The sequence below is a fragment of the Diadema antillarum genome, unplaced genomic scaffold (assembly GCF_040938485.1).
Source record: "Diadema antillarum isolate AM-2024a unplaced genomic scaffold, OU_Dant_1.0 scf00000099, whole genome shotgun sequence".
Classification (NCBI taxonomy): domain Eukaryota; kingdom Metazoa; phylum Echinodermata; class Echinoidea; order Diadematoida; family Diadematidae; genus Diadema; species Diadema antillarum.
In genome coordinates, this window is record NW_027270988.1 from 645,044 (window position 1) to 705,991 (window position 60,948).

General features: G+C 38.5%; 1 protein-coding gene across 1 annotated transcript; it reads right to left on the reverse strand.

Moving 5' to 3' along the window:
• Positions 1-29,870: 29,870 nt before the first annotated feature.
• LOC139718762 (nitric oxide synthase 1-like) lies at positions 29,871-55,616 on the reverse strand. Its single transcript, XM_071630227.1, has 24 exons — positions 55,454-55,616; positions 55,248-55,375; positions 51,305-51,435; positions 50,221-50,383; positions 49,515-49,606; positions 48,504-48,645; positions 47,898-48,037; positions 44,163-44,337; positions 42,613-42,714; positions 41,709-41,903; positions 41,220-41,317; positions 40,452-40,596; positions 39,778-39,879; positions 39,700-39,712; positions 38,269-38,307; positions 36,891-37,078; positions 35,559-35,782; positions 34,342-34,536; positions 33,849-34,032; positions 33,491-33,701; positions 32,057-32,144; positions 31,519-31,810; positions 30,746-30,937; positions 29,871-30,080 (listed from the first exon to the last, which is right to left on the reverse strand). The coding sequence occupies exons 1-24, from the start codon at positions 55,614-55,616 to the stop codon at positions 29,871-29,873; spliced, it is 3,612 nt and encodes a 1,203-aa protein (XP_071486328.1).
• Between the last annotated feature and the right edge of the window lie 5,332 nt (positions 55,617-60,948).

Genomic DNA, 60,948 nt, shown 5'->3' on the forward strand with positions numbered 1-60,948 from the left:
ATTTGGGGATTTAAGAACTTTAACTTGACTTTGACCATTTCTTAAGTTTATGCACTGAGTAATTTTCAAGGTATGGAGAAAAAGCGCAATTTCTGTATTGAACAGTAAATTGTTATCATTTTCATCTGGCCTTTGATTTATAAGAGAATCACTGTCAGGCAGAACATACATAAATTCAGCATGTACTAAGTTTCAAGATAGCTTGAGCCACTTCCGAGATATGGAGAAAGAATTAAGTTCAGCACTTTCACTTGATCTTTGACCTTTTGACCTTTGACCTTCTTGGCAAAAAAAAAATCCCAGAGAATCTCTATTGGGTTATACATGCATACATCAAGTTAAAAAAAAAAGAAAAGTCCTGCTGGCATTGCATAAATATAAGGAAAATAGTAAAATTTTGAAGTATTGCCCTTGACCTTTGACCCCTGACCTTTGACCCCATGAACCCTAAATTCCCTAGATAACCACTGCCAGTCAGTAAATGCATATATATACTATGTTCCATGAAGATACCTTGAACAATTTCCAAGATACAGAGAAAAAAGTGAAATATTAACATTTTACTTGACCTTTTGACCTTTGACCTTTTGACCTCATGACCCCAAACTTTCATCAGAGAATCTTAATTGGGTAGTACATGTATACACTAAGTTTCAAGAAAATATCTTCAGGCATTGCATAGATATGGGGGAAATAGTACAATTTTAAGCATTGACCTTGACCTTTTGACCTTTGACCTTGAGCATGTGCACCCAAAAGTTGATAGGCACAACTTCACCCCCTAATACACATACATGCCAAGTTTCATTAGGATACCTCAAAAGGTTTTGGTAGTTACCCTGTCCACAAAATTCATTACGGACGGACGGAAGGACGGACGGACGGACAACCCGAAAACATAATGCCTCCGGCACCACTTCGTGGCGGAGGCATAAAAATTGTAATTACGAGGAAAAAATATCACACCATCTTCGGGTGAGCAATCTTGTAACGTCACGTAATAGGAGTACCATCTCGGGACAAACTTTTAGAAAAAAAAAATAACTGGTCAGAACTACATCGCATTTCCAAATTCTTTACGTGATCTCTTCATGACATCACATCTCATTCGCAGATACATTCCTGAATGGTGAAACGTATAAAGTCTGCAACCAACAGTGAGGTTAAATGAGACATTGCTTGCCGGATTTTTTTTTTTTCATTTTTTAGACTTTTGCATTTGAATATCTGTTCATTAGTTGTACTGGGTACAAAGTTTCAGAATCTATAATGATTTAGATTAAGAATAACAATGTTTTGGGGGTCTAAATATGCAAAACCACAATGGCAAAGATTTTTTCAGAGTATTGGTTTATTTGCTCAAGGACCATAAGAAATTCCACAAATCATAGCGATATCGATTTGGGTACTACACGATGTGAAATTATATGAATTGGCTGAAATGTCCCTTTTTAAGTCGATAGTCATGAACGTAGAGATGGAGCATTTTTATAATTACATAAGTAAAAGAGGAATATTTAATTGAACGATTTAACGGAATGCGACAGCAAGATGTGTCGCTGTTAACTGAAATGTTAAATGCCACCTCTTCTCTATCGTTAACTACCTTTCATAATAATAATACATAAGTATGCTTTTTTTCCCATGTCCTCTCGACATGCTCGGTATGGTTCTTTCTCTCTCTCCCTATCTCTCTATTATACAATGTATCTCTCTCTCTCTCTCTCTCACACACACACACACACACACACAAACGCGCACGCATGAACTCTCAGATCCTATAGTAATGCACAAAGGAACAACCAATCGGTGCCAAACCAAGATTAAAGGCATCAAAACACTAGAAAACAACAAATAAAACAGCAAAATTCCTCAAACTTCTAAAATGAATTCGGATGGTGTCGTCTATAACGTCTATGAGGATATCAAAATCTAGGTATATCATAGGTTAAGCGAATTGGACGATTGATCTCAAAGAGATTGTTCCACTTATATTTTGTACATTAACTGAAGTTACAAAATGTTTCATGCACTTCTGAGGGAATATTATTATACCATATTCGCTTCCAGTACCGTATAATGTCATGTTTCTCTATGACGGACACTGGTCAAATTTCTCAGGTGCCGAACATCACAACCTGATCGATGCATTATGAATTACACCGTAAATATTTGGCATTTTAAAAGCATTTGACATATAGGCCCTATGTCAGTTGAATGAGTTGTAAAGTGCGAATTGCTGCCCTGCCATTTCTTAGCCTTGTTTCAAGACGTAAAGTCCATAATGTGCAGATCCTTTACAAAGAAACTCTCTGATCTCTCTCTTGGAGAAAAAAAAAAGTCTTGAAGACATTCCAAAGTTCTCTTGAGTACTGTAAGCTTCATCTCGTCTGCGCCTGTGGTGATTGAGCACGCATCATCTTCGGCCGGATCTCTTCTTGTTGCCATAGAAACCGTTCATCATCTAGAAGTTCGCTAAGCTCACGATTCTTATCTCGGAAGAAATCCCGTAAAAGTTTCTCCGTTTCAGCCAGCATTGGTCCAACAACACGTGTTTTCCAATTCATTAACTTCTTTGTTTGATTACACGTCTCCTGCAGCTTGGCTTCAGGAAGCTCGCCTCAAGTTTGAACAAGGTGATGGTATATTGAAAATGAAATTAGTGTCAGTACATCAACATAGAGAAATCCTCGGCAAGAAATCTGAGATGATTAATGTGCAAAATATCACAGGTTCCAACATTTAATAGCTTCACAAATTACGTACTGCACCGTTATGGGGTGGGAAAAGACTGCATTCCATACAGATCCGTTTCAACTCAATTATCTCAGAGTATTTATACATACAAAATGTATTCATTAAAGGAGCGTTATCATTGATCATATTATAGTGATTAAAGCGTTGATCATGCGTTTGCAACTAAAGATTGGCTCAAATTCAGACTAAATACACACTCTCTTGAAGAATAGAGCAACAATACTTACATTGTTATCATTATCATTATCATTTTTTTGTAATTCAAATTCATCATATCATCAAATAACAAAGAGAAAAAGACACTTACGAAGACCGAGAAAGTGATGTATATCCCGAAGATAGAATGGGCAGTTAGCATGCCAATCTTCGGTTCGTACGATGTACAGCTGGTCACGTGGGAAACGTTGTAGCCAATCACGAATATAAATGGCATAATATCCAAACAGAGTTCGCTGTAGAGGTACACAACAAAAGTGATAAAATAGAACCATGATAACTAATAAAAACACTTATGAGATGTTGGGATGAATGACTGATATCATACGACTCGCTGAAAAGGTTCATCTGATTGGAAAATCAACTGGACGAACGCTCATCCAGTTGATATCATACGAGTTTGAGTCTTACCCATTTCGGATCTATTAAAAACACTAATAAAATGTCAAGGAAAGCCCAGTTATATATATAAAAAAATAAAACACAGAGAATAATATGTCGTAAAAGCTTGGCAAGGACTTTATTTTTCACTCCCCAGAGCACAATGACCCAAACAATGATGGAACTATAACCACAGATACATTTCTTCTCATTCTTGCTGCTTAATCCTTTATCAGGAAAATGCAGTACATAGCTTTCAGACAAACACAAATCTTTATAATATCTGTGTATATGCAGTGTAAATAGAATGACCAAATCATCTGTTAAATCTTCAATTTGGGCAATTAATTTTTTTTTGCAATGACAACTATTGATGGAGATTAGTTCTCGACGTCATGTGCTTTGCTGAAATTGAAAGATTGGAACTTGTTCTTACAACACCGCCCTTTCCGTGGATGTACGCGCAGGCGCGTTTGCTGCGATGAAGTGTGCAGTTGTTGAATCTTCCGATGTCGTCTGAAACGTAGCGATGAAAAGTCTCCGGCGAAGACCTCAATCCATATATCGGTGGCAAAACGTTGAAGAACAAGTAGTCTGAGTATGTCCTGCGAGAAGGAAAGAAGTCACCGATCAATAAATCAATCATAAACTCACGAAAATTCAACGCATAACAATACAGAGCTAAACACCCGATTGCCACAACATTGAATGGAATAACTTTCCAAGGTTCATCTACTTTTATGTAGAATGACGAAGGCCAGTGATTTGATGAACACAGAAAAAAAAATATGAAAGGAGATAATAAATGACAGTTTGGGCAATCTTAACCTTTTGGTTACATTTTCAAAATCTCGAAAGTGACCAATGCTTTCAGACTTGATAATGATTGATTTTGATAAACAACGCTGAAGGTGTACAATTTGCGAATTTTGTAAATATTAAACAAAATTCTGTTTGATAAAGCTGGATGTCTTCTTAGAAGTATATATATATATATATATATATATATATATATATATATATATAACAACGATATCTGCGATGGTCAAGACCGGTGATGCAAGTGCACAACGTATTTGATTTTAATAATGTCACAAATGTCCATGATAATAATGCTTTCCCTATTTCAATGAATTGGAGCATTCTTCTATACCATTCTGTAAAAGTTAACTTGGATATAGTGTGGAGGTTGAATATTCCTTTTTCACTTTGTGCTACTTTGCAATGTCATAGAACAGCAATGGCCCTAAAATCACCTCGGAACGGGATCTCGTAACACAATGATGTGTTTTGAATCAGGCTGAATCTCACGCATGATATCGGCAACCAGGTACGCAGGTCCGTCGTAGGGGTCGCTCGTCATATTTTGCCAGCGGTTGTCGGCGAGAGCCGAAGTCGACCCATCGCCTTCATGGCAGCATAAGCGTACAAAAAGCAGCCAATAGAATGTCAGAATTTAGTAAAAATAGCCAACAATAAGAGTGCTGAGCAGGAAAATATCATTATGATAACCTTTTCAGCCAATTTCATTTTATTACTAGCATTTCTTTTTGCTTTTACAAGTTGAAAACCCTCCAGGTTTAGATTTTGGCAAAACTGATTGTATAACTTGCATCAATTGTGTTACTCTATTGGATGCAAAACTGCTGGGTGAGCGACAAAAAAAGTTTGCACTTAGAAAATGACAGTTTATTCTAAAGGCCAGCCATGAACAAATACACGTTTGAAGAGTGTTGTATCCCACATCACTTGGTCTCTTTTTTGTGTGGTATGTGTTCACACTTTGATGAACAGGAGGTATTGTTTGCGAGAGTGCAAAATTCAACTTGCGTGAACGTGTAAATATAGGAGGACGAATTGAATGTAAGACCCTATCTAATGAAATGCATTGCATACAAATACACAAGCTCTAGGAACACAAATACACACAGTCCCAGTCTCACAAATTTCCCCCCCGAAATTTGTAGGACAAATTTTCATGATTTTAGTCCATTTTCTGAGTGTACACCTTTTTTTTTTTTGACTCACCCTGTATATCGTCAGCTTATATATAGCTTGCGCCACTTTTTTTTCATCGATAATCGCAGCACATCTAGTTGCCACCTCTGACATAATTTTCGGCGAAAGCTATTATATTGCATCATTGTGTGAACTGTGATGACAAACGCAATGCGTCATTCTTGTCCAGTCATGTGCAGTATTAATTATGATATTTTACTTTATTTATTTATTTAATTATTATTTGTTATTATTATTATTATTATTATTATTATTATTATTTTCTTTTTTTAAGAGTGAGCTTATCTCAAAGTTTTCATGCTAAGAAACTTATACAGGTAACAACCATTTGCATGTTTTGGCTTTGCCAGCAGATGCTTACCAGAGATCAGTTCGTGAAGAGTAGAAGCATTTCCTCGAATATACGCAGATGTGAGTCTCTCCGATCGGCCTCGTAGATACGTATGGATGGACACATTGTGCACTATACACACAAAGAAAAAGGTCAAGATAAAATGAGAGAAGAACAAAACTGCTGTTACAATAACATTACATCTGTGGCTTAGTGACTTAATAATGATGACCTTTACTTGTGACATATAGTATTATGTGTCCCAGGCTAAGCTGTTTAGTGTTAGCACTACTTTCCAAGCTGAGGCCCTGCCATTATAACTCAATATTTGCAAGGTAGGTCTACACATTAATCCATTGTCAAGAAATACACTTGGCAAAACGCAGTGTCGAAAGATGATTTCACCAAAATTCGAACCTCGGGACCATATGCTTTGATATCTGATAGAGACACATCAGCTACACCATACACCAAAGTGTTTCCACACCACTGCATTCTTTTCCACCACGGCTAGGCTAAGTGTATATCTCACTGAATGGAAGTTCACTGAATACAAGAAGAAGCCTTAGGGAAAATGTTTCATTCAGCATTCGGCAGCTATGTTTCACAGCAGCTCTTTTACCTATACCCTTTCAGATTCTGCAGTCCAACAAAATAGAACCAAACGGTTGTTGTTGTTTTTTCCGCACAAGGGATGCCATATTTTGTCTCCACGAAAGGCGCAATGGACTAGTGGTAAGGGTACTATCTACTGAATGTGGTTCGTCATGCCTTCTCTCAATTCATAATTGATTTGATTTTGCTTTGATTCATTCTTTGTTGTTATTTATGCATTATAAATCTAGGAGTCAGAAGGGCCTGAGCTTTCGATCCTCGCAGAATCCTCGTCAGAGGCAAAATGAATTTAATATGCCACAATGAATGTATTTAAATTTAAATACATTCATTGTCGCGTATTTCTATTCTAATATTACTTTGTCAAACCTCGAAGTGTCATGGATTTTTTTGGTTATTTAATGACATTGTATGTATACTTTATTATATCTCATGATACTTTGACACTTTTATTATGTATTCTCTACAAAATTATAAGATGATAGTTGTTTAATGTATACTTTGTTTTTTGTTACTTCTTTGTGGACGAATGGAAATAAATGTCAGTTGAACTGAATTAGAGAAGATGAAGAATGTTTCCTGAACTGGAAAATAAAAGACCACTAAAGAGGAATCCAGGTTACCTCTGCTTGAGACCTTAATAATTCAAACTTTCGTAAACTTACAAACTCGATATCGAGCCCAAAAGTGTGGTTCTTTCTGAGTACGTAGAATGTCAGGGTGACTCGTGAGTTTATCCCACACGTCTGTTGTGCCACATTTCTGGATTCCGATGAGGTAGAAATATGGTAGACATCGAAAACTCGTGGGTACTTCCGGGTCAAGGAGGAAGCAAGGGTTTTTGTAAGACTGGAGGAACTGCTTAGGGATGACGTCAAATGCCTATGGAATCAACCATGAACGGGAAGAATGATAAAAATGATTATTAAAGTTTTTGTTATAAATGGTGCTTGACAGCATAATATCCAGCCTACACCAACAACATTTTCATATTTTATTCATTAAAAATCAATTAAAGCATGAAGACGATGCTTATTGTGACAAAATTGCTAGGAGACAAATTTTCAAGGGTTTCTCTCACTTTTTGGCGGTACAAAGAATATTTGAAAAAAACTAGCCTCTTCCATAAAGACACGCCGAGAGATATTATACATGTAATTCTATTCTGTGTGTTCTAGAAATTATGCTTTTATTTGTGAAAACGTTATCGTACTTGACAATATACAAGAAAAGGCTAGGAGAATAGAGTAAACGTAAAAATGAGGACGATATTGATGATGACGATGACTATGGAAATCGTTACTATTATTGATTATGATTAAACCTGAAAAAAAAAACACAACTATCCCTGTACTTGTGTCAGTAAGAAATCTATATCGGTACCGTTAATATCAGGAATTAGATGTGGCTATGTACAATCTCAATCGGAGTTTTATGGAGTTTCAATTGCAATAATAGCCTGTAGACGAAAAAATGTCAAAAGAATGTGAGAAATAAAGAGGTGAAGAGCTTCCAAAATGGGCCTCCGTGACCAAGTGAAATCGACCATCTTGTCGGAGATGAAAATGACAATAAAGAAGCAACTGGACCCTGTCGAATAAAAGTTGAGATCAAACATAAGTCAGAACATCAAACACAAGTCTGTGAATACTCGATTCTGACTGGCTGATACCTAACGCGGGTTTCTGCAACAATTAATCTATGGATAGACAAATTCAAGAACTTGGCATAAGGGCAAATGCAGGTTGATATGTATAGAGTCATTTACCTTGATCATCACTTGCGGGGCGAAAAATATATAGATATGTGCTAGCAGGGAGGTGAGAGCGTGCACCTCCCTGGTGCTAGATACTTTATAATAGTTTTCTTCAGATCACCATGATTACTGGGATACGTCCACACACACACACACACACACACACACACACACACACACACACACAAAAGAAAGAAAGAAACAAACAAACAGATAAAAAAAAAAACACGTGCCAAACACAGATTCTACCATCAATGATATCATTCTGTCGGTCATTTCTTAAGTATTGATATAAGTAACAAGAGACACTGGAATGCACCTTCCCCTAGACTGAGCAAAACTTGCATGGTTCCCTGCATCCAGCTGTTGCAGGTGTAATATCCGGAAACAGGTAGGTCATGCCAAATCTAGGGTAAGGTGCAAATGGAACGGTTTCTATAGATATCAATTTGGCCACATAAGTGATGATCAGGGTATATCATGAATCAACACAAGTCAACACGCATTTGCATTATAGAGTTCCTTTAATCTGGCTTTACCTCTCTGGCCAAGTGGTAGAGTGCGTCGGGAATGTTCCGTCTCTGACGTAATGAACTCTCAGGTTTCACGACCATTGTTACCGATGAATTGATTACATCTGAAAAGAAATTGATCGCATTTATGATCACAGTCATTGAGACGTTTTAAAGTGATGAAGTTGTTTTAGCATTCAAATCTTTTCGTATGTCCATTCATTTAGATTGTTGTAGTCTGAGGCAACAGATGTATCTGCAATGTTTGAATAAACAACTTTCATAATTGCTCGATTTCAATTGATATTATGGACACTCCGTAAGAAAATAAAATCATGAAATCAATAACTATATTCGCGATTCAGGTCACTTTGGGGAATACATCAGAAAAGGGGAAAAAAGTCAGAAATCCTTCTTTCAGATGATTGGAACAACCTCACCTTTACACATTTCATCCAATTCTTAGTTACTTAGTTTGTTTATTTGCTTCATTTTCCATCTGAGAAGATGGCTGGATAGCCCATAATCACCTATAAACTAGCTGGTCTTCCATATATGGGGTCCAGTTCAGTTCAGTTCAGTTCAGTTTTTTATTTCTGCATTTCAAAATCAATACAAATCAACAAATCAACAAAATACTTACATAGCCATTTACACAGCTAATATTCGTAACGTTTGGATCTTACATACATTTTCTTCTTTTTTTCAAGAACGAATATCATATATGAAAGTAAGCAATAGGAAATGATAAAAATGAAATGCAGGGGACCATCATCATAAGCTAAGCTTGACGAGGAAGATGGCCCCAGGTAAAGAGATACATAAAGAAAATCTTGCCACTCACTGAGTGGGGGGTAATTGTGCGAAGGGCACAATAAAGAGATACATAAAGAAAATCTTGCCACTCACTGAGTGGGAAGTAATTGTGCGAAGGACGTGCGGTGCAGTGCGGTGTGCATTGTGTTGGGATGAATCTTGGTTTGTACGTTGAGTGTTATTTTGTGTATCAGTGTGATGAGGGGAATGTTACTTCAGTTATGGCCGTGAACTCATTGTTTAGGGTGTTTGTTGACCAGGTGGTATGAATATTTATGTGTCAGAAGTATACTGGATTATGAGAGTGTTTTTTAGTTCTCGTTTGAAAATGTTCAACAACGTACATTGTTTTAAATTAGGGGGTAAAGAATTCCAAATATCTGGTCCATTATGTTATAATGATTTTTGAGCTAAAATGATTCTGGAGTTTTCGAGATGGTAATCGGACGACTGACGTGTTGGATATGAATGAACGGTGGAATTTGGAGTGAAGAAGCCATCAAAAATTTTTGGAAGACAATTAAATGTATATTTATACATAAAAACAGCAGTTTGAAAGGTGTGAAGACCCTTAATTTTCAATGTTTTTAGTTGACGAAATAGGGGATTGGATGGGGATAAGTAACGGGAATTGGTAATCAAACGTACAGCATGTTTTTGGAGGGTAAGAATTGGATTAATTTTAGTTGATCCACAGTTTCCTCAAACGATATTACAGTATGTGATATGTGGTAAGATCAATGCATTATATAGAATAGTCAGGGAATTTTGAGAAATGAAGTTTTTCAGTCGATATAAAATTCCTACAGTTCTTGAGACAGACGTGTGGATAGTATGAATGTGATCGTTCCAAGTTAAACTCGAGTCAATTGTGATTCCTAAAAATTTAGTAAATCTTACTTCAGTTAAGGATAATCCATCAATATTAATATTACAACTGCTGTTAATGTTCTGTGAAGCAGTAGGTTTGAAACGTATAAAATTTGTTTTAGAGACATTAAGGGATAATTTATTACATATAAACCATTGGGAGACTTTGTCTATTTCCGTGTTCAGAGTATTAAACAGTGTTTCGAGGTTCTCATGGGAGTAAAAAATATTAGTATCATCCGCAAAAAGTATAAATTTAAGAGTTTTTGATGTATTTATTATATCATTGATATATACAAGGAACAGTAGGGGGCCAAGAATTGATCCCTGGGGAACACCACATACAATATTAGAATTCGGAGATTTAGATGACTTAAATAGTACATATTGCTTTCTGTTGGATAAATAATCAATAATCCAAGAAAGTGCTAAACCACGAATACCATATCTTTTTAATTTGTAAATTAATACCTGTATATTGGTTGGATGTAAGGCGGGACCACTTCACCGGGTTGGATGGTTGGATGTAAGGCGGGACCACTTCACCGGGTTAAACACCCTGCTCTTTGCGATGATTAACAGCGGGATCTTTTACGTGCATGAGTTGTGGCTCTCTCACACACGGGACCCCCCCCCCCCCCCCCTTTGTTTTGCCTCTTATTAGAGGGGACGGTATGATTACACACAACATTGCTCAGTGGGACTCGGGGGTTAGCTGCAGGAATCACATCAAATTGTTTTGTTTCGTGTTTAGATGAATTGACTCTTGAATATCATAAAACAATTTGTTCTCCCATAGTACTACCCGTAGAATTATGTCCATCCTTGCACACGCAATGGGCTTCGAGTGTAGCTCAAGCACATTGTCAAGTGGACACGTCCGAGGTTCAGTTTACCATTCATTGCCACCCATCTCTTTTATTCACACTGTACGTTGTCCTCTGTGATCGCAACACTTTCTTGCTGATATTAGAAACCAATTGCCAATAACCAATACATCCACTTTAACATCCTTGCATTACCATCCCTTCACGCTTACGCCATTATTATTTTTTCTATGACCTCTGATTGTAATTCATTTGAACTCGGCATTAAGCGTAAAAAGGTATAAAAGAAGTAACTGCAACACTGCGAGAGATTAATCATTTTAATCATTATCAACATGAAAGAATTTAAGAAAGGTCCACTTTAAAAACACACGCACAGTCCAGCAGTAATTCTACAGTCATTTTTCTTGGTACAACAGTGCTCATAAGATACGTAGAAATTTTTGATCTGAATAGTAAATATCCACATTTCCCATAAAAGACAAGTAGCCAGAATGCGGTACTATACCTGCTCCAGTCGTACCGGTGCTCCTTTTACTTCCGGGTCGCCAGTGGGTCTGTTCGTATAGTTCCTTCCGGGTCAGAAGATAGTCAGTGGGTACGCCGGACGGGAGAAGATAGGCGTAGAGTGCGAGCAGCACAACTGACCCCAAAATCACGATCTGTTTCAGAGTGAAATTGCAAATAAAATGTGTGTTTGACAACTAAAATGGTCTTGAAAAGAGTAACATGAAGATTTTACATTTTGACGGCTCTCTTGACCTTCGGGTAGGAAGACAAGAAATTCGTCCTCTTACCCCTATAAAGGGACATTTATCTATCTATCTATCTATCTATCTATCTATCTATATCTAGCTCTCTCTCTCTCTCTCTCTCTCTCTCTCTCTATATATATATATATATATATATATATATACATATATATATATATATATATATATATATATATATAGTTATGGATCTCGCTTGAGGGAGACATGATATGATCATAATTACTATAATTATAAAGAAGACACACGACCTTAAAGGCAAAATTTACCTATTGCAGAGGAAACAAAAACCCAGCATTAGTGCTTTAAAATAGTTCTAAAAAGTGAATTAGGGATAGAAACAACCACTGTAAAATTTTGAATCTGTATAATCGATGTTAAGTATTGTTAAATACACAAAATGTGAACAATAGTTATAATAAAAATGTTTCCAGCCTAAATCGTCTACAGTTACGTTTTATTGGGAAAAATACAGATATCTCCTTATATTTTAGGCTTTATCGCGAAAATTTTATAGGATAGGATGTTTTGTGGTACAACAGACCTACACATAATGTCTTAAATGCCATATCTTAATTTTTTAAAATCACTGTTCAAAAACGTAAACAGGACCTTTAAGGAGACAATTTTGTGTCTCCTTATCGGTTTTAACCAAAATATATCCCATCTAATTGCGTGCTTTTCTGCTGACGTTGCTTGTACAGTACACATTTCCCAAACGCTGTCTTCCTGAAGCTGGATCCAGAGTTACATACTCATATAATAATACATACATAAACAATATATATATATATATATATATATATATATATATATATATATATTATGTATATCAATATATATATTGTTTATATACATATACATATAAATATAGTGTGAGAGATAGTTCCCTTCCCAAACGTGCCCGGTGCCTCATTGTTGGTTGCATATTTCACGTTGGAGCAACGTCCGCCTCGGTCTAATTTCTTTCAGTATATATACATATATATATATATTTATATATATACGTGTGTGTGTATGTTTAGGTGTGTGTAAACAAAAGAGAAGTTGTCATGTATGGAAAATTGGGTACTTCAAGAGAACGAAAATTATCATCAAATTTGATTATTCTTCTTTAAATGAAGAGAGACCATGGCATTTACAATCTCTGTTTTGTTTTGTTGATCTTTTTTTTTTGCATTTCCGAAACACTAGGGGAATATCAGAGTTTCACAAACTGTCGCAGCCACATAATTCTACAACTACTTCTTCGTCAATAAGATGTGATAAAAATCAAGTTTTTGCAGACAATTTTGATAATAACTACAGCATTTTACCTTACTGGGCGTTACAACATAAATACGCAACCACACACACACACACACACACACACAAACAAAATGTTGATGCGAGGGATTCATTCCTGTGAATATTGGTAGGACTTCTTTTGGAAGTTTCTCAACATTTAAAATTCCATAAATTTCCCTCGATTTGTCAGGCTTTGATGAGATTTATCAATGAGCAATGATTTATTTATTCATCATCACTCTACTACTCTTACAGCTTAAATAAACGTGTGGAATTACGCTGCATTAAAGTCTACTTATCATACTATCAATGTGCTGGTGAAGCGTAAATCACGCTGACTATGTACCAGTAAAGCTTCCTCGCACTCAAGTGTTGTGTTACTAAGTACTTACAGCAGCGAACAGGTGAACAGTGAACAGGTGAGAACTAGTCGTACGTATGAATTACCACTCCGGAGGATGAAAAAGTACAACGGGGGGCAACAGAGTCCATGATTAATCCTTCAGGACCCAAATCTCATCAACGCCGGTGTGATTTCAACCAACGTACAAATACGACCTTGTTTGCTATATACATATTGTGTGACACTTACACGCTTCAGTATATTTATCGCCATATTCCACTTACCCTTCACATTCCCTATCTGCTTAATATCAGTTGATTTTTCAGAAATGAGCCAAATTTAATCGATTTCACCTCCTCATTATCCGTGTCGGACAGGTTCAGGTTTTTTTTTTCATATTTTGATCAGAATTTTACCCCCACCTGTGGCATTCAATTGGAGTCGACAGTCCATTATGATTGACAGTTCGTATTTAGAAATGGCAAACCCAACACACTTTAGCATGTTTTATAGGCTTACGTAATCATGATATTGACGATATCACAAAACGCAGTGTACAATCCTAATGTTTCGAACTATGTAACACAAATACAATACTTCATATTCTTAGATAATGTGAAATAATCAGAATCGTATTCTATACACGCATATCAAACATCTTTGCCCATTTAATGGAGAATGCTTTTATATCATGTCTGCTATGACGATGGCTCTTATCATGGTAGGGCTGATGATGGTAAGCAGACCCCCCCCCCCCCCCCCCCAAAAAAAAAAATAAATAAATAATAATAATAGTAAATACGTGCTACAACTAGGTTCTTACGCAGATAATATTTCTTTTTGTTGTTTCTAGTTACACTTTCAGCAAGCTTGGTCTTATTTGAATCAAATGATATGTTATAAACGCACTGTCAAACATATCGATATTCCACAACTATTACACACACGCACAGTAATAGCCTATACTCGCATACGAAGTATTTACGCCTTGATTTGTAAACTTGTTTTTTTATGCCTCCGCAACGAAGTGGCCGGAGGCATTATGTTTTCGGGTCGTCCGTCCGTCCGTCCGTCCGTCCGTCCGTCCGTCTGTCCGTCCGTCCGTCCGTACGTCCGTACGTCCGTCCGTCCCGTTTTGTTTTTGTCGATATCTCAAGAACCGTGTGGTGGTTTTACATCAAACTTGGTATGAGGGTATATCCTTGGGGGATAATACTTTGTGTGGATTTTAGGGTCACAGGGTCAAAGGTCAAAGGTCACAGGTTTATTTTGTGGAAAAAAATGAAATTTCATGTTTTTCTTCATATCTCGCAAATGGTTCAAGGTATCTTCATGGAACTTAGTATATATGCTTGTACCGATGGGCAGTGATTATCTAGGGAAGTTGGGGGTCATGGGTCAAAGGTCAGGGGTCAGAGGTCAAGGTCAACTCCTCAAAATATCACTACTTTCCTTAAAATGCAATAGGCTGAAGGTTTTTTTTTTTTTTAAACTTGATGTATGGCATGTATTACCCAATATATATTTTTGGGGAAGTTTCTTGCCAAAAGGTCAAAGGTCTAAAGGTAAAAGGTCAAGTGAAAGTGCTAAATTGCACTTTTTCCTCCATATCTCGAAAGTAACTCAAGGTATCATCATGAAACTTACATATTTATGCATGTTCAACCTAACAGTGATTCTCTTTGGAACTGTGAGGTCAAAGGTCAAAGGCCAGGTTTAGATAATGCTATTTTCCCATTTGATACTGAAATTATACTTTTTCTCAATACCTTGAAAATTACTCAATGCATAAACTTATAAAAGGGTCAAAAGTCAAGTAAAAATCATCAGTTCCCCAAATACCTGCACTCTGACATTTTAATCATTCATCCAATTGAACCTAGTTCTAGGAAAGTGAACATTCAGCGCATTTGTGTCAAACCTGTCATTTTAATATTTTGCCAATTGTGTGAAACTGTCATCACACATTGTCAAGACATTGTACTATAAACCTATTAGGAGAACCATGCATTATGGCGGAGGCATATCAGTAGCCGTAGCGATATATCTAGTTTTAATATCTGTTATTTTCACATATACATGTACAGTATCACTTACATTCCTGTGTTCATATTACTGTAAATTATGTTTGTACTCTCATACCCCAAGAGGGGGTCGATAGTGAATGAACTCTTACAAATCTTACAAATCAATATCTTACATGATAAAATAGTTGGCAACCAGCTCAACTGAGGACCTAAGCTTCAAGGCATTTCGATTGATGATAGATTCAATTGCAGGAGTATCATGACGTATTTCTCTGTGCAAGGGTTTGGAGAATGCGTCTGAAAGGTGTTATTTTCTGGCTTCGGTAGCTTTATATCATAAGTATATTCTGTAAGAGGAGGCTGCTGGTTAGGGAATCGAATATGAATTTGATTGTGGGGCGTTAGAAGTGAGTTCTTGTCATGTTGGAAACGGTACTGCTGGACCCGATGGCTGTTGTGCGTCCATGTAAACTACAAATGGAGCTACCCAACCAGAACATTGTCACTGCATTATGCAGAACATTGTTCAGCTAATCGATTGTTTGGTCATCTTTTTTTTTTCTTGTCGCAATAAGATTTACATCTTTTTGGCTTGATTTATTTCCTCCAACAATCAAATACAAATAAAATAAAAAGTTTCAAAAGCACGAAGACAAAGGATAACAAGTGCAGTGATTCAAAACGATAGTATAACATTACACAAATAGGCACACATTGAGCAGTAAACATAATTATACAGAAACATAAAATAAAATATATAGTCTTTTCCACTAAATAACAGAGATAACTGAATGCAGGAGACAGGTGTGGGTGCAGAATGCAGTTGAATGATGAAAAAATAGAGATTGAAAAAAATGACAATCATTAACCAAAAATATTATTTCATCTTAACGTAATTGAGTGGGGAGCATTATGAATGTATCAAATACTGCAGCTTTTTAAGATTGATTAGTTGAGCAAGACTTCATGTTGTCTGGGAGATTACTCCAAATATCCGGACCCATGTAAGATTATTATAAAAAGTCATCTTTAATATCTTGATATTTCGAAGCAAAGATGACACTCTCAATGTGTTCTTGCGTTTTTCAAGACTTGCCAACACTATAGATTGATCTAACCAACACGCCGCAAATTCCGCCTTCATCTGCAACACACACAAAACCTGTACTGTACCGCCCCAAACCAAGTATTGGAAGCTCCATCCATGTGTAACTATGCTATCCCATGAAAAAGAAAAGAAATATTCCGATTCCTTGCATACCTTTATGCTAAAGGATTGGGCCGAATGCATAAAACAAGCAATTGCTTGTAAGCAATCGCTTTAAGCAAAAGCACAAGCTCGTCTAGCAAAGGGTCTAGCTCAAGCAATAGCTTAAATCCATATGCATAACCTTTTGCTTGTGCTTATACCTTTTAGTCTGGGTGCCAAAGGCGGAACCTTGTTTTACCGTCCACCCAATATTTTTTGATGGTTTACCCTATTTCGGGGGTGCTGAATCCGAATCTGCATGATTCAACTCTTGCATCTTTGAGGGTTTTGAGATATTCAAGATGGCCGTCAAAATGGCCGCCATAACCGGAAATTCCTATGTATTTCCTTCTCAATGGTGAGAAATTGAGAACAATTGATGGTTTTACCCTATTTCGAGGGTGCTGAATCCAAATCTTGATGATGCAACTCTTGCATCCTTGAGGATTTTGAGATATTCAAGATGGTCGCCAAAATGGCCGCCAAAACCGGAAATTCCTATGTGTTTCCTTCTAAATGGTGAGAAATTGAAAACAATTGATGGTTCTAAGCAATTTCGAGGGTGCTGAATCCGGATCTGGCTGATACCACTCTTGCATCCTTGAGGATATTGGGATATTCAAGATGGCCGCTAAAATGGCCGCCAAAACCCGGAAATTCGTATTTCGCACACACTTTCATGTATTACTGGCTGATTCCCATCACTGCTTACAGTAGCCCGGATCTTCCAGATCGCACGTGGAGAGAGGTCTCAAGAAGTCAGACGTCCTACATGTTTTTCATCACATTTTGCGTGCTAACCACTGGACAGTCCCGTTGTTGAAAAAGTTTCTTACTCTACTTATGAGTAATTTCTTGTAGATGTATATACTCCATGAGCCAAGACCCGAAAAATGGGTTGTTGGTACCATTTGAGGTGGCACAACCTTTTTGGTGTCAGTTTGTTTGTCGGGCATAGATATGCTTATCAAGCTATGATAGCATTTCCAAATGAGTAGCTTAGTCATAATAAATGATTTTTTAACCAATTTGGTCTCGTTTTTGTATCTCTATACTTCTGAATCGAAACTAACCGCTATAGAAAGGAGAGCACTGTCTTCCGTATGTCCACAGGTGTTCTGTTGTAAACGCGGTGCGCTTAGTCTTTATTCAAGGCAGCGAAGGTAATATCCAAAGGGTTATGATGTCGACAGCTGTCACCCGGTGCGCTTAGTCTTTATCTAGACCAATGTACCGTTATCATATCTAAAGTTCCTCATAAAAGGGATTATCTATACTGTTTTTATACTACCCTATCAACAAATACATCAGTTTTAAACAAAAATCACTCTGTTCATTTACAATATTATTCATTATAATGTATCGTATAGTGCACCGGTACATTGTTTTTGCATCATCTTATATTGTTGGATGGAAATAAAGCGACATTGACGTGGTATTAGCGTTTTCACCGTAGCGTTTTCGCCGGAAAATGATAAATAATTGAAAAATACGGTAAAATTCACGAGGAATTGCTTTTTTGCTGTTGTTGTTTTTAGATAAAAGGATATACACTGTATCATACGCTTTGGATATTGCCTTCGCCGTCTAGAATGAAGACTAAGCGCTGTGGACATCATAACCTTTGGATATTCCCTTCGCTGCCTTGAATAAAGACTAAGCGCACCGCGTTTACAACAGAACACCTGTGGACATACCATAGAGCTGCATTTTACAGCTCTATGGAACATACAGAAGACAGTGCTCGTCTTTGTATAGCGATTAGTTTCGATTCAGAAGTATAGGGATATAACAACGAGACCAAATTGGTTAAAATTTCATTTATTATGACTAAGCTACCCATTTGGAAATGCTATCATAGCTTGATAAGCATATCTATACCCGACAAACAAAATGACACCAAAAAGGTTTTGCCACCTCAGATGGTACCAATATCTGGCCTGGCCCACGGACTAATACCACTCCTTCACAAGTGTGGTCTTTCTTTCATGAATATGAAAATGATACTTAAAAGGGAACGTCCCAGTTAAGCAAAAGCTCAAGCTCATTTTACAGAGCTTGAAAATCGTAAGCAATTGCTAGCAAGAACTAGCAAAAGGTACGTTTTATGCATACGTTTTTAAGCAAATGCTTGGCCTCTAAGCAGTTGCTTGCGGGCAGCAAGCAATTTATTGCTTGTGCTTGTTAGCAAAAGCTTCTGCTCGCAAGCAATTGCTTGTTTTTATGCATACGGATTCGAGTAAAAGGCTAGCACAAGCAATTGCTAGCGTTTATGCATCCGGCCCAGTGTCCTGACAACCACGAAGACAGAAATAATACCCGAAACTATTCTTACGTAGCGACAAATTATCAATGCAAACTGGGTCTCGTTAGTGGGCCGAATGCATAAAACAAGCAATTGCTTGTAAGCAATTGCTTCAAGCAAAAGCACAAGCTTGTCTAGCAAAAGGTCTAGCTCAAGCAATTGCTTAAATCCATATGCATAACCTTTTGCTAGTGCTTATACTAGGTGTTTCAAAAAACATTTCCCACTTTTGATTATAAATATTTCAAAAACTATTCATTTGATAAAACTGTCATTGATATGAGTAATAGCTGGATAGTGTACAATTTGGTTGAAGGTGATTTGCACGTGAAAGCATAAATCAGTTTCATTAAATCTAATATTGATTTTGAAGTAAGGTTTCAGATTTTGGTCAAATTTTAACCCTCTGTACAAATATTGAACTTGGCACAGGAACCAATGATGTGTATGTGAGTATGTGCTGACAATGGCCCTGAACAATGGACATGCCTGAACCACCTGTTGACTAGGCGTCAGTCTGGGGCTCCCTGGCACATGAATGCTTAATCAATAATTCATGTGGATTGCCCTGGACACTGCTAGTCTGAATTCATGCACGGTAAAATGCTTGCAAACACCACATTTCATTCCAGCTGGCAATTATTTTCAAATTTTTGCTTCACATATCACTAAATTTGGGATATAAATAAGCATAAATGATCTAAAGTTCCTCATTTTAATACTTACTGTCTACTAATGAAATAGTCTGACAAATTTTTTCGCTTTTTCGATAAAAAGAGATCATTATTAGTAAAGAGGTCAGCAGCATTTTTCATTGGGGCGATTTGTTTCACAGTAGATTTATTTAAGGCTCCATATACACAAGTGTGTATATACTCTAATTGATTTTCTTTACTTCCTGTAACCACGTTTACGATAGAACAGAAGGTATTCATTGTAATTTTGTTTTTCAGAAGTAGGGAGAGCAGTGACGCGACTCAACGACAGTATCGACAGGCGTTTGACTTTACACAGATACTGCCAGAGGCTGAATAAAGACTAGCTGTGATAGTGGAATTTCTCATGAATGAATAATGAAGCATTCAAACCCTGGCCATTGTTCAGGACCATTGTCAGGGTGTTAACCACACACTCCCATACACACCCATTGACCCCTGTGCAAAGTGAAATTTTGTACAGAGGGTTGAAAATGAGCAAAGTCTGGAACCTAACTGTGAAATTAATCATGAATTTCATGAAACTTATTTATGCTTTCATATTCAAACCACCGTCAACCAAATTGTACACTATTCAGCTATCACTCATATCAATGACAATGTTATCTGATATATAGTTTTTGAATTATTAAGAATCAAAAGTGGGAAATGTTTTTTGAAACACCTAGTACCTTTTGCTTGTCCCGCAGAAGCAATTGCTTGCGTTTTCGACAAAAGGGACGTCACGCCTGTGCGAACACAAGAACAAAGGCGAGTGTGGCAGCATGTACAGTGTATTTGAAAGGGCATGTGTGTGCAGAAACATTTCCTGACATAGCAGAAGAGCTATGAAATGACACTCATAAATGCACACACAGACGCACACACACACAACTATACACACACTCGTATTACTGGCTGATTCCCATCACTGCTTACAATAGCCCGCATCTGCCAGATCGAACGTGGAGAGACGTCTCCTTGCTCTCCACCGAAGTGAGACATCCTACCTGTTTTTCATCAAATTTTGCGTGCTAACCACTGGACATTCCCGTTGTTGAAATGAAACATTTCTTACTCTACTTAAGAGTAATTTCTTGTGGATTTATATCACTCCTTCACAAGTGTGGTCTTTCTTCCATGAATATAAAGATGATACTTAAAAAGGAACGTCCCAGATAAGCAAAAGCTCAAGCTTATTTTACAGAGCTTGGAAAACCGTAAGCAATTGCTAGCAAGAACTAGCAAAAGGTATGTTTTATGCATACGTTTTTAAGCAAATGCTTGGTCTCTAAGCAATTGCTTGTTTTTATGCATACGGATTCGAGTAAAAGGCTAGCACAAGCATTTACTAGCGTTTATGCATCCGGCCCAGTGTCTGCATTACTTAAGTGAAACAGGTGCACTGGCCAGCTTGTTGTATAGGCTGTGAAAAGAATGTGCACAATTTTGAATACATCTTTCACCTGTCACTACTTCATTAATGCGGGGCGATGTGGGGGGGGGGGGGGGTGTATTGTGTTGTAGTTATTTGAGGTCATGGGTGATTCTATTTTTCTGACAGGTTACAATTTGCAATTTATGCACCTGTTTTTGCAGCTTTTGTGATTTAAATCCTACGGACAAGGTAGGGAAGGTGTCTCCTAGCGGCATTGGCAAAAATGTCATGTTCTCATTTTGGACACTAAATTCAAAAACACTATCAAACTCCCACTCCTCTTCAACGTATCCCCTATGCAAACTTCGTTTGCCGTCACTCGCAGCTCGAAGAAGCCTTCCTAAAATGTGTAGTGACTTGACCCAAACCAAAAAAAAAAAAAAAAATGATTTCAAGATCCTTGTGAAGTAACAGGGAAGGGGTTCATTATTAATGTAGGATAGGCTACCTTCCACCGAATTAGACTCTGGTACATACAGGTCCAGTTCCGCATTCACATCTTATGAATAGGGTTATAATTTGTTCACATTGCATCTTATAGATTGGAACGACACGCCAGCGCTTTTCGGCACTAAATCTATAGACCACACGAATACATCTCTCCAGTTTCAGAGCTAATAACACTGAAGATAGTCGCCACTCTAACAACTATTTCTAGACCCTTTGTCTCGTACTGAGATAATTTTAATTATTTTTTGCATTTATCTCATACCAACTGAGACGAGCTCATAGAACACGCTATATAGAAGGACTAAGCGTGCATTCTTCCATGAGACACATAGAAAGGTTATTGACGAAAATATTATGATAATTCACAAATTCAAGACTACAACAGCAGATAATGTTTATCCAAACAAGCAGTGTATTGTAACTTGCCTTCATCCTCGTCATGGCGGATCGCATTGCGTTGTGACCACCGGTCGCGGTCATTGTAGCCGCTAAAGGGACTGGCCAGAACCAGCGAGTCATTCTCCCAATTTCGACACCATGTTCACACCATTGCACACAATATGAATGCTATAGCTACTCCAGTATAAGAATGTAAATTCTCAGTGACAATCAAAAACTTTTCCCGCCACACCGTGCAGACGACAGTAGTCGGCCTTTGCAAAATCCTCTTGCTGTTGCTTGCCCCGGAACTCGCGAGCGAACCACTCCCTTGATTTGCTGGGTGCTTCGCCTGCGATGAATAGAGCTTGGATACAGCGAACTGGCCCGCACACATGCTGGCCGCCGTACCGCAACGGCAGTGAGGTCCAACGGGGATTGTGGATGATTGCGCCATGGCTGAGTTGCGTTGTGGAAGGGGTGGTAGTTTTATAAGAGGAAGGGGGATCAGAATCAATATGATAAAGATGTGCGTATCAAAGGAAATATATTAAACGTATTGTTTATTAAAATTAAACGTAATATATAAGTCTCATCTCTATTCCTGAAAACAAACTTTTCCAATTTCCATCTCTTTGTTGTCAAAAAGTGCTATGACAAAATGAAAGTAAAAGTCATGCCTAAGTGACAAGCCAGGAAAGTAGAAATATCTAAGTACTGTTCATTTTTGCTTTTCATATAGTGCTCGGCCCTTCCAAATGTATATTTATCTGAACATTCTTTTCTTTATATATAAAAAACCCCGACTGGTTAACTTTTTCTTTTCATAAAACAGAGATGATTTCGAGATGCTTTAATTTATTTTGTTTTTACTGTTTTAGTTTTGAAGGGGGAATGAAATGACCAGCATTTGCGTGTATGTTCAAATATAACATTTTGCTATACATTATAATAGCAATTTTGAGCATTGTGTGCACTATAGACTGCAACAGTGAGCACAATCCATGTATTAACTATATATCTTTCTGTGTATTTTTAAATGTGAAATGGAGAATAAATGGATAAATAAACAATCAGAGGTCTCCTTCCAAGAACCTCTGAACGGAGTATGAGTTGAAAACTTTCCATTTCATTTTAAGGATGGAAGTGAGATAATATGTATACTATAGAATACCCAACACAATCTATATTGAATCTGTCACGTGTTTTACAGAGATCTTTTTTTTTTCTCTCTCTCTTCTGATTACAATTTTAGCACGAACGTGTGTAACAGGGTGTTATAGAAAATGTCGAGGTTTGCTGATCTTAACAGCAAAGACAAGATAGAGTTTCGATAGATTCTGATGAGTTTCTCATACTTGGATGAACCCACGCCGTTTCTTCATTCGACAGATTGATTATTAGCCAATAGGAATTGACGATTAGTCATCTCTGATAAGAGTAATGAGAGGTATCGTCCACAAGACCTGTTTGAAGTCATGGCAGTAGTCGTAACAGCCATTGACAGAGGCTATGATCCATCTCAGCCAACAGAGGGCATATTTCACCAAATCGCTGTGTCCTCTACAGTGGCAATGAAGACGAGTTTTTAGTCCCGCTTCAAAACATTACGTACTAGTAATCCCCGAGGTTTATTTTCTTTTTGTTAATTCTAATCATGTGAATGAGCTTACTGACCGAACTCAACAAACACACTCATACATGAATGTACGCATAAATAGATAAATATGTACACATTTATAATTGATATTTAGCGACAACAGAACGATGAGACCTTAATGGATATCCCCCGTGTTTCCATTAACCCGCTTTTTTTTTTAAAGCTTGCGGCCCATCGTCAGATCTACCGTGAATGTGAACAGCAATGGCATTAGTAAAGCACATAACTGACGGCATGATTCGGGACAGTTCAACGGGATGTATAGAGAAAGGGTGTACATATTTGGATACAATGTCTGCTGTCGCACTCCAATCACTGGGCCTAGAACACCGGTGACAAGACTCAGTACAATGACACACAAATGATGACGTAATGAACCGTGCAACACAGAAGCTTGAAAACAACGAGATACCAACAACATGCAGAATTCCTCACCAGACACAAAGAGAAAGGCACTGTTTGAAAAGGTCTCCTCCTGTAGAAGACTCTTGTCTTCATAGACGACTCCTCAAAGAATCAATCGAATTCTATCGTACTCAAAAGTTTCTAGCCAACTAAAGAGACCTAACGATTTGGGTATAGGCCTAAACTGGAGAAGATAGAACGAAACTACAACAACAGACGGCTCACGGTAAAGAAGACCTACAGCGGGCCATCCCACGCCCTCTTTACCTATTGTGACACCATAACTAGAATCCACCGTAAGTGCTCGATTGTAAAAACAAGTGCCACGACACGAAAACTACAGAAAACTCAATTGCGACGAGAGAGAACAAAATTTACGTGAGTACGAGCAATACCTGTAATCAATGATCACTCAAACACCAACGTTAACAGCACAGTCACAGCTTCTGATCGGAAACAAAAACAGACGATTCAGAAGAACAGTGGCGCGACAGAAAAATACGAACAAGTAAGTGTAACAACAACCATGGTAACATTATCTAAAATGTAACCCCAATTCCTTTAGGTGAAACACCAAAAGGTAGCCATTTTGTAATCTCTCCCCTCATCATAGGTGATCATCAGTAGAGACGCACTTACGCTCTGAAGGTTTGCAATTCTGGCTCACGCCCTCTCGCGTCGATGCTCAGACAATACGAAAAGATTTTGAAACAGGCAGACGAAAAATGTCCTTGAAAAGCCCACTTTGTCAACAGCACATATCAAACAAAATACACGTAGTATAGTAGTAGGAGGACGATAAAACACACACACACCACACACTCTCCCCATTCTCCAAGAACTACTCCAGCACACAAGGCATGGCATCCACATTATTCTCCCCAAAACAACAAACCTTTCTATCATTGCAACTGATTGAAAAAAGATAGTAGGCCTAGATATAAAACAAACAAACAAACAAACAAACAAACAAACAAACAAACAAACACACAAACAAACAAACAAACAAACAAACAAACAAGCAAACAAATCATGGACATACAACTCTGGTGGAATGCGACAAAAAAGGACCTAGAGATCATTAGACAGAGGTCAGATTCTCTATTGACTACCGGGCTTCCACCCGATAATCAGTGGTGATTCCTTTCCCTTATAGCAGAGGGTACTGCGTCAAATTCAAGTCTCAAGCGAGTATGTATGCCGCTGCTTTCTATTTTTCAATTCCATCACGACTACTACTCACTCACTGAATAGTCAGTATTTATTTATGAATGAAATGAAGGGCAATTTGTCAATCAGTTGCAATATTTATCAAAATATCTCGACTCCTAACTGGAGGTGACCACAACCTGTGGTCACCTCCAAATAGGGAAGTCCTCACTTTTTTTTATATTCATGTTCCATATTCCACATTTCATACAAGTTTTATATTCCATTTGATTTTGAAGAAATGTTTTAACACAATGGTCAGTTTGAAACAAAATTGCACAATAAGGACGTATAATTGACGTGCAATATGAGGAACCCACTAAAAAGCATCTTCCTTAAACATCTTCCTTAGCAAAATTAGCAAAATAATGATCTTCTTTATCCAGTATAGTCTCTTCACTTTTTGCACTGTTTCTACCAGTATTGACTAGAGGCCCTCGCCGTTATCATTACCTTAGCATTGCAAGATACCCGCACCCAGGGTCGAGAGGGACATCACGAATAAAACATCATGTTCATGGACGTACAGGCACTTGACGGGATTCGAACTCGGGACCCTGGTTGGAAGTCAGGAGTCTCACCCGCTACTGTGCTACAATATTGTATCTGGATCCTCATACTCAAGAGTGGAAATCTATCGATTCTCCAACTCAGACCATTGTGACTCCCATCCTCAACTCTTTAAAGACACAACCCAGTCCTGAACTATATCTCCAATATCAACACACATCAAACTCCATTCTTTTCAAGATTATATTCTGAAATGGAATAATGCAAAAATCGCATATCTCTAGATTCTTAAATTCCAAAGAATTACCGTTACATCAAAGCAATAGTTAAGCAAAATTGATCAGTAATTCAGTAGTTGTTTTCATACATAACCAAAAACACAATCGAGAATCAAAGCGATGTGTTTTCAAACATGTTTAGGGAAGAATTTTCGCATGTATTTTAAAGGAATCGTATAGTTTTGGTTGAGACCTAAGTTCAGGTTTCTAACATTTTTTGGTGAGATAATGAGAAACCTCTTATGAAATATGAAAGAGCATGTAATTTAATGAGGAATTCAACGTTTATTTGATGGAAATTGGTTTTGAAATGGCTGAGATATCCAAAACAGAGCGATTCTAATAAAGTGTGGGACCCACCTTTTATTACGATCGCTTTGTTTTACTTTGATTTAGGATGTTTCAGTCATTCCAAACCCGATTTTCATCAAATAAACTTTGAATTTCTCTAAATGGTATGCTCTGTACTAGTTCATAAGTGTTTTTCTTGGTATCTTACAAAAAGTTAAAAGCCCAATTTTCATCTCCACCAATACTGTACTATCCCTTTAATCTCGCGAATCTTGGCTCCTCGCGAAATTTGCAAAAATTTTAGGGCTGCGAAAATTTCTGGTTTTAAAGTATATAGAGGAGAAAACACGCTTTGTTGGCCCACGGACAATTGCTGCCGGTACACGGAAACAATCATATTGAATTTCTTCCGCGATGAGAATCCCGAAAAAACCCCAACTTCTGCATGTTTCCATGGAAACAGGAAGGAACCATGGTTAATAAGGGAATCCTTCAGCACTAGATAATCATGTGTGCTTCGCTGAAAGAAGAATAGACTAAGGACGACTGGTGAACTGGGAGGATTCTTTTCAATTTATTTGAACGCACACATATTAAAATATTCATGATAAACACAATTACTCTAAAAAACTGAATAAATATATTTTAACTGAATACCTAACCACACATTGTTTGAGACAAGATAGATACAAGGTAGGCCCTACTAGTAATTTCTCATTTTGTACAAAATTCACTTTGTAAGTATTTTCTGTTTTTTTTTTTTTCGTACGACTTGATCGATGTGCAAATCATATTGACGCAAACTTTGTGAAAGTTACATACATCCTACACAAAAAGAATGTAGCGTGACCAGACCTGGTATTGCCTGTGTTCGTACCAATAAATTACATCCTCGCAATCAATGTCAGCAATGACAGACTTGTGATCCCAATGCGTTATCATTGCTGTGGTCTACTCTTGTTTCATACATGAAATTGACCAATTACGCCATATTTCTGTGGTCAACTCTTTCTTTCATACATGACTTTGACCAATAATATTACTGTTCTATAGGAAAAAGTGAAACATCATAACTTTTTCGTTTTACATCCAAGTTTTGTGCAACTTCAAAAGTTATGTTTGTTTTTACTTCTTTTGGATAGTTAGAACCAATCTAAACATGGAATGGATTAGCATGTTAACTCTTACAGCTTGCTAAGTGAACTATTTTGCAAATGTAATACACACAAACCCCATAGAGCAGCAATTTGTCTGGTGTAAGAGATAGGCGCTTGTGGAAGATGGTAGAAATTATGCAAGACAATGTTGCACTTCGTAAACATGGCAGCGCATTCAGGCAAAACGAAACACGACAACCTTAGGCCTAAATACAATTATGTACAATTATGTACAACATTCTTGTGTAGTTTTATTTGCGTAGATATTGGCATTTACATTTTCTTTCCCATAGATTTATGTCAAATTGAATGTCTATGGAGATTTCCACCATAAGTTTTGCCATACGTCATCGTCTACCGTAATATTCATACACAATGTATTATAATCATTCTGAAAGTACGAGTGCTGCATGGATAAAATGGAATACTGTAAATATACACCTTTTTTATTTACTCTATACAACATTATACTAGAACGTTGTAATCAGTCCTACTAACAAACCGGAAAGACACCACTTCTAAAATGTAAAATGTTCTCTTAAAGTGGCGGCTCAGAGTCTCTACTTTGTACTGCTTACAACACATTTATAATAAGTTTGGTTCTCCCCTCACAAACACTCCATACACAGCACGCAAATGTACAGAAGTTCAAGAAAGTTCCTTTAAAATGTACCCAGTCCTCGTCATTTGGACTCATCGTAAGCAATCCACACACAAAAAAACCCCTTCCATTTGTCTAAAGTTCAATATGAACGTCATAAAAAAAGCTTACAAATCAAAAATCCAAAGCAACAAAACCCAAGAAAATCGACTCATATCAGAATGCGAAATATCAAAGAAAAAGAGAATCAATAAAACGAACAAACTAAAAAGTTAAGTGACCGGCACAATAAAATACAGTTCAGTCGCATGTGCACATGTAATGGTACAAACCTTGCGAATATTTGGAAGATACAATATTCATGTGCATTCCCTCGTCACGATTGATTCCTTCTATAGGCATATCTATGAACTGTTTCAATAAGGATTACATGTTATTATCGCCACAAACAAGGGCTGCCAGTAGTGTGCATGTATTATTCATCCTCACCTAAGGTGTCGGCTAAGTTTCCCGGCCTTTCGCACAGCTGCTACTCCCAAGGTGGCAGAAAATTATTATGTGATTATTTACAACAGTATCATTACGAGTAAGTTTTATTTCTCCCATTGTATAAAACAGAAATTAGTATTATGATATCAAACATACCTACAAATCATGGACATATACATCTGTACATGTATACAAGAGTTTTCATTACATAATTATGTAAATAATATACATATATTTCATGACGACAAATCCTTAAGTATAGAAGACTGGGTGGAAGACCGTTTGTCGATGAGCAAATCGCTTGACGTGGACAACAGCCTCTAAGCAAATAAACAATAATTGACCAAAGCAAGAAAATTGAAATATACAGACAAAAATAGCCTGGAGTCGTGAAATATCAAACATGGTGAACATTGGAATACTGTATGGCTACAATACAATCTAATAAGTTCGAAGTAATGTTAATCACATAAAAGACGCAGCTCCCCAGTAAGCCGGCTTTTTTTTATTCTCTACCTGAGTAGATGACTGAATAGCCCATATTCAGCTGCAACAGCTGCTCTTCCTTGGGGTCCAGTTGGATGTGAGGTGGGACCACTTCACCGGATAGCGCACCTAGCTCTTTACGATAAATGAATGAAACTGAATCTTTTACGTGCATGAGTTGTGGCTCTCTCACACACGGGACCTCCATTTTATGTCCTATCCGAGGGACAGAGTGTTTTGCCTCTTGCTAGAGGGGATGGTATGATCACACACAACATTGGTCAGTTAGACTCGGGATTCGAACCCGGGTCCTTTGTATCTGGAGTCAGACTCGCTACCGACTGAGCCAAATCACCGCCTCTACCTACACCTGGCGCTTCTCCTAGACTAATCAGTGGTGGTGAGAAAACGGGGTGAATTTTGCGTAAGGGAGCAAAAACAACAATGTCATGCCAGGGCAGCTTTAAAGGCAAATCTGAACAGTATTATTTATCTTTTTTTTCCTAATTCCTTCTCATCCTGTGTTCTTTAGCATGTAATATCTTGTTATCATGTTTGCTATCATTTTATATCCTATAATTATCATCTCATATCTTGCCTGGAGTCGTCATCACGTCATAGAGTCACCGCTATAGACATTATAGTCTGATCTTACACTTCTTTCTCTTTTTTTATCAGGTCATGGTTACTTTGTAGCCGATTGTTCGCCAGGTGCCAATCAAGTCGCTCCATCAGATTTCTCTCACGGCTTTGCCTGAAATTTTTGAGGTCGTTCAATGTCTTCGACGTTGCCTTCATCCCGTAGACGTTTTCGGGTGGAGGGCTTCGCGATCTCGGGGTCTTCAGTCGACAAAAGGACCTGCTGTCGCTTGGCGGCGCTCTTCATCCTAGTCTGAAACTCTGCTGCTCGACTCGTAACGCCATATATGTCTTCATGGTATCGATTTGTGTCCTTGGTTGGAGAAGAGCATGGAGATTTACACAAGAACAATGAGAATGCCAACTCGTAATAGTTTTATTCATGCGCAGGCTCGGTGCGCAACTCTTAAACAAATTTACGTTTAAAGACGTACCAATATTTAATAAAATGAAAAATGAAATAAAAATGAAATCAACTGGACATCATGCTTCAGTGCTTCAATGCGGTATGGTGTAGTAAAAAATAACAACATTTAATTACCTTAGGCAATAAATCAGTGTTCAGTCTCATTAACATGTATGGCAGTAATCAATAAGTTCACATTTTCTGTTTTAACTTACTTTTGTATTATTACCATATTAATATAACACACAAATTACGCCTCCTCCCCCAATGCACCAATTTGAGGTTGAATTTTGCCGAAAAACAAAACAAAACAAAACAAAACAGAAAATCCATCAACCAACCAAACTACTCATTACGATCTCGCTCATTTTAAAACAAAACGGTGCTGGCTTGATACCTTGCTGTATTTGAACTGTACAAAAGCCATGCTAAACATTTTCACGTCCTGCGCGTTAAGTTGACTATTTTGTTCTAGGCTTTGCAGATGTTCACACTAAAGAGAAATGCGAAAAAAGAAAAGAAAAATAAAACCCAATGACGATAAATAAGTGAAAATCATGACTCATTTTTACCTTCATTCTATTCACGTACTCGTGAGCCTTGCTCGGTGTCATACCGCCCTCTTCGGCGAGGATGCTCTCAAGTGTGGCGCAGACGTCTGCAGCCATCGACACGTCGCCACAGACGTAGAAATGTCCCTCATCACGGCAGACGGTCTGGTAGACGAGCTCGGCCTGCTTGGTCATGATATCCTGAACGTACACCTGACGAGGTTGAGATTTAAAATACAAATAGCTCTTTGTAATCATTCTTTACGATTATGCATCATATAACTCCAAACATGACAACTACAATGCCGTTATAATCTTATCATTATCACCTTTGTTATTGTCATATGATGAGAAATACAAGTTATATAAGTTTTAGCTTCACCATCAATGACATGAAATTTGTCATACAGGGTCTACCTACTGTAATTAAGAATTATATTCAGCAACATCAAAAAAGATTGCAAAAATTCTTTCAAAAGAAGAAGAAGAAGCTGTTCTTCAAGACCGAGAGTGGATTTGGATTTTCATCCACGGCCCGAGCATCCAACACATGCAGCATGGCCAGACTGCAAAGAAAATCACGACATTGGACTGACGACGGGTGACGACCATGAGAAACATACATCGTACATCGAATGACGACCACATCGGAATGACGACCGCATTAGCATCGGAGTGACGACCAATATTTCGGCATCTTCTCAAATGCTAACAATTAGTGTTATTATGATGATTATTGATGTCATAAAAATCCTCTCGGGTATAATTATTATCTTCATAAATATCAGCAGTACCTTCTTCTCATTCGGTTCCCGTGAATACGCCGTCAGATTGCGCGTTAAGGCGCCCTCTTTCGTAGCTTGCTCCTTTTGGTCCTTGTAGATGTTATCGACCTTTGACCCACGGCAGCCGAAGATGAGCGTGACGTCACCGAAGGTTTCAAGCCCGCCCTCGGCGTCCTGCTTGGCCCTGCGTCGCTCGAACTGGCGCTGCTGCCAGAAGGATCTGAAAGGAGCTATGCCTGTTCCTGGACCAACCATGATCAGTGGCTTTGTCCGGTCTGCCGGCATGTGGAAGGTTGGTGCTCTGAGGGCAATGAACAAAATAATGATGTCTTGATTTCAAAATGTAAATTGATAAGTAACACGAATGGAAACGTGTCTGCACTATAGCGAAGGAGGTTTTCTAGAGTATAGTAGGTATGCAGTCAATTCCATTCAGGAACCAGCGGAGATTTATTACATGTATTACAGAGACAGTCACTGTACGACTGGCTTTTGATGAAGGATCTCGGGTTACTACAGGCAGAGTTAAATTAAAAATAAGACTCACCGTTTTACAAAGCAAGGGACGGATTCGTTGATTGCCAGACGGTCCAACCAAGACGAGCACACACCGCGGTGAAGAGGCCCGGATGTACCTTTTGAACGGTAGCAGAGGTAGTCAACATGAACACAAAAAAATCTTCATCTTCATCTTCAGTTCAGTGGAGTTTTGTTTTATTTTTGTATTTTATTTTCAGTCAAGTACGACAAAATTTAACAAATTGTGAGCATTATTATTATAAGCTATATGCACCAATATAAGGAAGCTACTACAAAATGTTTGACTTCCAACTATGCCATTGGTACATGAAAGCTTGATGGAGCTGTAAAGGCAGCACCTCCAGAAATCCCCCATTTTCTGTACTTCAATATTCACATTCTTTCATTACATTAATTTGTAATGATAAGAATGAGCAAGAATGCGGATTTCACATGAAATTACTGCTATCTTGTAGTAGCCAAACTATGATAACCTCTGGGGTAGGGATTGTACGAACCTAGTCGCTAAATCACTGACTAAACACCAAAGACCCAATTTTCTACGCAAACCAATGGTAGGGGTTGCAAAGTGATTACGTTATCTCCTTATCTACACTTTTCATGTGAGATTTCGACCAATATCAGTGTTTCGTGGGGAATGCAGGAACATTCGACTTTCTTTTAACGAGCGATTTAGTTAAGACTTCTGCAGTTGAATTAATTGAATTTACTGGTAAGTGAAAGTGTCCAGAGCTATCAGTATGCCTTTATAATACATTTACTGTAGGTGCCTCTTGACCCATGTTAACTCATCTGCCATGTTCCAAACGTCCGAATACAAAGGACTCGTGCAGTGAGTAGCAACTATGCCGAAAATAATCAAAAATTTACAAGATGTCAATTTCAGTTGATTAGGCCATTGACCCTGGCCGATTCAGTTTACTACGTACGAAACTTTCAAAAACAAAGTTGCTTGCTGACTTTGCGAAGACTAGATGTCAGTCTACATTATTCGTTATTATGTGCAGTCCACGTCCTACATACTCGTGCCATACTAACAATATGTAGGCAGTGAATCGTGGACAAATATTGAATCTGTGCAAAAGGAAGCGCACGCAATATGCGATCGCGATCTACTTTGAATGGCTGTGTCATACATCTTTGCAGGGTTGCCAACTCTCACTCATTGAGAGTGAGACTCACTCAGTTTGGTCCTTACTCACTCTAAAACTTTATTTCATTTGCATGAATTTCTATTGATCTCCCTCATTTTGACTCCTAAATTATAGCATTGGCCTATGGGAGTCTCACTCTCAACTAGTTTCCAATGTTGGCAGCCCTGTCTTTGTGATAAGGGTGGCGGTGATCACCACACCATTCAACAGCGCCCTCTTGAGTCCTAGGCTCCATGTGCCTTTAAGGTTTCAGATAATATCATTGGCGTGCCGTGATTGATACCAACCTCTGACTCTATACTCGACCACGGCTACTGTGGCATGGATCTCTCCCGGGTACATCTTGGGACTGGAGGAGATGGAGTAGTAGCGTGGCTTCAGGATCGGTAGCTCGGTCAGCAGGAAGCTGGGGTTTACCTTCACTGACGGGAACTCTTCAAAAACCTCGGGAAGGTTCGGGTTGCGGTCGTACTTCCACACCTCGTAGTGGACACCACCCTACAGGGGAGAGGACGGGAGGGTTCACAACATTATCTGGAGTCGAATAAACGTACCGCCATTTATCTTAACACTTGGAATAAATCAATCACCGGACTATTATCACTGAAAACGTAGTGGGCACGTGGAGGGATAAGCTTCTTTTACCTTTCCGAGCAGGGCCAGTGTCTTCTGTTGCTCCTTGTCCGTGGCCTGGGTTGCAAGTAATCGGAGAAAATCCGGAGTTGGAGGGCTGGTGATGTCCAGATAATTGGAGAGCGCCCTCCGGAGGGAGCATTTAGGAAGGCGCTCCGCCGGATGCCATGCCTTCATCATGCCTGAGAAAAAAAAAATTGAAACCAAAGGTTAAGGGCAAAATACAATGGGAAACTTCGACAAATCATCACCCTCAACATAAAAAAGGAGATGTTGGCACATTCGAAGGGGAAAACTGCACTTAACTTTACCCCGCTGATTGCCAAGTCGAGTAAGCCTATATTGTTGAACACCAACAGACAGAAATTTGAATAAAAAACACACCAAGAAAGTTGTATTTCAAAGTCTCTAAACCTTGTTATACCTCCAGGAAACAGTAAATTCTAAACTCATTTCTGGAAGGGAAGAGACATCTGTATACTTAAAAAAAAATCATTTTCACTAACCGAGTGGTGTCTGAGTCTGCTGTTGAAACTCGACAATGATGACCGTGTCCAGACAGAATTCACTCGAGACAAACCGGAGCGTCCTGTCTACCAGTTCGCTATCATTGGATGGACAGATAGCCACGTGATCACCTGGCTCGTAGAGGAGCTTGGGGACGCCCTGTGTGTCGAGCCGGACGAAGATTGTCGATCGTCTGCAGGATAAAAAAAAAGAAGTATGTTATTATACATTGGCCATCTAGATATAAAGCAAGATTCGACATCAGTTACTTTTAGTTACAAAGGAGAACGGGGCTTGCTATAAAAATGAGCATAGAGTGGCGCAGAATACCGAGCACTAAAGATGGTATACATTTTTGACCCATAATTAGATAATGATTTTATTTTTCTTAGTAGGTTATGTGTTTGGCCTGATGGAATACTCAAAATAATTGTGTATTAACAAACCGACAGAATCTGATACTGTCTCCTGCTTTGAAAAGTCACACTAAACTTTAATCACTTATCGAAAAAGACACAATAAAGTGCAATCTTTGCTATATGAAAGAAAGCAATCTACACTTGTAATAAACAAATAGCGAAAAGCGCTCCATATTGACAATAATTTCTTGACGATTCGTCATGCTGCGATAGTATCTGATGAAATGGCTTTTGTATACGTGTGATAGACACAAATTTGATTTTGTTTAGTCATAAATTGATTTGTTTATCCAGAGTGCTAAGCCACAACCTTGGGACAAACTGCTTTAAGTTCCATCTGAAGGACACTAAGTAGTGAGGGGAAAAAAGGTTTTTGGTATATAGTGGGACAAAACCTCTAATTTTCAGTGAGACCGGAGACAGGAATATCGAGATCAATACTTGGTAGTCCGTGACCTTGTCAACTGAGTCACAACAAACGTAAGGTGTTATCTTTCAGTTCTTTTTGCAATGTTGCAAAGTTTTAATTCAGAAGAACGGTAGAATACCATTCGATCAATCAATGTTCATTTCTTAGTTCAAACGTGATATGGAGAATTTAACCAGGTAGACTTCTTATACCTGTGGTATTTGTGATAACTGATAGAAAGTCTAGAACAGCAGAGTCAGTTTACGTCCCTTTCGCTAAAGTTCAGAGGTCAATTTGTTGGTACAATCTCGTTCAAAGCAACATTCATCGGCCAGTCTCGCTGATTGAGGTTTGCATGGCCCATGGTAAAGCAATTACAACACTTACTCTGATTGCTTCTCTTGTAGCTCCCTGCGCTCCATCAGACGACAGGACAAGACCGTTCGGTCATGTAAAGTGGACAGGTCAGTGGTCAGTTTCTCGGTCTTCAGGGTCGCTCCGTCCCCTACCGTCAGGCGGAACCGCTGTGGGTTCCAGTTGTTTTTGCTCAGCGCCGCGTTGGCTTCCTCCATGTTCGCTGGGTCCCCGACCCCGAAAGTTCCGCAGGCCACCTGCCGAGATATACCATGAGACCGAGGGGTGTTCGTAAAAAATTAAACGTGCCATTACATGGTCAGCTTCGAAGGTTTCATCACTCATATAAAATTATGAAATTCAAGAGCAAGTGTACGAGGCGACACCGAGGAAGCGAGGATAATGTTCTGACGTGCACTTGAAAAATAAAGGCTTTCCTGAATTACCTACGAATGACACTATGTGTTACAATTGCCTTAGGCATTTTGCCTTCTTAAAAAAAAGTGAACGAGCCTCCACAGCCATAAATTGATGATGTACATATTATTTTCCTCTTTTTTTTCAGTGCACCGGTATGGCGATTCTGTAAAAAGCACACCTGATCGTTAATGGGGAACAATTCTAATTCGTTAAGGATTGCTGTTGAAGCCTTATCTTTACGAACTTGTAACTTCATAAAGACAGCTCTAAGTTGACATAGAGATTCTATATAACATGTGGCGCTTGGTTAATATCCAAAACGCAAAGTATTAAGGTTGTAAGTGGGTATCTCACGAGAGACTTGGTGGCAACCTGGTGGCGACTCGAATTTCGCTGGTCGCGGAGACGTCTCCGCAACGTCCCCTGGAGATTAGCCTGCTCTCCAGAGAGTCGCGAGAGAATCGAAAATGCTCGATATTTTCGGAGATTTTATTTCCTGTCTCCACCTGGCCTTGGAGACGACTTCGGAAGGTCATCTTATTCGCGGCCAAGTCGCGGAGACTATTTTTTCTTTCCACACCGTCTTGTGGACTTCTCCGCGTCCTTGCGGAGACCTACCGACAATGATGTGGAGACGTCGCCGTGACGTCCCTGCGACATTCGGGCGAATACTCAGTAAGTTGTCACCTTGTTGGGAGACGTCTCCGAAGTCGCGTCCCTGATGAGAGCGCAAGCCGTTTTTTTTTTTTTTTTTTTTTTTTTTTTGGCTGTTTTGAGTCGCATGAGTCGCGGTGACGTCTCTTCCAGTGAGACTACAGTAGGTCCTTTAGCGACATACGTCCTTCAGTGACGTTGTGACATTATTTTTCTTACATTGCACTTGGAGCTATTACTATATAATTTAATCATCGCAATTACTACATATCATGGAGAACGACCTTTCACCTCAAACACCTGTCTGGCCCACTTCCGGAAGCTCTCCTCCTGTCCGCCCAGTGCGTCACCCTCTCCCATAGCACTGATCCGCTCTCCGCCCAAACTCTCCAGAAGACGGTCGACAGTGCGCGCGTACGCGCAGAAGTGGGGGTACGCGCGCGACCCCAAGCCGAACACAGAAAACCTGTCATGATTCAAATAAGACAATCAAACATTTAACGAAACAACAGTGACAAACAAGCCAGCCACGTAAGAAAAAGAAAGAAAGAAAGAAAAAGACAACTGTTGCTTTTGAATTGCTATGATATTACATTTCCGTAATATCTAAGAAACAACAACACATAACTGTCGATTGGGCTGAACTCTACGTAGACTTCAAGCTAACAAAAATGACATCACCGCTACTGACGTAAGAATACTGCGATATAATTATCAAGCAAACAAACAAGTAGACAAAGAAACAATCAAACAAACAAATATGCAATACACAGTTATTATGTAGCATACCTGACTTTATCGAGTATTCCCACTTTCTTTTCGCTGTCGAGCAGGCTGGAAGTCGTGCCAGATTTGTCGAAACGCATGGAGCTCAGACTAGAGTTACAAAAAATACATTAGGTTAACTTTCTCTTTTTTTTAAATTCCGTAAATCCTTTTGGCGAGTTATAGTTTCTGTTTTCAAAGATCCTCAATGATACTTTGATAACTATCATCAATACAACACTTTATCTATTTGCATATCAAGTGATGAGTCGACAATACTTTTGTTCTATTTTCGTTTCTATTTCTATCGAAAAGGTGTGAGTGATTTATACAATCCCTCCGACAGAAAATACGGAAGACACGAGACTGTGGCAGCTTTCATTATATGTGAAATGGCAGCTCTGTTTGATATCGAGATATCGCTTGTTTAATAACATTTTTCGTGTATATTAAAGGCATTATTTACCATTTTGCAAGCAAATAAAAACCCAGCTTTAGCGCGTCAAAATGGTTCTAAAATGTCAATTAGGGATAGAAACAACCAATGAAAAATGTTTTTCATTATGATCAATGTGAAGTATTGTTAAATATACGAAATATGAACAATCGTTATGATAACATTGTTTCTAGAATAAACCGTCTACAGTTATGATTTACTAAGAAAATTAGTGATACATGGTAGGCCTATATCCTTATATTTTAGCCTTTGTTGCGAAATTTTTATATGGTAAGATGTTTTGCGATACAACTGACCAACACATATGCATCAAAATTAATGTATAACGCGAGCATTTCTAAATCACCGCTCCCAATGGTAAACAATACCTTTATTTTTATTTTTTTTTTTTTAGGCCGGTATTCTTTTTTTTTTTTAAACAGAAACGAATAGCCCAAAATCAAATACTCTTTTTTTTCTGTTTCTTTTTTTTTTGTACAATGATTCCTGCGGTTATGCACAGAAGTAGATACTAGCGAGCTTTAGATCTGCGACGCGAACGCTATTATGACGCAGCCTCCCAGGTTGAAGAGTGGGAACGCTGTCTCACGCATGTGCAGAACACTTTTTTAAAACTTACTAGCGTCGCTTTTAGCGTTCGCGTTGCATATCTAAAGCTTGCTAATATCTCCAATAAATGATTTACTAGATACCTCGTATGTACGGCATCTTTGCTCGCGGTCGGTCTTGCGGGTGTTTCCATTCTATAAAACAAAACAATAATAATACATCAAAGCAAGTAAATGTCTCATAGTGACAAAGAATAAGAAAAAAAAAACTATGGAAGAGCTAAATATAATTGATATACACAGCAGATAGTGATAACTTCAGTAAAACGAAGTAAATGACGCGATTGACACAAACTTGAAGGCCCGAATTCACAAAGGTGGTTTAAAATGTGACCGTGGTACAAAGTTAGACCATGGTCTAAAATAACCTTGAAATAGGCGTAGTTTTGAAGTGCGCGTTTGTTACTGGACGTCTGTTGACGTACGCAATCTGCCAATTGTATTTAGGTAGAAGAAATTTGCATAAACCACGGTTTAAATCAAAGTAAACCATCTGCTTAAATTCGGGCCAAAGTTTACGATAGCATAGATATATTTTTATATCATGCACATGATGAAATAAACGACGACTCAATGGCTAAATCTACCTTGGGAATACCGACCGATGTTTCTGAGGTACGGATAATAGACTCTGAAACGAAATGACATGTAATATTGGCTTTACAACACAAAGTTGTCACAACCGGACTAGCTGGTGGTTACCTTTATAGAGGGGAAAAATGTAAGGTTGGAAAGTGGGTTTATTACCTCTTTAGACCGTTTGCAGTATTGTCTCGGCACAAGTCCAACAGACAGTTCCCAAAATTCTGGATTTAGATGATTGATAGGGAAAGAAGAAATCAATATTACAGAAAACATTCTTTGGCAGCAGTCGTCTTTGTCAAATGGTTATGAAAACTGTTTGCAATTAAAGTTGGTTAATAGTGATGTGCTCCAATTTCTACTGCTAAACATATTCAATTCAATTCAATTCAATTCATTTCAACTTTATTTAGATTATATATTAGAATGTGTGGAAAAGGGTTTTTGATAACGAAACAGTGTGTGAAGAGAAACTACTTGTATGTGCTTAAGCTTGTGTTTGTAAAGTTATCAATGACCATTAATCACTAGGAACATGAAACAGTTCAAAATAATCGGGCTGGCAAGGATTTTACAAACTTTACAAACGAGCATTAAAATCTGACAAAGTGTGGAAGGTCAATATAACTGGACGGGGTATCGGCAAAATAAGGAAAGCAACATATTATATAAAAATGAACCAAAGCACTAGCATCTGACAACTTTGTCTAAAGAGGGGCTAAAAGGAGAAAGTAAGGATAGAAAAAAAGGGTTGAGTACTTACCGCTCCGTTCTCCGGGGCATCTCCATTTCCAAACGTACTCGTGACGACCAGCAGTAGTGACTCGTTCGCAAGATTGGCTACATCGTAGGCATCCATACAGAGCACCTTGGCAAGGCAGTTAAAAGGCAACAGATTCAGGTGTTAACTACCTACCAACTTTACTAGTCTTCCCTCCCCTATTGATTGCCCCCCCCCCTCCTATAGTTCCTCCCACTGGGGTAAAAAGATCGAATTCGCTACCCTTCTGCGTATACAAACTTTTCTACTACATAAAGTATGAAATAGATATCAAGTTACATTTATTTCTATGTATACCTGAATGTTGATGAGTGAATGAAATTCCTTTGTCAAAATACACATAGTCGCTATTAAAAAGATAAATGCAATATTGGAAAAGGCGTGACACACGGTCATTTTTATCATTATGTGTAATATGAAACATGGTGATTGCACTATCTAGAATGACATCATCATAATTAGCATAATCATTATCTTGATATCAAATGTTTGTATCAGTTAGGTGTGCGATGGATGTTTATTCTTGCGATACTTTTTTCCGCTGTTTATATCTTAATGTTAACAAATACACCAACTGCAAAGGGACAAATAAAGCTTATGCAAGGATTCAAATCTAAAAAGTCCGGGGCTGATGGTAAAATGCTTCTCTTCCGCCTTACCTTTGCATGAAAGGCATGGCCGAACATCTCACATAACATCCTAGCAAACTTCTCCGAGTTGCCTGTCTCTGTGGCGTACAGAATGGTTGCCTTGACTCTCTTAGCCAGGGCTTTACCCATCAATCTCGTCATGAACATCACCGCTCTGCAAGTAACAAGATATAGATCAACAATTATTTGGATTCCTCGGATGAGAGATTGTCAAAAAATTCTGACTTGCTCCTTGAATGCATAAAACACAAGCAAAAACAAAGCCCTTAAAGCGTTTACTTTGACTGTGCATGCCTATTGTGCTTGTGTGTGTGTTTTAGTTTTACCTTTAAAGTCTTACCAATGTAACATATATTTTACATTTATCTCTTTAAAATCAAACAATAACAAACGATGTCTACAAAATGCATGATTTCGTATATACGACGACCGTGCGTCAAAGACGATAGTTTATTCACTTTGATCCTTTCTGTGTCGTGTACGTGGGATGGTGTGTACTATCCTTGTTATGAATTGTCTGTGCATATAGGCACTTAAAACACACAAAGGGCCACGTCTGTGACGTCGTCGACCAGTAATGAATTTGAACTTTACTTCATAGGAAACGTTTTTTTTTTTTGTTTTATAATGACCATGATCAATCCTCATTCTCAGGACGTTTAACATTTCCTCTTCATTATTGTTGTCATCATCCTAGGTGTATTCAATGACCATGCAATATCTGCCTATGAACACTTTTCTGCGCATGTGTCATAGATTGATAGAGTACGCCCTCACGTGACAAGTTGCTTCAGGGTGACGTGCTTTCGTTTCTGTACACAGCGCCCTCCATCTGCCGAGTCTGTGGCCCACGTGTGGCTCTTCCATGCCTCATCCTACCAATGGAAATATAACGAAAAGACGACGATGGAATTCATATCATGTGCTTGTTAGAGTAAACACACTACGCATAACCTTCTTACGCTACACCCCTCTACTGGTGTTCTCTGTTATCGGTGGTGGACATGGTAGAGATGTATTCACTGTCACATTATTCTAGCAACTGACTGCGGCCAATGCCTACAGTTACAAGAACAGTAACTTCTCCTATCTGTCTCACGCGAAGACATTTTTCTCAATGTATTATAATACCGAAGAATGTAGTGCACACATACATCATGTTTGTTTGTTTTACTGGTTTTTTTTTTTTTTTTGTGTCGTCAGCCTATATTCATGAGAGTGAGCTGTTCATATAAGAGTGAATGAAGCACAGTGTTATAAACTCACCTGGTACTCGAATGAAGGTTTCATGCAATAGTTGAGCATCTCACGATGGAAGACCGGGGTAATGCTGCCGGACATCGGGGGGACGATCCACACCCAGTCCGCTGGACAGCCGCCACGAAGCCTCTGCTCGTTCTTCATGTGCTTCATGAATGACTCAGACGCAGAGTGATGGTCAGTTATAGTCACGTTCATTTTCTACGGCGGGAAGGGGAGGCGGAAGTGCGTTATGCCTACCTAATGTATGTATGGTTTGCTATAGATCTAGGAAAATACATGTCATCGAAGACAGTTATTAACTCTACTCAAATGACTGGCGAGGGGTGTGATAAAAACTAATTTGATAAATAGTTTGCGAAGAGACAAAAAGGACTAAACCTGGAATATTGTCAACATAATTGCAATTGTTCGGTCTTTGTCAAATGTCTCTTCAGTTGTATTACTTGATTTTGTCAATTTACAGATCAGCAGTTGCGATCTTAACAAATTTTAATTTGTAGAGGGAGACAAACTGAAGAAACTCAAACCAAAAACTAATTTGTTTCAATAATGTGTCGGGGCAATTGCAACCTGTCACTGCGTCCAAATAGGAATGCCTCGGCCCCTGCATTATTGCCATTATTTGTTGATAAACTTGCTGGATTATATGCGGAACTATAAACAACAAGGACGTTGACAACTGGGAATATCGTTTATTAACAGTTTATTGTTTAATTTATTTTGTTTTCGTTAAGCTCATTTGTCTTTTCATAACGAAAGGAGCACATCTCTGTCATTTGTTATCTAACATACTGATGAGATTTGATAGCAAGTTCTTTCAAATCAAATTGTAAAGGGATGTCTACCAGATAGGATATTCTATACCAGTAATCATCATACATAATACTATCTACACAGATATACCAACCTGGAAGCTATGGAGCACGGCCACATTGGTCTCAACGAGAGCCTGGTCCCTCCAGAGAGTCGAGTTTGTACTGGTATCCAAACCCATGCTTCTCCCCACTCTCTGTTATATAAGACATACACACATTGCAGTAATCATACAATGTCTGAAATCCTGAAGGATCACTATAAGTCTATAGTTTGCGAAGAGACAAAAAGGACTAGACCTGGTATATTGTCAACATAATTGCAATTGTTCGGTCTTTGTCAAAATGTCTCTTCAGTTGTATTCTTTGATTTTTTTTTCTTCTAATCTCAAAAGGTTATGGCAATGTCTTTATCGGCAGCTGGTGCAGAGTATACCAGATGACTTTTGAATAAAATTGTTTAATGCAGTAACCTTCTTGCTGCAAGGGTCATTCTACGTATTAGAATCTGTAGACGATTACTAAAATGTTGCAAGTTGATTCACTACAATTCGCGTATCGTTCATTGTCGTTAATTGTCGATTCACTCGCCATCTGTCCTGTTTATTACCACGTATACAGTGAGCCGCCATGGATGGAGTAAGCCATAAAAGATAGGGATTCAACGACATCTCCACTAAAAATGGCGTCATTTTTAACGATAAAGTTTTGAGCTAAACAACTTGGCAGAGGTATTTCTACACTTATTTATTAACTTCTGAGTGACAATGAAAAAGATCCATCGGTCAGAACATTCTGTGAGAACACATGAAAGAAATGACTAAACAAGCAACTCTCATATTAACCCAGAAATCAGTCAATAAGTGTAGAAGTATTCCTGCCAGATTATTTTGCTCAAAACATATTTGTTCAAAAGTTACGCAATTTTGATTGAGGGCGGATTTACTCTTTTATTGTGTGCAGATCCGGGTATGTTGTGAAACTTTGCCGGGGGGGGGGGGGGGGTTCGCATGCTGTAGTAGGTAATACATGTATTGATTTTGATCTGTCTGTCATACACATAGGAATGCGTTTCATAGAAACAGCTTTCGTTTTCAACACATTACAGCAGAAGCTTAATGATCGGTATCTTGTCCGAACGTATAATTATCTGGAAATTAATTGTCATCACTCGTGGGTATTGTCCATAGTCCATTATGGAATTCCGAGAATCCACATTCCTGTGGTTTGGCTCTACATCTTCTTTTGCATGTTTTGTAATTGCCACTGTTAGCCTTTTATTAGTTAGGGGAAAGAGTCATTGATATAAGCAAGCATTTCTAAGCTATACACAGTTCTTTGTTTCGGGTGCGGAATTTCAGAGGCCTTAAATTTGACAAATTTATAGTCCTTAGATTTTATAACATACTCGAGGTGATTGACGTGTCCTTTACTCTCTCATATTGGGACGTAACATGATACTGAAGTTTCTCCTTGATTTGCGAAGATTAAGAAATTGAGTCTGTTTCATTCCATCTTTCTACAAATTAAGATATGCGCTGAAATGCAGAGATACAAATTTGATAAAGACAAGAAGATAATTTCTGCTGAATGAAATTGATGGGTTTAGCGAAGTCACAATGCAAGAGCTTAAAAACTGTTGTACCTTGAGCATATTCAGTCTGTTCTTGTCGCACAGGTTCCTGGCCCCGATCTCTGTACCCATGTACCAGCCGTTGAAGGGGCAGGCGGTGAACTCCAGACCACCGAGGTCGAGCATCATGTTGGAGACGGCTGGCACGGCGTACCACTTTAGCCCCAGCTCCTTGAACCATGGGTACCTTTATGTTCAAGACGTAGGATGACTAACAAAATGCTGTGCACTGCCCAAGAAAACGTGCCTATACCAATATCGTGCGTCTAAGGCTGCGTTCACATAGAAGTATACTACTAAGCATTCGGGTATTCGGTGCTCGTTTTCGAGGGCACGCGAATAGCTTGAATCGAACGATAGGATTTCCTAACACCTGTTCACATAGGAGGGCAGTATTCGAAAGTACCGAATAGCTGCGAATAGCAAAGTGGGAATCGAGCTTGTTCGATTTTCTTGCAGCGTATACCGTCTCTCGTTTATGAAATAATGACAATTTTGGTCTGGATTTGCCTTTTAGCACAAATAAGCATGTAGACTGACATTCTGATGCAATTTAGAAATTGTTAGTAAGATTTGCTGGGATGTAGGAGGAAATCCTCACTGCATGGGATGGTGAGTTGACGGTGCGGGTGATGGTGTACTGGGTGCCCGAATAGCGAATAGCGAATAGCGAATAGCGAATAGCGAATAGCGAATACCGTATACTTCTATGTGAACGCAGCCTTACAGTGCAGGCACTAAGGGGATTTCCTATGTTCCACACCTTTACTGACAATGACTGAGACGCCAATAGCTGTAATGGTAACAGTACAGCAGGCAGTTAATGGAAGGAGGTGATCACCAAGACAGATCTCAAATATGATGATAACGAAAGCACAACCTCTTCTTGCAAAGGTCGTCTCTTATACAGTCCTTCAAAATTATATCAAATCAAGTCAATTAAACAAAGTCAAAATCGGATCAATATAAGGTAGATCAAATCGAATCAAATCGAATCAAATAAAAAATCTTATTACAGGAGAAATTGACCAAGTGCTTTTAACGTCGAGAGACAATGAGAAATATTCTCCAGAATCTCCCAATTCACTTAAACCTACGATAACAGCTTCGTATTTCATCATTAGGGTGTGTGACCCTTGATACACCCCTCAGACCCTTAGCTACCCCCATATACACACACGTCATGTACACACACACACGCATACACACTAACAAACATTCCACTGTCGCTGGAATGTACTGCACTGGTTGTATGGATTTTTCAATTTTGTTTAATTCTTTCACTCGAAGGTTGTGGCTTGTCGATCATTTCTAATGATTTAAGTAGGTGTGGCATTACTCGTTTTATGCACCGTTCTTTTATGTTCTTTAAAAGTACTTAAACTGACAAATCGCGTTCCACTTGGCTCCCCATTACTGCCGACGCTCCCCCGAGAGGCAGGGCACAATGCGGCCGTCCCCTGGGACACGCTCACAAAGATCGCTGTTATCCAGAGCGGATCGATATTGAGGATGCCGCTGTCGGCACTGTCCGAACTATTTTCCGGGCCTCCTTTTCGCTGTTACATGTGTCACATGCACTTCTGTTCTATCGGTGTCATCATCATTATCATCATCATCATCATCATCTCCCTTTTATCGATATTATACACTTTTACCTCTCAGATGTTCTTCTATCTCTTCTTGTCGTTGGTGTGTAATTATTGATTTTTTAACTATTATGATAGCTGATGATGTTTTATCACCTAATATACGTTAGCCATTTGGTAACGCACTTTAGGACAGTTCCACAGAGGATTGAGAACAGTGTAATGTATCTTAAAATGAACATGACAGCCACATGTTACGACACGTGTAAATTCCTTTTGTTTTTATTTGTCGATGCGTTTCGATACTCGTAGACAATGATTGGTCACAAACCATGTCCGTCACGCATCGCTCCGAGAAGAAACATCTGGATTAAAGCATGGGAGAGGAGACATTCACTCCTCATTTGCTTGTTTTGTTTACGTGGATTTGTTCAATGGTCCCTTTGTAGATGTGGTAGACGAAAATTAATGTCTTTCGGAAAATGGTTAAGGTTCGATAGGGAATGAAAATCGACCAATAGTGACATGACGATGACAATTTTATCACATCACGATTTTGTTTATCACAGATGTCAAATGAGAGTTTTACTTAGATTCTTTTAAAGGGATGGTATAGTATCGATGGAGATGAGAATTGAGCTTTTAACTTTTTTGCAAGGATACCAAGAAACTATGTATGAAATAGTACAGAGCATACGATTTTAAGAGAAATTCCAAGTTTATCCGATGAAAATCGGTTTTGCAATAGCAAAGGCATCCACAAACAAAGCAAAACGAAGTAATCATAATAAAAGGTGGGTCCCACCTTTTATTAGCATTGCTTCGTTTTGGAAATCTCATCCATTTCAGAACTATTATTATTTCCATGAAATGATTCCTTGTGGAAATTCATGCTCTTTCATTTTTCATATGAGTTTTCTCGTTATCTCACCAAAAAGTGTTAGAAACATGAAGTTAGGACACAACCACCACTATAAACGATCCCTTTAAGCTACAAAATATTTCAAAATGAGAAAGTAAAGTTTTACCTAATAACTTTTTAAGATTAGTGCTGATTACCGATGCATAAGTGAGAGAGTCCGAAATGATACATTGAAAACCAATACATGAGTTCATACTGAGCTCTGGGAAAAGTGTTGTTTGGACTTTATATTTACGGACGCCGAGCGCCGAGTGGATCTGCACACCTCAAAACGGAAAGTGAATAACTTTCCTTTGCTTTAGCATGTCTGCATATATCTAATTTTTTAATGGGTGACACGACATTTGCTCCTGCGACAATTGGTTCTTATTTTCTCCAAGGAATTAGGATAAGGGTTCGGCTTGTGATAAGGTTTTAGGTTTAATATGATGGGATGGTTTAATAGGATAAGGATTAGAGTTATGTTTGTGGGTAGAGTTAATGTTTGTTTAGCTTGCAGATACTGTACTTCATGGGAGCAATTGTCGCAGGAGCAAATGTCATGGAACTGTTTTACAGATATTGCTGAAATTATTTGCATATCAACGAAACCTAACTTGCCGTCAATCTCTGCGAGGGATGAGGGAAATGTAATGAAACTTTCTGATGGGCACACATTGTATTTTGTAGATCCGACACGCAACACAGAATATGCAAACAGACAGACACACACACGGTGAGACATAGAGATACAAGAGCCGTTGCTGCTATTTTAAAGGTCCCTGGTTCGATTCTGCTGCCAGCATTAGAATTATGCCCCCGAGCTGGGTCCTTTAATCTCTATGCCTTGTCTTTCCGTCCTCTGGTAGGTCGCCCATTGAGCAGTAAAATGGATTTTTTTCGTGGATTTATTTATCCAATACTGTACTTCATAAAAGCCATACAAACAAACAGAAAAAATACACAATATATAAGAACAAATACATTACTTTCAAATTCATGTCGTCAAGTGTGTATAAAGTAACTGACATGTCTGCAAAGGATACAAAATATCAACATCAACATAAAAATCATGAAGCATTAGGAATTTGACAGGAAGGCGGAGCCTTATATGAAGCCAAGTCCTGTAAAGTGCTTCCGTAATTGCCACTTAAAATATATCAAAACACACATACAAACAGAGTGAAAGAGAAAGAGATTTAGGTATAATATTAATGTGAGAGAAACTTCATAAACTTCCAATCACGTGCGACTTACTTGGGGTGCTCGAGTGGCACTTCAAGTACGAGGTCGAGTGGAATCTCGAATACTTCCGGGTCACCGCCGTCTACTTGGAGGACCAATGGGAGGAGGTCAAAAGGACCCCCTTTCCCTTTCCATCCGAGCCTCTGGCACACCTGCAATAAAAATCGTTCAACATTCTTGACCTTGATTTTAAAAGGCTGACATATCTATCTTTCTGTCTCTGTCTCTGTCTCTCTATCTATCTAACTTTCAATTTATTTATTTATATATTTATTCATCTATCTATCTATCTATCTATCTATCTATCTTTGTGACTGCATATCCATCTATCTATATAAATATATCCGTCTCTTGCAGGTTTTTTTTTGTAATCCAACGCAATATTCTCGCAGAATGAAATTACACATTGTGTACCTGTCTTTAAATGTGAGTGCTGAGTGATGCTCTGAAGGTCATTAACCTCTTGAGTGCCATGTTTATTTCCTGTGCATGATCGTGTGTGAAATTTGTGCACATTTGACTCATTGGCAGAGAAATTGTTAAATACAACTACAGTGATTATGAACACAGTCAGGTGGAAATAGCAAGAGAACCAGTAAAAACATTAGTTGTACATACCTCGGTAAACTCTACCCCGATGGGGTCTCCGATAATAGATCCATCTTTCTGTTTGTACCCTGCGTAGCTAATCAGCTGCCTGTTCCACACCCGGAAGTCACCCCTGTGACCTTTGCGATGGGGGAAGATCGTGATGGCTGACCTGTCCGACGGCACGGTAAAAAAAGAACAGATCGTTTGACTACCTACATACCTCAAAGTTTCTCATGCGACACTCGGTATTCAGAGTCAACACCAGAAAAAAAAAATGGCGCCGATGCATCATGTGGTAAATCCGATAAATGCACGTAAAGACCATTTTGATATATGAGATACAGGAGTCAACAATGCTTCATATTTTTCTTTAATAAGTTTGCAGTCACAACAAGGAGATACCTTTCATAATTAACATTCATGCATTCCCTTTCAGTTTGATCATAATTGTCTAGGGTATCTCAATATTGGGATATGGACCCTACACTTACTGCTTACCTGGCAGCGACACTAAAACTGAGCTAAAGCCAGTTCATGGCAGTGAAATGTCGCACATTGAAATACTACCTAACTCTTTCTGTGCCAGGGACGTTGGTCAGTGTGTAGCCTACAATGCTACAATGGGGTTTTCTGTGCCATGCGGCTCTCAAAGCACGTAAAAGTCAAATGCTCATCTGTGTCTAGTTATCTCTTGTTTAGTAAATGACTGATGAATCCAAGGGAAGTCAAGTAATCTAGTAAAGAGAAATAGTATTTATTGATTATGATGTAATCTTGATTCAAATTCGTGTCAGTTGTGTCCGTCGCCTTGACAAATAACATAAAAAACGCTAATACTCCTCAACGTTTTACAACAGAAATATAGCTGAATGAAAATAATGGGAATGTCTCTGACAATAAATATAAGTCGAGCCATTAGGCCTAAGTCCAGGGATAACTGATGACAGCTTTCGGCAAGTGATAATGTAAACAAAAAGAGAACGCTCGACATCGTCACAGAGGTCGAAAGGTCATAGAATCTATGCATGTGGTCTATACCTGATGTTGCCTTTGTTCGTAGCATAACTCAGATGTCTGCACACAGCACAAAACATCTCTTGAGGAGTCTGAACACTGCGGGCATCAAATACCTGTTAAAAACAACAATCAATACACTAGTTGTCGGGTGATTGTCGCAGCATATCTCACGAGCCTGTCAATTCCCGACAGACGAAAACTTTTCAAACTCAATCCTCACATAGAATAACATTAGTATATTGTGGTGTGTGTGTTTTTTCTTTTCGTCTTGAATGGAAAATAGCTCACATTCAGAGAGAAATTACAGATGCTGCATCAACATTGTTTTATCTGTCACTCTTGCGAGATAACGTGCTATTGATTATACATTTCTAAAATTAACCCAACTGTGAAGAAATCACTAGTATCCTCAATAAACTTCCTACCGGAAATTATTGGTTCAATTCAAACCTTTGCTTTTATTGACGACACTGGCATCCTAAATTGCTGAACGTTATACACCAAAGAAAGGAGAGAGAGAGAGAGAGAGAGAGAGAGAGAGAGAGAGAGAGTAGCAGCACTTCAAAATACGCCACCGTGACAATATTTTGATTTCCCGTGACAAGCATAAAATAAGAATTAACGAGTCTCTGAATTTTACGTTGACAACGATACTATTTTACTATTTTAAATCCATTCGTTTTTTCTATGTTTTATCAAGCACTTCGATCATTCAATATCCATTCACCTGTAGATTATTCCATTGAATGCGGCCAATACAGCGAGGTGCGTTTCTCCATGCTGTCTTTGCTCCAAAAATCAGCTCGGCCTCAGTCAGTTCGTAGGATCCAGTCTTTTCAATCGAGTCCAGGACTGCTGCAAGTCTCTCTGTGTGATCTGCACTGTGTGCCCTGGTAGGTGGCAATCCAGATATTTATAGTGATAAACAGCACACTCTTGAACTTTCTAGAATCTTCAAGATATGTACTTTAAATGATCAGAGCACATCAAAAGTTAAGCCTGTTCAAAACATTTGAAATGATTAGTCTAGATGCTGACAACGTACTTCAAAGGTGGGAAGTTGGAGGGACTTCAGAATTGATTAATAAACAACCAGCCAGAGAATTGTTAACGTCAAATGATTAGACACAGAGAAAATAGCATGAGGAGAGACAAAATGCATTAAAGGGACGAATAAGAAGACGAGTGTTAAGAGTAGGAGAGAGAAAAACAGGAGAAAGAAAAAAAATAGCATGTGACCACAAGAGGAATGCTGTAGCGAAAATATCTATCTTAAAAGTTTGGTGTGTAAGTGGTTGTATTTCATTTCAAGACAAGTGATAAGGAAAGCTTTCATACATTTGTTTCCTCTTTTCCTCTTCATGTCTGTAACTGTAGTTGGGTCAAGATTTCGTATTTCATTCGTCATTTTTTTTTTCAAATAAAACTAAAAATCCCATTGACGTTTCGGTCATCTGTGTGCAACATCTTTTAAAAACTCAGAAAAACGGTGCGGGGTCATCCCACGAGACCGAACACCCACGTCGAGTCATGCAGCTCACGACTTCGACATTGAAAAAAGGTCCGTTAGTCACACAGCCCAAGAGTCATACACCGAGTTCTACATGAGGTAAATACGGCCCATGAGTTCGACACTACTGACAAAAACAGCCCACGAGTTCGACATTACAACTCGGGGCTTAATGTGTCGGCCTCCTAATGGGCCTTGTTTGCTTATAGTGCCAAACTCATGGGCTGTATAACTCGAGGGCTGTATGATTCGTGGGTGGGTGTCGGTCTCGTAACGTGTACGCAGCGGTGCTTTGGCTTACCCCTTGACGTGTGTGTAGTACTGGTTGATGAAGTCCTCCGCTTGGAACAACACCTCCTCATTGGACCGAGAAGTTTCTCTTGGCGGGAACATAACGGACCCCATGCATCTTTTCTCCGTACATTGCGTGTCCTGGGACAAATGATTCATTATTAAGAAAATGAGACAAATGTTACTAATAGTAACGATTCACACTTGGTGAGACTCAAATAAAGCAATTTAGGTCAGTAAAAGAGCGACATATTACTTTAAAGGACAAGTTCACCTTCATTAACATAAGGATTGAGAGAATGTAGCAATATTAGTACAACACATCATTGAAAGTTTGAGGAGAATCGGACAATCCGTTCAAAAGTTATGAATTTTTGAAGTTTCTGCGCAGTCACCGCTGGATGAGAAGACAACTGCCGTGTATGATGTAACATGCGTACAACAACATAAGAAAAATATAAGGAGAATTTCACAAAATTTCATCTTTTGAAAAAAGTACACATTCCCTTGACTCGTTACTATGGGTAATATTATTCCCATTGACTTTAGAAAGAGGCAAATCAAGTGTTCTTTTATTACGCGAAAAAAAGTGAAAATATGTTGAATTTTCTTTACATTTTCTTTATACTGTTGTACTCATATGACATCACGAGCCTTAGTAGTCTCCTCATCCAGCGGTTCCAACACAAAAATTTAAAAAATTCATAACTTTTGCATCGATTGTCCAATTTTCCTCAAACTTTCACTGATGTGTTCTACTAATATTGCTGCATTCTCTCAATCCTTATGGTTCTGAAGGTGAACTTGTCCTTTAAGATTAAAATATGTATAGAAAAAGAACTTTAATGTAGTGTAAGGTGCACTTTGTAGCTGACAAAAAAAATCTCGAATCAAAAATGATATCAACCATCACTATTTTGATCAAATCATTATTTAGTGTAATAATTCTTAGAAAAGCAACATTATCTTACACTGCAATTTTCTAGAGAAGTTTTTTTTTAAAGTTATCTACTCTATTTTCTGTCATTTGTAATAGAGTTATGATTCTATATCTTGATGGACAATGCTAAGTTATATCAACGATTAACACTTAAGATTGTAGTCGCATTTGAGAATCACACTTTGGTGACGATCATACTGTCTTTAACCTACTAAAATTTCATGGTCAGGGTAGATATCATTTTACACTTGGGACATCTTGATATCGTACATACAACCATCATAATCATATTCATACAAAAACTGCGATGAGGGAAAGATAAAAAAAAAGAAATCCATGAATGTGTGTAATGAGTTCAAACAATGCCTTAAGTTATTCCATCCAAAGTTCTAGTGTTAGCTTGCGCCACGTACCGTGTTCATCTTGTATGAGTTGTATACTGTTTTTAATGTATCTTTATGATATTATATTAGATGATTTTAATGTTTGAAGATGCTGCGTTCTGAGAAGACAGAAACTTCAAAACTGTGGGTGAATGCATGTATTAAATGCTCTGAAATAACAACTTAAAAAGTTTCCGCAAACTATTGACGTGATCCATGTTCTCAGGGCCGAATCTTTCCGCTCCGCTCCCATTCTCGCGGCGGAGGTCTGTGGGAGCTTACAGCACAATTGACGCAATCCTCTAGGGACAAGTAGGAATCTTCCTAAGCAGATTAACTCTCGATTGTTCGCAATTACCCAAACAATTTCTCCTCTTCTGCACAAATGCGGATATCTCTGTTGTCCATTCATCGGCTCTTTGAGAGTCATTAGAAATCAAGCAAATCTTTAGTAATCATTCGGGACTCGCTATTGATTCTTTCGGCTGACAGTTCAGCTCCTCAGGCGATGTTCACCAAGTGACTACCAAGGAGACCAAGATGTATCTGTATGATATGAACGAAGGATACCCCTTCTGCGCCGCATAATCTGCGCTTTTCTCATAAAACTGCGAATGCAAAAATTGTGACAATGAAGAAACCTGACTCAAAGTCAAGAAGTCTGAATACGGTCATTTTTTTTTTCGAGAATGATATAATTGTACCGATTAGAATCGAGACACTTCCCATCTATCTCTCATTTTTCTTTGATTATATCTAATTCCTTATGTTTTTCCCTTTCCTCGACTCTTCTTTCATTATTTTGAAAATCAACAAGTTTACCCAAGCCCTCTCTTACATGAAAACTTTACAACTGAAGACTGAACGATTTGTTAACAGCGATGTTTGAAGGACACCGCCAGATTTCTACAATCAAATATATCGTGTGAATACAAAAGATGACATTCAGATATTGTTGAATAAAGGCCTATATAAATGACGGAATTTTGGAAGTTTTATAATCTGGGGATAGCAACACAGGGCTCAAAAGGGCTAGGTATTGAATTAACAAGAGATTTAAAAAGTTTGGAATAAGACCGTAAATTTTGCTCTACAGCATCATTCTAAATAATGATTTAGACCAGAGTCTTTTAGTATGAAAATGAAGTCAAGAGTAGAAAAATCTGGCACATTGATACAAGACAATGCTTTCGGTTTGACCGAGACGGGATATAAATCCATATCATGTTGCTGGTAAAATGTACTGTGGTGCGAAAAAATGCAATAATATAACAGAAATCACATCTAATACTATCAGGTGCAACTTGCAATTCTTTCTCCCATTAAAGTTTTCCCTTTATAATGAAGAAATACTTTATTTCTCACTTGTGGATGGCCCTCACTTATTCAGGTTACTTTGCTGTTACTTTGAAATTAAATCTATTACATCGCAAACAGTACAACACTGTAAATGATCAAAGTAAAAAGTTTTTTTTATTGAAGTTTGATTTTGCATTTATAAGACATTATTGCAGTCGGTGTTTTGAGCCTTAGGCATTTGCATAACCATTGTATTTTATATTTTGTTTTTATAATGAGCACTATAGGTCTATTCTAGGAATTAAAAACAAAATATGCATTACACGTATGATGCAGATATTGCGTTAAGACCTCGGAAAAGTTAACGGCTCTGCCAAATTGTAGGTCACTATGGGCTAAAAGCATTTCCTTCGAAACTTTTCTGCACAATGTGCAAGGGAGGAGTAGTGTCTCGAAAGCACATGCGCATGTCGTGCGCGCAATCCACCGGTTCATCAATTCCCCCTTTCCTTACGATATTGCGCAACGATGAATATTCATGCTCAGATGGTTTTGTAACGATTATGAAAGTGATTCGCAGCTGATACTACACTGCGTAACACCAAACAATGTAACTTCCCTTAAATTTCTTACCAATCGGTTGCCAGAATGAAAGTTATGTAAAGCGATATTGGAGACACCTTTAAGCTTTCTCAATGCAGGCTGGTATTTTTCTTCCCAAGTACAACGCGAGATAACATCCGTGTCACTGGCTTTGTAAATTCGTTGCCATCTTTTCATTTCCGCATTGTGTCGTTGAGAATTATGCTTAAAACAAAGAGTGGAGACAGTTGTAGAAATATGATATCTAAATCTGAAAATCACGGCGACAATAAAAAGAAACCTTTACCTGGCATCATCAGAAAGATATTAGATGAATATCGCTGAACCGTTTTTTTTTTAATCAGAACACTTCTACGAATGGAAGAAAGACAAATCAATCACATCTATATGGAAAACTAAATATACTATTGGACACAGCTCATGCATATTGGTGCCTTCAACGCTGAATCTGTTAAGACTGTGTGCTCTTGATGTGGTATGAGTACAGGTATTAGCTTAAAGTTTATAGAGGATGGACAGCAAAAAGAACTTTCTTACACAGACTTTCTGTGGTATTTTGAAATGCTACGATATATGAGGGTTTGCAAGCTTTTTAGCATGCATTTACAGTGGATTAAAATTGCGCATGAAATAAAAAAACTTGGAAATAACGTGTAGTCTACGAAAAATTAAAGAAATGAACTAATACTTCCACACAAAAGAAAATTGGGTGATTTTGATCTACTTACCGTCAAAACTTTTCGATGCAAACTGTCTGCGTATTGCTTTCCACTGGATAAGTCATGCAACTTTACGTATTTTGCTCGCTCCCTGCTAAACGGGCACATGAAACCAGTACCACTTTGACCGCTAGATGACAGTGATAAGGGGGACAGTGGTGATGGTGGTGATGGTGGTATTGGTGGTAGGGGCAGTGCTGGTGGGAGTGGCAGCGGTGGTGGCGATTCCACATTTCGCTTGACCACCGTTTCGGCCGAACTCTCTCCGGCTTGTAAGGAAGTAATGGGGTCGGTCTGGACGGACATCTCGGTAGTGGGCACAACGGTGGCCACTCCTCCCGTCTGGACGCCGCTTATTTCTCCGTTGACCAGTTGCATTTCGGACTGGTCTCGTGCTACCCCTTGAAGAATAAACTTTCCTCTTCCACAAACGAACGCCTCTGTTAACATGACGAACCCTATTGATGGTACAACGCTTGTCCAGTTTCCAGCGAAGGGATTAGTTCTTCCCTAGTAGAGGTGAATGGCTCAGGTGGTTTAAACTTATCTTTGACAACCTGTCCTCTGTTATTTAGCTAAGTTTGATAAAGTTTGGGTGAAAAATTCCTCTTTCCCCCCTTGATATTACTAATGTGGCCGCTGGCTAAAAGAGAATGACAACTCTCCTGAACGGTTACTGACGCGAAAGGATGATGTGAGGTGGTAGCTGGAGGAGTCGTAACCTAGGGCTTTGTTCGAAGACGATCGACACAGTGAGTCGGAACTCCCTTGACTCTCCAAGGACCTGATGGCCAATGCAAGGCTGTTGCGATAACGCCACTGCGCAGAATTGTCTGACCGTTGTGTCGCAGAGACGGCTCTTAACTTTGGTTTTAGACAGACGACTTCTTTGCCTCGTTTCCAATCCTACCTGTCTCAATCAATTTCGTAGGACGTAAATCTTCACGCTAGCACGGTTGTTGATATGAAGTCGAACTATATACAATATAGCGAGTGTTATATAATTTTCTGCTCGAAAGTTGAAGCAGATTGTTCCACTTCGGAGCTCACTCTCGTCAGAGTCGCCTTGTACTGGAGAGATTTGGTAGAGTACTCAATAAAATGAAACAATGGAACTAAGCACTGTCGATCGAAAAAACGAAAGTGTCGTGAGCATCAGTTTACATGACATGCGCAACTAGATCAACGATGTGCAGTTCTTGAAATATGTTTCCGCATCGTCTTTGCAGCTACGATCGACACCAATGGGAGAAGAAAAAACAAATAAACAAACCCAAACCTAACGACACATATTTTCAATTCAATGGATTCTGAGCCTTTTGGGATGTTCGTTAAGTAACGTATGAAACATTCTCTTTCTGTATGGATATCTTATTTTTCAGACTGACTGAGTTCAGAAAAGCAAGACATTCAGGCTTTAGCTTACATGATTCATCGTTCCTTTGACTGCATTGTTAGCTTTTGTTGCTTGTAATAGAACTTACTGACAGGAATTAAAAAAGGGGGGTTGGATCTAATTCAAGGTCTACGCAGATTTCCAGTGCATAATTTAGGACACCTCGCCTGCGCCATCATTACAGCCAATGTTGACACGCTCAAACTTGTATGAAGATTATGCAAGAAATTTATTTCAAATTTGACTAAACTACCCCTTTGAATTCGTATTTTGATCATTATATCCCTTTATAATTAGGTTCACAAACATTTTGGATATTGATAAAAAGAACAATTTTATTCCGCAATGTTTTTTTTTTAATCACAATTCATGACAAAAATGTCTTCAAATATAACAATTTAAAAAGTAGCCTAATTTCTATGAATTCGCCGTGATGTACAATAGGACAGTTGAAAAATAACTGGATTTTTTCCTCTCTTTTTTTTTTTACACCAACATTCGTATACTTACAGTGCATTATATTTGGGACTCTCCTACTGTGAATGCATATTAAGCTCACCGAATATAGGTTTCCTCATTGCCATGATGTGTCCCTGTTTCTTTCCGAAAACCTAAGATAGAAGCGGTAGGGTAGACGGTCACCAGATGTACCCAGTCGAGAAATTAGCCTTTGAATTGTGTAAGGCTCTATGTCTTTTCATCATCATAGTCAATCAGAAGGAACATAGCGATATGTGTCTTCAAAACAACAAAAGTTGCGGGATTTTTATGAGAACATTCTTTCACTGCGTGACAGGCTATAATTACACACATACTCACAAATCCAGTCATGCATTTTTTAATCATCTTTATTCGCAATCAACTAAATGGTCAACCAAACCAACAACCTATAAATGAAGCAACAATGAAGTGCACTGAAAAACGACAACACAGTCAGCTGAAAGTGAAAAGTGACATTCTACAGTAATTAACAAAATCTTATAAAATCAAACAAGGAAAATCAACACAAACTTTAAAACATTTCCCTAATGTTTAATCTAGTCATTAGATGCATGCTATAGTGATAGATAGCCCTAAAAACCAGTACTAGCTGTCGGGCGAGTGCCCGGTTGTCTAGTGCATACGACGCCTGTCTGTAGTCTGGCTGGAGAGCCTGTTGGTTAGAGTCCATTTACCCGAGTATAATTATTATATATGCCTATTATCATTTCTTTTTTCTATCATGGCTACTACTAAGACACTGAGGCATCGTCGACGTTTACGTCGATGAAAGGCAATTTGTCCATCAGTTGGAACGAAACTCAATTGATTATCATCACTATAGTCAACTTGTAACAGGGTGTTATTTTTTTGTGTGTTTTATTTTACACTCGACGGTATTTATGACTATACTGTTCCTTCTTCCTCGAATTTCCTGTGTATAACACTATTAATCTTTGGAAGAGAGTATAAACTCTAACAGAATTTACCAAATGTTGTATTTTGTATAGAGATTATATGTCTCTCTTAGTCTGTGTACATGAAATAGAAAGAGAGAGAGAGAGAGAGAAAGAGACAGACAGATATATATATACAGAGAGAGAGAGAGATAGATAGCTTGATAGAGAAATAGAGAAAGAGAGAGAGAGAGAGGGAGAGAGGAGAAGAAACACTTGCACAGAGTTGTACAGTTTTTGCACAAGGGAAAACCTAAAAACGAAAAGTGCTCATGAATGACAGGTTATACAAGACGCAATTTAAAATCAGGTGACAGTCATTTGTGAAATACTACAATAAGGCTATAATGCTTAGCATATTCAACTTAAGTCCCTATTTTAAAGATATAGACTAAAAAGCAGTTCTAATACTCATCTATACCTCAATTTTTTATGTTGGTGACGATTCAAATACCACGATCTTGTAGGTAGCACCACTCTAATAGGCTACAAAAACAGACATCAAAAGTGATGTAGAATCAAAATAATAATTAATGTACTGACTACTACAATATACAAACATAATTATCTTCCAATGAGATTCGTATCATTGAGTCATATCTTCGATGAAAATTGCTAAGAGCTTATAGGCATTATTTAGCATTTGCAGGTAAAACAAAAACCCAGTTTTAGTGCTTCAAAATAGTTCTAAATTCAATTCAATTCAATCCACTTCAATTCAATTCATTTTCATATTTCTCAATGAGGGAATGTACATCAAGTACACTGTAAAAAATGCGACATGCGACATGTTTATGAACTAAACACAGTGTTAAAAATCTAAACACTTTGTTTAACATCTAAACGCCCGGTGTGTATAGCACGTGTAAAGTATTGAGAGTTAAAGTGTTTAGCTTGGAGTGTTTAGTTGGAGTGTTTATTCTGGCTATGTCCAAATATATGAAGGAGTGTTGGAAATGGTGTGTAAATTGCAATTTCTAGTTTCCTTTTATCACGAGAAAGTGGAAACTGTGACGGCATCAAGATACACTATGAAACAATTCATGTTTTAGGCCTTTCATGGAAATGCCTAATCAATAAGGAAATAGGATAACCTAAAAATATGTAATACAACTGTAATAAATTTATATTTTGGTTTCGCATGTACAGTTCTATATTTTAACTGCTAGAAAAAAAATGGGAGTTGCCTTTGTTAATAATTTCGTTCATGGTTTAGGGCATTACCCAAATGTTTGTTGATAGGCCTAAACACTTCTACTGTCAGGGTAAACAGACGCGTTTACATTTAGAACGCCTCGTAAACACGTTCTAAACACCGCACATGTTTAACATAAACACTGTGCTTACTCGTACTCTACAAGTCAGCAGCGCATGTGACATGACGGCCGCGGCCACAACGCACGCAGTGGTGCCCTGTGCGTGCACTTCTAGCGCACACTCGTGCTATGCATAATTATGACCATAATCAATGCACCATTGGCGGAAGCGTTTTTTTAAAGACGGCACAGATTGGGGCATGGCGCGTGTTAAACCTATGGGAAAAACGTTGGGTTAGGGTTTTTGGTTATGGTTAGGGTTAGGGTTAGGGTTGGAGTTAGGGTTAGGGTTAGGGTTAGGGTTAGGGTTAGGGTTTGATGGTTAGGGTTAGGATTAGGATTAGGGTTAGGTTTAGGGATAGGGTCCCCGATAAATTTTTAGTTTCCCCAATCTGTGCCGTCTAAAAAAAACACGCTGGCGGGAAAGGAGATGTGCGCGTACGTCCTGTGCGGATGGATCTGTCTGATTGGCTGGCTGGCTGCCCTAGCAGCGTGATGTGCGTAGGCCTACAGTACGTGCGCATTCATTCGAGGCTTGTTATCGTCCACTACACTGTCCTTACGACTCGATCGACTGCACTGACTGTATTGCCGTACTACTGTATAATACTGCATAAAGCTAAAGGAGCGGATCTAGCTAAGATGGCGTCGAAGCGATAAAGTTCTAGCCTGGCCGGCCTGCATGAAAGCGGTAAGTCTGCTAAGTCTGCTAAGTCGGTGAATAACAAGATTTATTGCAAAATTGCCCTCGTTTAATGTAAAACTGTAGTATGCGTAGAAATAGGCTACGCCCTGAAAGATTTTGCTCGTTTGTTTTAGTTTTCTATTTCTAAATCTAACGTTAGAACGGGGAACGCTCTCCTAAACTGTAACGTGTTAGTGTTGTTAACGTTACAATATTCCTACACTCTACAGATTACCGGTACCGTAGTTATGGGTAAACTCGGCCTAGCGGGTAAACTCACTGTATCTTTAATTTTTACGAAGTTATGAAATATCTTTCATGTGAATGACGATGGGTTAGTGACTATATTTTGAGTGAAATTCAGTTTTATTCCCTGTAAATTCTTCATAACTCAACAGGTGGTGAAAATTGAATGTAAAGCCCATTAGGATGTCTTGGAAAGGGATGCCGATGGCACCAAAGTGGGTGAAGATGATGTCCTGACGACTGTTTAAATTCTGCAAGACATTACCTCTGCTGGCAGAGAACGAGGAATGGTGCAGTCAGCAGAGTAAATAAACAGGGGATAGTTCATCACTGTATACTACCCATGTGGAAAGTGGAAATCAAGTAAGTACATGTACTCAAAATTGCAGAGCCAAATCAATGAATATTATGTAAAAGGGCATGTAAATTATTTTCTATAAAATGCAGATTTTAGATGCTTTAAGTTCTTCTGTTTATTTGTTTGTTTGTTTGTTTGTTTGTTTGTTGTTTTTTTTTGGGGGGGGGGGGGGTTAGCTACTCCCGACTCCCGAATTCAATCCATTAGCTAAAATGAATATGAAAAATTGATTTATTGCAAATATTGTTGAAAGTGTAAATTACAGATGTGAAA

Coding starts and splice junctions, on each gene's coding strand:
- LOC139718762 (XM_071630227.1), bottom strand. CDS start 55,616: ATGCAACTGGTCAACGGAGAAATAAGCGGCGTCCAGACGGGAGGAGTG. Junction 39,880..40,451: donor GCCATGCCTTTCATGCAAAG/GTAAGGCGGAAG, acceptor TGCCTTGCCAAG/GTGCTCTGTATGGATGCCTA. Junction 35,783..36,890: donor GGGCCAGACAGGTGTTTGAG/GTGAAAGGTCGT, acceptor ATATCTCGGCAG/GTGGCCTGCGGAACTTTCGG.